Source organism: Hetaerina americana, unplaced genomic scaffold (assembly GCF_022747635.1).
Source record: "Hetaerina americana unplaced genomic scaffold, ioHetAmer1.1.p SCAF_4, whole genome shotgun sequence".
Taxonomy (NCBI): Eukaryota; Metazoa; Arthropoda; class Insecta; order Odonata; family Calopterygidae; genus Hetaerina; species Hetaerina americana.
This window is the reverse complement of record NW_027286985.1, coordinates 99,099,981-99,172,069: the sequence shown is the minus strand read 5'-3', so window position 1 is coordinate 99,172,069 and position 72,089 is coordinate 99,099,981.

The window sequence follows — 72,089 nt, the reverse complement described above, 5'->3', positions numbered from 1 at the left end:
AGTGAGGAAATATAAATGGAAGAATTGAGCGAGAGTGGTTGAGGATACGCGTCGTTAACTGACCGACAAAGGCATCATGATTTGGTTCGGTTAAAGAACACGCTCAAGAATGGAGGGGTCTGATATGATCCTGGCTTTTAGAACAGAACATGGAATATCGATCGGGAGTTTAAAATAAAGAGTCTAATTTCCTCCCTTAAAAACCTGATTTTTCAAAGGAGAGAGGTGTATTACATGGTCGAGGAAAATACATTTTGATGCACATGAGGGGAGAGGGAAAGTTGGTGATGGGAGCAGGGAGAAGAGTGGATCGGAGAGATATTGTGAGGGAGCAGGTGTTGACGGGTGGCGCGAGGAAAACGTTAGGACAGCGAAGGGGGTAGACGTGTTGGACGTCAATAAATGGAGTGAGAAAATGCGGAAGCATAATGGGTAGAGTGTTCCGTTGTTGACCAAAGTGTCTCTGACACGTTCCAGTTGATAGCCCTCGACACACACAGAGTCTCGGTATTTCGCTAACTTTTCGGTCGCAAGTTATTCCTGAGAAGCCTCAGGCGGCACCAGGAGGGGTTCTGCTCTCTCGCGTTGTAAATATGATAATTGATTCAAATAACTCATACTGCAGTGGAAATATAAAAAAGAACATATTTATAAGTAGTGAATTTCCCACCAGAGTTCTATTTAAGCTTTTCCCAAAAAACGTTATACTATTTGAAATTTATAATGGAGCGGTCATGAGAGATTAAAGAGAATGCTATAAGTTGATTTGGAGCAAGAATCAGGAAATGATCAGGATTTTTCGAAGGAGTCAGAGGGCTAGAGTTTGTAGAATGTGGAAGCGTTTTTGGTAGAGTGATTACAGAGGGTACTGGGGTGTCTCTAGAAGGATAGTTAAGTAATTGAAGCTTATTGTTACATTTATGCATTGAATGGAAAATAGACACCCTATACTGATAGGGGATTCCCATTAAGTCTTTAGATGATAGCTTCACTAATTCTATTAGTCTGAGGTTTATGATGAAGAATGGAAAGCTGAGGATCACAGTGAGTTACGAGCCTTTTTTCTTTAAATTAATTAATATTCAGGTGATATTAGATTGAATGAAGCGAAGCGAGCCCCGGCGGCGGCGGGGTAACGTCCTTGTCTGCCTTGATTCCCGCCTAAGCGGCTTTTCCTCCACCTAGGGCTTGGGTGTATGTAATTGTCAAATTGTAATTTCAATTTTCAAAGTCCGATGAATTGGTCGAAGTGCTGTTTTCAGAGTAATGCAAAATCTATACAAATAAATAAGCACATTCTTTTGTTAGTTAATGATTTTTGATTTTATAGACAATCAGTTGAATCTAGGTTAAACTTTGTACCAAATTAGAGTTCCAATTAGTCCATTAAGTTTTAGTATTGATATTTGTAAGCGACCCACATTTTTTACAATTTTTCTTCCTTTTCATATTTTTAATTTGTTTTCATATGATTTTATATCCTGCGGCTCCCACGTTTAAACTCAAGTATTTTCCTATTTATGTAAGTGTGAAAAACACGGTGCTCTTAAAATGGAAGTGAGAGAATAGGTCATTTAAGAGAGGAAGGAATACCAGTTTTTTAAAGTCACATTCAGCTAATCTAGTTCTATTGCCTGGGTGTAGAAAAGATAAAAAAAGAAAGAAATCGTCTTTGTTGTCAAAATGCATTCATAGCATATCCTTCGCGCCTTCACGGCGATGCTGATTAAGTCCATCCTTTGGCCCACCTACTCCGCCAAGGATTATTAGGTCGTCCAGTCGTAGCCGTATGGTTGACCTATTATTTATTATATGAGACAATTGTGGTCGGACTAGTTACAGTTAGTACCACTTAAGTAAAACTTTTCGCCTTAACTGCTCGCCATGTGTAATTCCGGCATGCAATGATATGGTTGCCTCTTTTTTGTGTACTCTTAAAAAATATATCCTTTACGATCTCCAAAAGGATTTATTCCACTATCGACATCAGTTTAACATTGAGTTGACCCAGGGAATTATACAAATGTGATGGATTTTAAATTGGAGGCCGGATAAAAAACTAGCTAGGGGAAAAATGAGGGTGGGAGCACTGCACCCACTCCTTTGAAACAATTTTCTGCAGAAAATAAAGATAAATCTATCGCAAATATTGGTGGAAACAATAATGGCGTGTGTGTTTAAAGTGTACGTAATAAACATCTGGCATTTGACAAAGACTTTTGGAAGTAGAAATTACATGTCGGAGAAGAGGCTGTGGTTTTTCTCTACTATTTTGTTGGAAACGAAGAAAAAAGGCGAAGGACCGTAGCGAAAAACAGACAGATGCGAGAAATTAATAACGGCAAAAATCACACGTCGTCTACGTTAATTGAACGAGGGTAAAACTCTACTAAAGGCTTAAAAATCGCAGACCGTAGTTTGAAGAAAAATAAGAGTGTGAAAATGGAAAATATGAGCGTGGAGAAAGAAAAATTGAAGGAGCGATGGATGGAAGAAATATACTGCCTAGAGATTGAAACGAGAAACGAAAATAAATCTTAGAAAGCGAGAAACAGCAAACCTCTTGCTCCGATTCTTAAATTAAAATCTTGAAATTATATATATCCGAACGCTACACTGGAAAAGACTCTGGGAATATGTTTTTACAAATCATTACAACGGTAAATCACCCTAAATGCCGTGCAAATGAAATGCTGGGTAAAGCCTTATCTAACTCATTAACCTCAAAATCGGGGCATAACATTTCCTTGGAAATTTCTGAGGTAGCCTAGTGTAACAATAAGTTTATTATCACCATTTCCGCTGACAGCCGAGGGTGATGTCCTCCTGCGCACATTTATTGCAGGAGAGCAAAACGTAGATGTACCTGAATAAGCATAAATGAGGTTTATCGGCAGTAGGCATGAATCACTTGATGAGGATTTGCAATAAAAATAAGAGAGATAGAGTGAGAAAGGAGTCAGTTATGAATAAATGTGGTGTGGATGCGCCGGTTATTGGCGAGTATGGATGAGGTGTGCTGCATTGTTTTAGTCATGTCGAAAAAATGAATGAGAGCCCATTGGTCGAATCGAATGGATTAAACCGACCAACTGATTTCACCAAAGCAACAGACCTTTGTGCAATCAAGTACACTTCAGTCTCAGAGAGAATTTAAAATGATAGCAATCGTAGGATAAGGACTTCAAAAATGCTACAAAGGTGTTTCCATTTCAGTGGTTTTCGGAATTATTGTTTGACAAATCGTTTGTTCGATGTGTTCTCTCGCCGTGCTCGGGAATCGAAGGCTGAAACGCATGCTGAATTCACAAATTGACGCCCAGGCCCCAATGGTGCGCCAGATGGGTTTCTCGACCGGATAAAAATGTCATGCATTCCATTGAGGAGGGAGTTGATGCATTCGAGGAAACGACGCTACTCATCCCAGCCTCCTCGGCGACCCCGCCCACGTCTCACATCCCTTCCACGTCCCTGTCTCTCCCCCCCCCTGCGTATTCTCCTCACACCTCCCCCTTACTCACCCACTCTCTTCCCTCTGGAGACTCTCTCCCCTCCTCACCCCTCACTTATCATCCACCACCCTCTCCACCCAATTCTTCTTCCAATTCCGCTAACCCCCCTTGTAATCCCCCCTCACCCGCTTAAAACCTCCCGCCAACCAGCCCACCCCTTAGGCACCATTCGTAGCTCATGACCGCGCCGGTAACGACCCGATTGTGTCTCCCGTGGAATTTCCTCTCCCTCCAAACCGCCACCACCTCACGAGTTTGCAATTCACGACTTGGCAATGCCGCCACTCCCCCCTTCCCTTTTTTCACTTCCTAATTGCATACTTATGGCCCCGCAGCGGGTTTCAATATCGTCGAAATTTAAGAGTCCCCAAGCTCCATAGCATCTGGGAAAATGGCGACCCGCAGTACCCACGCCCACCCTCACGCTTTTTGACCATCCCCTCCCCCTTCTTCATCCCTTGACCGAATTCGCCCCGTTTTGCGAGGCCCTTCATCCTTATAGGAGTGGAGGGTATAAAATTACGCTCCCGAGCAACATATTTTTTAGTTGCATTGCTTCTTCTCGAGGAAACTTTTTTGGGCCGTCATCCATTTTATTTGGAGGCCACTTGAGAAACTTTGGAACCAAACTTTTTGGACGTTCCTGGTGAAGTGTTAATGCCATGACTTGATATCCGCACACAGCTCCCGTGGGGAATTACAGCCTCCAGTTTAAGGTTTTAAGATCAAAGTTGCTAGGAAAAATCGCAGTGGGCACATATGCATAATTTAGCTGTGAAGTTTAAGGTACGAGATGTTATTAACTCATAGAGCTTTCGATCAAAATAGTCAAATGTAACATTCCAGTAGATTTCTTCTAAAAAGGACAGTAATTGTAAAAATACTTAACTATTCGGGTTAGCAGTTAATTTGAATTAATAGATTTTAAGAGACCTGACCCCGCAAATTCCCTAATGTATATCTTATATCGCGTTTCCTTAGGTTCCCATATAATATATGCGTCTTCCGATTCTCTAGCCAACCTTCAGTTGGCAAATATCTCTCCTTGCTGACGCGTTGAACTCTTTTTCGCGACCTTTAAAGGATTTATTGCGTAAAAATTACTGTTCACCTTCTGTTACTGAGGCATAAACTCTTCGTTGATAACGTCTGTTGGGTCAAAAGAGGCGATGAGTATCATTCTAATTATCTTTAGGAAAAACTGTGCATACTATAGCAGGTATTTTAGCGAATTTGTTTCACGTCTGGCATCGTTGGCGCGAGAGAAGTGAAGAGTCCTGAATTTTGCTGCATTGGCGCACTGTTCGCTTGCATTTTTCCCCCAAAAAAAGACAGATGCCTCTAATTTAAGAGGAGGCATTGTCGTAATATTGGCTAGCGGGACACCCAGTTTGGCGCCTTAGGGACTGTAGTATCTGATCAAAGTGTGTAAGCACCCAACCCTTCTTCATAATTTTGATTAATTCACCACCTCGGGTGATTAGTAAAATTTTTGCAAAGTATTGACGCCTCTGAGCATTGAATTTTTTTGTGTTCTTCTTGAGAAACAGCTTTAAAAATTACGCAGATGTGCGATACAGAAGAACTATAATATGCACTAGAATGGACGCATAAGTAATACGAGTGAAATACGCTCATGGCTAGCGTTGGGAAAAGAATTTGGACACTTTGAAAACGTACGAATTCCGACGAAGAAAATCTGAAATTTTGGCAATGGATTAGGAAAGTGGAAAAAGACCTAGAGGCATTATGCATAATAATGAGCTTATTTTCTCTGAGAAATGCCCTCCATAGGCTTATCCAGTATGAAGAGTAGCAATTTAATTAATATAAATATCAATAAAGACTGAAAATGTTAAACAAGTGTTTCATTTACTCAATGAATTTGCAAATCCGATGAGCTATAAACGATCATTTGTTGGAAAAACATACTGAAGGGTCAATAAATGCACGTAATAAAAAGCTGTGACGTTCACTCTGCTATAATATCTATATCAATAAAGCTCACCAGTATATTTGAAAGTTTATTGCAAATTTAAAAGTGCCCATGTCATAAAAAATATTCCTTTTCATAATTAAAAAACAGAAGCTACTTTGGAGAGGTTTTGTAGCCATAGGCTATTAGAGCAATGAAGCAGGGCAAGAAAAAAAGACTGAAAGAAGACACAAACACGGATGCAATTAATATGGATTGATGAAAATGTGATAAGTAATTAAGGGAATAGCGGATAGCGCCGCAGGATGCTGTTTTTTTATTATTATCTGTTTTGAACAAATTTTAAATTTGCATTTTTGCTGTAATGGCTTTAATTCGTTTTTTTGTCGATGGATCGTTTGCATATTTAAGGACTTAACATTTTACTTTATCCTGTCTTCTCCTTCAACCTTTCTTGACAGTCTTTTGTTTTCTTGTAATATATTCTGTTTCGTATTAAATATTCTTGACGCTTAAATTTTGCCATGCATTGGTATTTTCGGCGATAAATTCATACGCGGTATATTGGCATAATAGAAAGTGCATTCAATGCATAATTGCATCCAATTGCATCCACAATCACGGATGTATTATAGGGCAATATACGCCACGTTAGGAATGTACGTTGACGAAATTAGCCATACCATATTTACGCTACAGGCAGCCATATATGGGCATATTACCGCTAATATGCAGCAAATCAAAATTTAATTTTGAAGATGTAATAGCACAGGCAGTGCGCCAATAAATATACCCGCCCTTGGCATCCTCAGTTCAATTTGTGCTCACGTGCATTGCGTATGTACATGGGTAAAAAGTCGCAGTATTTAATATTAAAAATGAATGAGATAACATGTGATAGAAATTGAGCGAATATTCCAGTAATTGTTAATATTTTCCTAGTAGTAATAGTAATAAGCATTTCATTTTTATTTAGATGTTTTATCCAATTAAAAGATGCTGTCCTTTCATAATATGAGCGTAGCATATGGAATAGCATTGCAAAATAAAGCATTGCTATTGAACAAAAAGTACATTCATGTGAATAGATTGATTGTAAATGACAAATAATAGAGGGACATATAGAGGACTAGAATAGCAAAAAAGGCAGAAGAAATAGCAATGATAATGAAATGTAACGAATTTAAATAGCAGCTCATATATCAAAGAAACGTTGCATTATCATGGCAACATGGCGTGGGTGCAATTTCTGTGTGTCAATTAGAGTGAACGGAAACATGAATTCTTACTGCTTCTTTATGTGCCTAGTATTATATAGAGGGCCAATAGAATATATTACACCAAAACTATCCACCTTAATTACTTTCTACTTTCAGAAATTTGATGGACGTTAAATTAAAGTGGATAGATTTCACTTTAGGTTTGAAAATACATGCTCTCAGTACTGAAAAGAAATTATTTCTCGAAAGAAATGGTCAGCGCTAATGTCGCACGCCCTCGACATTACATTTTTCACAGGATCATGGTATAAAAGAGTAGAACTTGTTCCAACTTTAGTAGGATGGTCATACACGTGACTTTTGACCCGTGAAATTTCTGCGTTGCGTTGCCTTTTGGAGGATCTTTCGAACGATCCCGCGCAAAGTTACTCTCCGTGTGAAACGACCCTAAAAAGTAAAGAAACATGCATCATTCACCCTGTAACACGTGTTCAGCTTGTCTCACTCACTAGGTGGGTCTTCACAACTTGTCGCACTATGGGGTCCTCAAGTCATAAATCCGTCCCTGAAGTCAAAGGAATACTATTGTGAGAAATGATAATGAGCGCCTGACGTCTTAGTGACGCTCATCCCACGCAATACGATCGAGCAACTGCCGTGGCCGACGACGCGATCTGCCGGATATGACGCGATGACTGCTATGCTCCCTTCAAAGCACTGGACGGAAGTGAGGTCAGCGATGCCTATTCGGTGCCAAACAAAGTGAAAACGGATGTGATGACTCTACTCCTGCCGTCTATTACCGATTTGAAGTGAATTCGTCCTTCGGTGTCTTATCCGAAACCGAATGTGTATTGTTAAGTCGAGACTGAGAATGCGGGATGCCAGCCAACAGTGCTGTGTGGCCGACGAAGCGCGACGTGAAATTAGTGGCTCTAAAGGAACAATAATATAAAATGCATTGGTCTCATTTGAGTGACACATCCAGATTATTTAGGTCATAAGTTCTTCAGCCGAATGGTAATTATCACTCAATGTCCCGGCAAGCGTGACAGCGACCAGAAAATACAATGTTGTCAGTATCGGTCTGGAGATGGTTGATGGTGGCTCCCCGCCGCGAATTCTCAAGGAAAATGTTTTTAAACATTAAGAATCATTTCAGGCTTACAGTGGTCAATTGCAGCAAAAGCACAAAATTAAGTGGGTTTTTAATGGATGCATCCGTATGAGGAAATGACTTTTTCCTATCCATGACAACTCCTTTTGCAAATCTTATACGATCCTCTTTAAGCATGAATTTTCTAATGGTGAAGAAAATGATAATTAATGTCCTTTTTAATGATACGTAAATTTAAAAAATATACCAAAATAAAGCAATTTTTATGGCAGAACCAAATTTTTTTGGCATTTTCCCTTTTAATGAAACTGGTTTAATTTCTAACTACGCTATCAAATATTATGTAGTATTTATTTCACGTTATTTTAGGTTTCGCTGAAAAATTTGATATTTTACCTGATTAGTGAGCCATGATTTAGGATGTATTTCTTCATGCTCATACCATTTATGAATACTCCTGTCGTCATAAGTTTTGTTCTGGAAATAAACAGATTCTGTGTGAACTTTCGTATGCTTTCGAATCATCTTATTACCTTCACCAGCAACAATTAGCAATCCAAAGATCGGTCTGCGGTAACGCTTTAATTTTGCCATACATAAGCTTACCCTGTCAACTACTACCCCAAATCTACTCGTAAAATTTGATACATTACTATTTATTTTCCTTTCTCTGTCAACAATTCTTTTAATTATATCTTCAAAGATTGTCTTTAAAGCTCTTTCGACTCCCGAGTTTTTTCCAACGTACGAGTATTCTCTACACGCAACGGCTTCTTCATCTGCGGACAATTTGATCTCCGCCGTTTTTGAACCAATGGACCAAATTTCATCTTCTTCATTGCTCTTTTACCAATAAATACCTTCTTCAACCCGACGCATACATTTGTTGAATATTCGGACGACGAAGATGTCTTGCCGTTTTTTAGGCGGTTTTTTATTTCAGAGATCGCCTTATTTGGGCTTTTGCTCTGTGTCCTGTGTATTTTTTCCGTCTTTTCCTGGACTACCAATCCAGCGTCGTTTTTATTTCCCTTTTCCATTTTTTAATTGTCATTATATTCATTATTTATATTTTTTTTTTCCTATGTGTTAGGGGTTTAACACCATGTTTGGTCTTTTGTACTTATCGTATGGACCAATTTTGTTGATTTTAGTGTATGTCATAGCTTCGTTAGAATTTCCTTTCAGTTTTTCGAAGTAATTCTTAGTTTGCCTCAGTAAAAAGTTGTGTAGTGTCTCTATGTCTATTATTTTGTATATATTTTCGTTTTTCTCCCACGGAGGGAGTCCAAGGGCCAGTCTTAGTATTTTCCTTTCAGTGGTTTTTAATTTTTCCATTTGGGATCTACTCACTAGCCCCGTCCATGCAGGTGACGCGTAGGTTAGGATTGGTCTTATAGTGGTTTTGTAGATTAATAATTTTATTTCCTGAGGGGTGGCGTTATTTCTTAGAATTTTTGCCAGTTGTGATGTTTGTATGGCCGCTTTTTGTCTTATTTCCTTAATATGGCTGTTAAAGTTTAATTTATCGTCAATGACAACTCCGAGGTATTTTATGGTGTTACTCCATTCAATCGGCTGCTGTCTGATCCTGATGCATTCGCAAGTAGTTTTTGTAGTTCTAGGGGGCGTGAATAGTATGGCTTTTGTCTTGTTTGTATTTATATGCAGTTTCCATTTTTTATACCATTTCACTATTTCATCCAGTGCATCTTGCGCTCTTTCTTGCATCGAGCTAATATTTTTTCCTTTAACAAGGATTGCAGCGTCGTTCGCGTATAGGGCAATTATGCTACGCCAGTCATTTCTGTTTCTTGGAAAATCGGCTGTATATATATTGAAGAGGAGGGGGCCTAGTATGGAGCCTTGTGGAACGCCGGCTTTGGCACTTGTGCTAGTACTTGTTTCTTCCCCCCATTTTACTTTAAAGGTTCTTCCGTTTAAGTAGGAAGTCGTCCACTTTACTGTCCATTTCGGGAATTTCCACTTTTCCATTTTGTGTATAAGTCCCCAATGCCATACCTTATCAAAAGCCTTTGATAGGTCTAGGAAGATACCAATGGTTCGTTCTTTTTTGTTAAAAGCGTCGCTGATGAAATCTGTGATTCTGTGAATTTGCTGGTCGGTGGAGTAGCCCTGGCGGAAACCAAACTGCTCTTTCGGAATTACTTCGTTCATTTCCGCAAGTCTCCTAATATGTGGTGCAACTACCCTTTCTAATAGCTTACCGAGGTTGGAGAGGAGGGATATCGGTCTTAGGTGTTCTTCTATTATGGTTTTTCCCCCCTTTTTAGGGATGCATCTGATTAGTGCCTGCTTCCATTTTTTTGGGTAGTATCCCAAGCAGATTGAGGCGTTGAAAATTTTTACTAGATGTTCTCCTGCCGCTTCCGGGAGCCTTTTTAATAGTTCATTTGGGATGTTGTCCTCCCCAGGAGATTTCTTGTTAGGAAGTTTCGATATTGCTTCGGTAACATCTATTACTTTAATTTCCGGTGGTTTTTCCTTTGCCTCTATGCAGCTTCCGTGTTGCTGTTTTATTTCTCCGGTTTCAGTTCCCGAGTCATTTATCGTAAAAACCTTTTCGTAGAAGCTAGCCATATGTTTGGCTTTTTCCACGGACGTCGTGAGAGTCTTCGATTTTGCTTTTATATTTGGGTCGCTTGGTGGGGTTTTCCGCAGTTTCTTGGCTAGCCTCCACACAGAGTTGTTGCTTTTGTTTAGGTCGCTAAGTTGCTGATTAAATTTTTTGGTTCTTAATTCCTCTATTTGCTTTTTTATTTCGTAGTTATAGTCTTTAACCCTGTTTTTTAGGGCACGAGTGCCATGGCGGTAATATAGTCTTCTGAGCGTATTTCTTTCTTTGATAAGGGTTTTAACCTTATCGCTCAGCTTAAGATGATCGTCCAGCCGCCTCTTAGCTACCGGAATTGCTTTTTCTATGGCTTCAGATATCGCATTTGTTAGATCTTCGACCATTTCATCTACCAGCTCAGTTGTTTCTGGGTTAATGTTCTTTTTTTAAACTATCCACGATGACTTCCCGGAAGAGCTGCCAGTTTGCTAGTCCATAGCAAGGTCGCTTAGGTCTCGCCGGATTGTACACCATGAAGTGAAGTCATCAAGTTCCAGAAAGTTGTCCCCTGGACTTGATGTTTGTGTTGCCCGCACTATTCTGACCATTAAGTCACCAGCGCTTCTTCGGATAATTAGAACTGCTCGATTCTCATTACAATCAACAATTTAATAGAGAAATATTATTCGCCAAGACCGGGATTCGGACCCAAATCACTAAATATCTTGCTTTTGACAGTTAAGCTACCGAGGCGTCCTCTTACACTTGGAACTGTAAGCGGTTTTAGAGGAACAAGATGTTATCACGAAATACCGTACATGCCTAAAATGTCACAGACGTAAGAGCAGGCACGTCTCATTAGCATAATTGGTTAAAGCCCTCAGCTGGACATCGAGTGATACAGATTCGAATCCCGGGCAAGGCGAATAATTTTTACAATTTGAAATCCTTGCATTACCATGTACATCAGCAGATGATTTCGCAAAAATTTATTTCCGCAGTTTCATTGCATTTGCAATATTCCCAGGCTATCTGCAAAACGGTGAATACATTGCTTGCATAAAAAGTATCGGGAAGATAGATTTATTTTAAGTACTAATAATTTAATTTTTTGATACTGTTCAAAATTCTTCAAAGTGCATCCTTCTAGCGTCGACTCACTTTTGCCAGCGACTTTTCCACGACTCGAAGGCTCCCTAGTAGGCGGATTCAGCAGGTTCCTTAATAGTGCACGTGTAAGCTTATTTGAAGACTTGACTCAGGGTCCCATGGTGGTATCTTTTGAGGGAGTATTTCACTTTTGGGAATATGAAATGGTCTGCTGGTACTAAGTCGGGACTCTAAGGGAGCTGGGGATTTGTCGCGATGCCGTTACAGAAGGTCTTCGCAAGCAGGTACACTCGACTCCGCTCTTGTTCGTGCGTCAAGACCTTCCGGACGAGATTAGTGTAGATCTTTCGCATCTCCAAATTTTCAGTGATAATGGTGTGCACTGTCATATTATGCCAATCCCAATACGATCTGCGAACATGTGCACACTTAACGAACGGTATAAATTCAACACTTCACGTATGCGTCAGGAAAAAAGTGTAACCGATACTTATTACACACACCTTGAATGTGCACTCATCTGGCAACGTCGTAGGAAATCATTTCCTCTTAGAGGAGGACTATGTGGTATACCTCCAAGGGAGAAAAAACTTAAAGGAAAGTTTTAACACTGGAAGACTGGCCCATCCGCTTCAGGCAAAAAATGTCCGTCTCCCCGGCACGGATCCAGAGTGCGACCTCCCAGGTGAAACGTCGCCGTCCCCACGCGGAAGAGGGCGCGCATCCTCCCACGGCGAGTGATGCACTCTCGCCTCCCTTCCGGGTTGCTCAGACACACAGCGAATTCCTACGCCTCCGCCGCGTGCACCAAGGGGCGCACCACGCCCGTGGGGCCGTCGACTCTCGGGCGGCAGGTCCCTCGCTCCCTTTGTCGCAAATTCTCCTCTAACAATTGCCTGGCGCGCACAAAATTAAATGGCGAGTCTCGTCCTCCAGTTGCCGCAAACTCTATTACGCTCCGTATATGGCCCTCTCTTATTATGCCGAACACCCTGCCGTCATTATCATCTTAACCTTTTGAGTTCGCTTAAAACTTCTCGTCCCGTTCTGTTTACTCATCCAATGACGCGCTGTTCCCTTCATTTGTCACCCCGCACAGTGATTTCCATTGAAAATGCCATTGCCTCTTATTAGCCCGGGACGGGAACTCGCTCGGTCCACCGTCTCCTTTATATTCTCCCACCCTCCACTAACAATCTTTTCCCCCTCCCCCCACACTCCCTAACCTCCCTCTCAATGCCACCGCCTTCCTCTTCGGAAATCGTGGGCGAACGAATCGCCATCCTATGTGGTGGCCTCTAAATATCGCGCTTGAAGGCTCTGAATGTTTATTTGGACATTTCCCCACATTTCACTTGCCATTACAAGTTTTCCATTTCTGCTTGGATCTGTACAAGCCCCCCGCTCGGATGCTTCGGGATGAAGAGGCAGTGTTCGGGCATCATTAGCCGGGCTCGCCAATAAAGGAGACGTTTGTGACGAAGTGGCAACAAACATATTAAGGGAAGATACAGCTACGTAAATAGAGATGAAGTATCGTCCATGAAATCATATGTGTGAATTGTTGTACTCCGGCACGGACCATTGGTGAAAGAGACACGGGAAGATAAGAAGACCTTGAGATCTACTATTGAAGGCGAGTAATCATGTTCAAGTGGAGAGGTGAAATTAAATCCGATGAGGTATATCAGTAAAAATGGAAACGATAGTACGGAGCAGTAATGTTGACAAAAGAAAACTCATAAATACCGTGTGATGCAATATACGTAGGTGTTAGAAATATTACAGACGGGAATTTCCCTCAAGGAGTAATTTTATTGACCAAGTAAAAGCAGGCATTAAGGGCAAATAAATATAAACATGCATAATGAGAAAGATTGGTTTCATTCCGATATAATTGCCACTGAAATAATATCATAATTTCACATGATGTGCTCGTAACGAGGCGCGCAGATTGCAATTACGTTTTTTGGATCACAGAGTTTTCTTGAGGCTTGCGCTGCACTTGTTACAAGTGTTTAATGTCGGGTGTCCTGTGCTTTTATCAAGTCATGGTTTCCCTCGCCCTTTGTGTGGTTGGCGAGACCTTCACCGAAGTGTCTCCATTAAATCAATCATACTTGCTTTCTTTTCGCAACCGTTTTCACGTAACTCGCGGCACTTATTTGAACTTTACCTGATTCCTCGATCAACATTTCTACGATGAATTTAAAAATACTTGTCGCACAACAAAACTTTGGTCACACAAATACTTCCATGTATTTAATTAATTTATTGATTGCATGTTTAAAACCGTTGTGATTAAGCCCTTTTGTTTTGAAAGTCCGCAATCAGCGCCCACTCAACATATTTCAATTCATGTACCCTTTAAGTAGGACGCAGGTAAGGATGAGATCGTTTTCGATGGCATAATCGTCGTAGTAGCATTTAATTTCGTCAACGTGCAACTGATTGTCACATTGGGTCGAGGAAAATTGATTTCGGGAAAGCCTTCAAAAAATGATATTTTATATCAGCCTAAGTTGAAATGAAAAGAAAGGAAGACAAGCAAGCAAGTGTTGGGCATAGTGGGTGATGAGAGGGTATTGTTGGGAGAAATCAATTGGCTAAAGAGTGTGATAGAGGAGAGAATGTTGCCCAGGCGAGGATGGAGGGAAAGAATAGGCATGTAGGATGAAATGAAGGGAGGAAGGAAGTGTACAGCATTGGAGAACATTTTGTTGTAGTGAGGGTCGTCAGGTTGTCTTGCTAGGTGAGGCTAAGAAATCTCGGAGTGTTTGGTCTGTGTCCATCCAAAATCTACCTTAAATGGTAGATTACAAATTAATATATAATATAATTTATTAATTATTGATTTATTATTATTATGTACAGTGAAAATTTTGCCCCAATGCATCGTATTTATTGCAATAATGTTATACATTGATCGTTCTTATTTGAAAGTGGGTTTAAATCGCAACAAATATTCTAAAAAATATTTTCTTTTTTCCAGAATCTTTTGACATTAATGGCAAAAAGAAAAAATCAATAATTTATGAATAATATTTATTCGATTAGTATTATTATGGAATAACATAATATAAATATTGAAAAGCCGACTTCACCTGGTATATTCCTACACAGTGCTTGCCCTTTTATAGTCACTTGAGGAGCAGTATGGCTTCTGGGGGAGGAGGAAGGAATCATAAGGTGAAAGAGTACTTAATGAGGAAAAAAGTGAGGAGGAGAGAAAGAGGGGAATGTAGGGAGGGAAGGAAACATGCAACAGGCATATGCATTGACTCTTCTATAAAACGTGGCCTACCTCCCTCTATCTGCGCCTATCTGAATCAATTTTTTGTGGAACAAAGTTTTGTACATTATTTTCAAGATGAGATTCCACTGAATTGAACTTTATTTCGTGAATACGTGCGTTATTGCTTTCGATCATCAATCTTACAATAATTCTTTTATAAAGGCACAATTGACGATACTTTATATTTAGCATTGGGTTCGGTCTCATTTGCAACCTATTATTTGCAACCTTTATTATGGCCAACACGGAACCCCTGACCCGGTGGAAGACTCGAGAAAACTTCATTAAGCTAATATGCCGGGAAAGCATCATATCACATTCCATACTAGTTCCTAGTTGGGAAACCCTTTTCCTCTGACCACAGGATACCGAGTTCCAAGCCGTATGGTGCCTCTGAACACCTCTCGTCATAATTCTAAACGGTTGATTCACTAAAGATCAAAATTTTGCTGAAAACTGCAGGCTGAAAATGAGAAAGAGCTTCCCTCTGCCTTAGATTTTCGAATTTTTAACGACTTAGAACTCACTACGTGGTGAGCTCTACTCATATTGACAAAACAGACCGATTGTCGATATAATTGGAAATGTTACATTTACGTTAAGGAGGTTAATTCCAAGAAAAGCTCTATCCTCACCTCTCGAATTAGTCTCTATTTACGTGATTCGTTTAAAAGGTAATTCGGTAGTAATTTATGCGGCTAAGAGAAAAAATAACATTTTTTTGCGTATCGTTTCTCTGCAATTGAATTCAAACATTGCTCGACGTTTTCAGCCAGAATGATCCGTGTATATTCTTTCAATGCAAGTGAAATTTCAATTATGCCTTTACAATTTTTATAACGGCCGGACCTGCTTAGCGCCCGAGAGTATCGCAATTCGTGAAAACGTGGATACTCGTTAAATGGAGTCTTTTAAGCAACTATTATGCTTCAATAACCTACTAAATTGGAGGAGTCAATGGGTCTTCTTGTACCACCCCAACCGTTAACATGGAGCTGAATAATGAAATAATGAATCTTTCTGTGTATTTCTTTGTTTTTTTTTGGCGTTGCAGTTAAAGGTGACGGGTGGTGGCAAACATCCATCCATTAAGAAAGGGTATTTACATGCATCGATATCTTCCGTATTTCATATTTCAAGCCAGAACATTGGTTATGTTACCAAGTTGTGCGGAAAAATGAGGAAAAATGACCAGCGAGTGAGAAATTTACGCTAATGGCTAAAAAAATTACCGTAAATCCACGCGGCACCTCACACTATTGACCTCTTTCGATTCCACCGCCAACGACTTAAGAGAACTCCCAAAAAGAGGCTGGGAGACCTCCAAGGGCTACGTAGTATGGACTTAGGACCTGCGTTTGGAACCCTTCGGATTCAAATTTGGAAAAAAAGTTCTTTCTCAGAAAAATATTTTGAATTTATTTTTGGTCGAAGTCATATCAAAACCTTTTCAGAAATGTTAGCAACCATCCGTCAGTTTTTGTCGAAAAAGTAATAAAAAATGTGCATCATTCCTCCTTTCCGCCACAGCGTTTTGTCCGAGACCCGGCGCTACGTTGCGCCCTTGGTATCTGAGGAAGGAGAGGTGTGAAGATGAAGGAAGGGAAAGAGGGACGGCCAGAGAGAGAGGGAGACAATGAGGGGCTCCACTCGACTGTGTCTGAGAGACCACCGGCATGGATGCGAGAGAAGGTTTGGAATCCCGAGGGCGCACCCCGTCCGTGAACACCTCCGCTCCCCCCCCCCCCCACCCGCAGCGAGCTGGCCCGCGTCGGTGAATTCCTCCCGAGCCAGCAAACTCATTTGCACTTAAATTGCAAATAAATATCCACTCTCCGATTGCTAATGATGGCCTCCCTAAGAAAGGTGTGCACACAATGACTTCGCCCTCTCATTTCGCATCTACTTATCCACATTTTGTGGCAAAAGTAAGAGGCATTTGGCTATGGAAACCTAGCAAATTGTTTATTTTGAGGAAAGCTTTATTTGAATTCGAAGAATTTCAACATAAATTTGGCTTACGGAGGACATTTAAGCGTAGGTTTACGATAGATAAAGCGCTGAGCATTTGAAAAAGAGCTAAAAAAAGAAAATAATCGAAATAAGAATTCTGAGTAAACTGTGAGTGCTAAAAGGTCTAATTTTCTGTGAATCATATTTTTATTCAACCTTGTGGATTGTATCGTTTAGTATTGAACTTAAAAAACAAATTAAATTCGAATTTGGAGGCATTCTATTTCTTGAAAGCTCGTATGATCAAGGACCAACTGAGGTCGGCGTTCCCTTGACTCATCATCTCATCTCAGCTGTTCACCATATTGATGCAAGCCGAGTCTGTTTTTGATATTGGACGGTCAACCTAGCGTGATGGTAGCATTCGCCAAGATCACCATTCCCCTTCTCTCTCGTCTATAAGCATGCAGTTTGCTCCGTTGAAATTGAAATCAGGTATGACTTTTGCATGAAGAGAGAGGAAGATAATAAATCCCTTTTGAATGACATAATCACACCGACCGCCGGGAAAATTTGATATCCCTTTGGGATTTTGCTCGTTGACGATATTGCCAACTGCGGGCAATCTGATTTATTTCGATCTTTCCGCATTCCGTAATCCTGCAATTACTCCTTGCCATTATTGAGTTTTCATTTTAAGAATAATATTTTTCTCTATTACGGAGCTATGAATAATAGTTATTGCGTCGACGGAAATTGATCTCGGGGCTGAGTGGCGTGAGTTGACAAGCGCCGACCGTGTCGCTCGATGTCACTCGCTTTTTATTGACCGCCGCGGCTGCCGATCGTATCGCGTGGAATACGATACGGTCTCAATCAGTCCACTTTATCTGATCGCTCAAATTGCTATTGCGCCGATAACATCGCAGGGAATAAAATATGGAGTGTCATGGATATGTGTAGAAACATTATTGAATCAATATCCCGTTTCTCGATACCTGCCCCCCCCCACAATGTAATCACTGTTTTTCTTCACCAAGTTATGCGGTTGTACAAATGAATAATATACATACTATTAAATGGAAATCTATGAATATAAAAGGGATTAGATTTAATAAGTACTTTTTGAGGTAAATAGCAAACAAAAGCAATTTTTTCTTGGTCGAAACTATTTGTTACAACTTAGGCTCCTTTCCAGACTAGAATATTAATTTTTTTCTCAATGTTGAATATTGAATTTGTCGATCATTAATTTTGTTCCAACTTCACATCGAGATAGACACATCGATTAGTGAATTATTCATTAATTACTTTTATCAATTTTCCCTATTGGTTTGGCTATGCAAACAGCCATTTAAGCCATTAAATACGTCTTAATTTCTAAGACGTGCATTATCACAAAGCGATATATCGGTGAATTTATTAAGACGATCGAATTCATTTGAAGAAATTGGCAACTTGAACAATAACCCGCAAATTATAAACCTGCTGTTGGATATGAGCCGCTAAATTTGTGCATGGAATGTCAGTAGTGTCTTTGCAGCGTCGAGAACGACAAATTGGCTATAAATGTCAACGTGACCGCTACATTCCGTTATCCTGAATTGAATTTCATAGGAAAACCTATTTTAATGTGTTTAACGATGGAAAATATGCATTGAAAGCTTAGTTGTAACATATCAGTGCTCCAAGGTGAGCGGCGTGCTAATTAAATTAGACAGCAAAATGGGGGCCGATTATAAAAAAGTTGGCCGGAGAAAACTTTTTACACCAGCATATAGAATTTTTTGTTAGAACATACAATTCAATTTACCCAAATTTTTTGAGTTTTCTTTTGAATGAAATTCTGCATATGTTTACGCTTTATTTTAAAAATCAGCTTAATGTGACATTCTAGTAGGAATTTCCAACTACCAATCGGTACGTTAGTCGGAACTCTGTGGTATTCCTTAACTACCACGAATAGATTACTTAAACTAGAGGGGTATCACCATACTTAAAATGAGGGCACTACCATTGAGTGACATACAGGTAGGTCAGATGATTGATGGCGATATCTGCGAGGCCAAATTAAAAGGATCTATTGCTTTTCGTCAAATGGCAGACATGTCTTTCGTTTTCAAAACTATCATTAAAACATTTGGGTATAAAGGGTGATTGCAATATTACATTAATTATCTTGCTTCTATGCAAATGAATGTATAAACTAGTGACACTTAATGTTCAATTAATTCTCTGCCTGTTTTGACCCTAAGCGGCAGTTCTTTCCATCCATTTTTTAAATCATTCATAGTATAAGTATAGGGTTTATTGGCATATTTATCAGTAACTAAAGGGATCAGTTTCAAATTCTAATAAACTGCGGGAGATGCCGTAACAGTAACTTTTTGACGGAGTCACGCGCTAGCAAGCATTTCAATGCAACAATTTCAGAGTGTATTCAGACCGGGATCCCGATCAAGGCAAATGATTTTTACACTCATTGCATTGAATCAATTTTACTCCTAAAATAATTTGTTTTTTTTTAAATTTAATGAGCTTTTCAGTTTAAAAAATATACATTTTCTTTTAATATCTATTGTATGGTTGTGAAGTTTTTATTTCAAGAATAGTGAGTTACAACAACGGGCATAGTTGAAAAAATAGTAACATTTTATAATTTTCCATTTCTTCATACAACCAGTAGATACGTTTGAATGCAATTTTTGAAGGATACTACGGACATTTTGCACAGTTGACATTGATTAATGAATTCACAAACGTATATCATGTACGATGTATATGTAATGTAAATTTGTATCGTATTTCATGTCTAACTTTCACTCATTTATGCTCAGATCCGGGACCAAATTGAGTTAGCCATTACAACGCATAAAAATGTTTTCTTGTGTGTTTTTCTTGTGCACTTTCCACATGAAATTTTTTGGAACACGTAAAGCTTTTTCCAAGAATTGTTTCCTTCACATTAGGTTTTTATTTGATATTTTTTGTTTTTATTTCATCTTAATACGTCATTATTATATGTCTTAAGCAACGGAATTGTAGAGTCCCAGTCCAGATGCCTTTTCTCCTCAGGGGGACTTTTCATTTAATGATGACTACTAAGGACAGCCCTAGAAACTTCTACTTACAGTACCCTTGCGATAAGAGCCAAATCTAAAATATTATAAAATACTTGCATTAAAATGAAATAAGTCTCTCTTTTAGCTTACTTTCTGGTCGTCTGTTCGAGGACACACAAGCAATATTTAATTTTCCTGTAAAACTATAATGGACTTAGGTTCCTTTCTCTTGTTATACTCAAATTTCCCTACGTGGATGCATTGAACTAAGAAGGAGGGTATTCTTATTTTTTTCTCCTGATGCAGAATCGGCGTGCAGTTTTCATGCCACACAACTTTGTTTTATATAGCGTTTCCCGAGATGATCGAACTATACGATGTGTGTTCGATAAATTACGGGAATTCGAGTTTTTTGGAAAGAATTTTTTTAATTGTTTAAATCAACGTTTTACCCTTTGAAGTAGTTCCAATTAGATATTATACACTTATGTCAGCGTTTTTTCCAATTCTCGAAACACCTCTGGTACTTGATCTTAGGTACAGGTATAGCTTTTGACTCTCTCAGCGATGCGTTTTTAATCTCAAATGTGCTCGTAAAACGAAGGCCCTTAAAGGTTCTCTTTATTTTTGGGAACAGAAAAAAGCCACACGTCTGGCGAATATGGAGGCTGGAACATCATTAAAGTGTTGTTTTTGGCCAAACATTGAAGAACATGCAGTGAGCACTGTGCTTAGGTGCATTATCGTGGTGGTGTAAAAGGAATGAATTGTTTCACCACAAATTAGCGTGCTTTTCTCGTATTGCTTCACACAAACGGTGTTTAACTTGTAAGTAGTACTCCTTATTGATCGCTTGACCTTTTGGTGTGAACTCATGGTTCACTATTCACTCTGCGATATACAAAATTTCGGTTACCCTTTAAAGAACCCTCGTACTTGGAAACTCACGTCTCCTTCTATTTGGAGTTCCAAAGGATTTTTAGTTCTTTTTTTCCTTCGGTGATAATGGATTTCCACAGAGTTAAGTCTGGAAACAACGAATATCCCAAATTTCATTTGAAACTTATCTGGTTTGTCGGGCGTTAGATGAATAAATAGATATCGAGCCTTTGTCGGAAACAACAGCCCATCGGACATTTCAAACATTGACTAGTTTTGTAGCAGGAATGGCAGTGCTCGATAAATTTGTTTCACAACAGGAAAAATGCAAATTTATACGTTACTAGCCTTTGTGATGGTGTTTATCTAATATCCAATTAGTTCCGCATAAATTCTTTCTCCCTAATTCCAGCCAGAATCCCTATCCTATACCTGCCCAATTCTTGTTTTCCTAACATTCTCCCCTCTGTCACAGCCATCAACATCCCACTGCCGATCGATACGCCCTTCATCCATCTTTTCTGCCTCTTTTTGATTTCTTTCAACAATCCTCTCTCCTCCCCACCATGTCTAGCACTACCTCGTTCGATTTTCTCTCTGACCCCTTCCTCTGTTCCGTCTTTCTCCACAATCATATTTCAAAAGCTTCCAAAATCTACTCCTATCATCTTTCTTTAACGACGATGTTTCCACGCCGTACATAACTACGGTCCATATCAGTGTGACCTAATAAACTGAGTGATGTGTAGGTGGGGCATATTGGACTATTACACGTAGTTCTTTCCTCTTATATGCGTACTTCACCACAAACGTGGCTCCTCCTCAACCCTCTTCAAAAGCTTCTCCTTCGACAATCTGTCCATCCAATGGATCTTTAGCACTTTCCCGTAACGCACATTTCAAGAGCCTCACCTCTTTCTTATTTTTCACATTCTATAGATTCTATGTCTCGCTTCCACATAGGAGAATGCGCTCACGTGTTTCCTCATCAAAAGCTTTTTCAGATAATTATTTGTACTTCTTAGAGTTAAAGAGTTTCCTCGTGTTGTCAAGTCCACTTTCGTTTAAAAGATGAGGCTTAGCAACTCTCTTTTTAAGCTTCTATCCAAAATCATTCTGCTATCGCTATTACCTTCATTACGATAATCAATTTAAAATTTACTAATTTTACAAATGCTATTAATATCAATGATTTATTTGCAAAATTTGAAAAATGTGTTCAGAATGTATTTATGAACAGATATTGAAAACTTTCACCTTCATTCAGTGCTCAAAAGTGAGATTAGTTAACAATACTGTTGTTTAACTGGACCATTTGTGTCGCAAAAGGCTAATTTCAGCCATCACCCTCACAGCCATGGCAATGGTGGAATTTGAACTCGGGAACGATTATTCGGATCTTCTTACTGGAGAATCCAGAATCCAGGCATCAGAAGACTTCATTCAGAAGACTCGGCGAAAACCGACGTAACTTTTGCGTTGAACATAGCACTCATAGTAATAAATAGTTTAGATTGAAATTGAAACCTGGAAAATATCGCGATTTTTTAAGTGTTAATTTCTAAACGTCCACGTTATTCGGCGGGCGTTTGCACTCATTGAAACTGAATCATCGCTGAATATGTGAGCAGGGTGAATTTATCTTGAAAGGGAATAAAGCAATATGGATTAATGATCAAGTGAACGAGTAATTCAATAAATTTATGAACATTCTCATTGCGAGGTTATTCATTCTCTCCGGGAAAATATCCAAGTTTTAAAGCTACATTGTTAATAATAAGAACGAATGTTCAATCAATCCCGCATGTATATTTATTATTGTTTATAGTTCAAGAAAGGCTAAATAAATTATCTTGATCCCTTTGATAGCTATCATTTTCGGAAAGAAAAATACGATGCAGTAAATACTACATTTTCTAAGTCAAAAGTGTTTGAAATTCGAATTAAATTCCATCGTCAATATACGTTCGCTGTATAATGATTGCATATGCTAAAACGGTGTGAATATCATAGCTTTGATTGTAAAACAGTGGCTAATTATACAAACATTCAATGGCTCATTATTACCGCCTTTGGTAAGCTGTTCATAATTTGCATAATTATGTGACTTTCACTCTAAATAGTTCCGTTATTTTCCCTGAAACAAATTATGAATAAAGCAAACATTAGCTTGATTTCACGTTGCCATGTGCACCAAAAATTTGAGAAAATTATTAATGACGACCTGAATTCACCCTAAAACAATTCGTAAAGAAAGACTCGTTTATAAAAAGGTGAAGAACAGATCAATGCTGGTAATAATCATTTAGTGATTATATTAGCATATATTATACGTGAGCTGGACGATAAACGGTATTATTATTTTTTTAATCTTTCTTTGCTGATCCTCTAATATTGGATGCATTCTCCAAAAAGGCTCTAGTCAGTAGGTGGAAACATTGACGGCCCTGATTGAACATTGATGCAGAGGTGTAATGTCTTCATTAGAAGAGTGTGACATTAAACCAAGCCTACTCTTCTCAGGATTTCTTCATTAATTTTCCATCTGTGAATTTATACTACATGTTTCCATTGATTTCGAATTTCCGTCCCCTTCTGCAAACATCATGCTTCAACTGCTTGATTCTTTTTGTCTCTTCAAATGGCAAAATCGTACCACTTCTTCTAGCTCGTAATTACTCAATTTAAAATTCATACTCATCATGCATTACATTTTTTTACTACGGTTCTTTTCCTTACTTCATTTTTTTCATCATCTTTGTCAAGTTTTGTGAAGTTTTAAACACATTAGATGACAATCCTTAGATTTTATTCTCCTCCTATAATTGGTATGTGTCATCAATTCTTTTATAGACTTATAATAATACTCTAAAAACAATGGATAATTTTGTGACTACAGGGTGTCACAAAAATAAATAGAATTATTTTATTTACTGCCATTGCATATGGCTATAGTGGAGTAATAAGTGGTGGAAAAGGTAATAGGAGATGTTGGAAAAGCAACACGACCCACTTCAGTGAACTGTGGGTATTTACGGTGCGAAGATTACCGCTTGACTGGACCCCTGTTCGACGGTCTCGTCACGAATTCATGATGCCGCCTTCCATGGAGCAATGATCATGTGAAAGGTGTGCCAAGATGGTCCCCAAGGTGCTGTTGGAAGACTGCTTGTGCAATAATCTTGGACCTCGGCTACTGGTGACGAGACATGGGCCTCGAGTACGACCCAAGTACAACCCATTTGAGTATCATTGTGGACCACTGGTTTATGTCAAAGAGGCAGTGACGAAGGGCCTGAGCGAGGGTCCTGTTGATGCCTTACAGGAAGCATTGCACAACTGGTGGAGGCACTGGCATTAGTGCGTCGATACGTAAGGGTGCTCCTATGAAGAATTTTAGCAATTTTTGCTTTGATCTCCAATACATTTTTTCTCCAGATTTATTCTACTTACTTTTGGGACATACCTTTTAGGTGCAAAGAATTTTTCAAAGTGTTCGATAATTTCTTCAGTGTAGTCCTAAGTTCTAGCGGATGGTCCAGGAAAAGTGAACGAGTGCAGTCTAAATAATGTTCTGCGCGAGGGGGGGAGTGCATTGTGTGTTGCCGGGACGTTAGGATACAACGCTAATACAATTCGGGAGGCAGGTAGTGTAACAAAAAATTGTGATTTTGGAAAGGGCTTACGATTTATTTATTTATTTATTGTTTAGAGAGTACCATAACTCATGTGGCCCACGCATTTGAGGAAACCGGTAAAAAAGTCGGAAATCACTGTAGATTTGTAGGAATGTGGTGACAGTTAACCGATATCTTCAGATGTATTTGTTGCAAAAGATAAAAGTTAGAACCCGTTATTCCAGATTTCACTTCTGTTTAATATTAAATTTAAAAGCCGCCTGTGATTTTGAGCGTAACCCTAATGGTAGACGGTGGATGGAGGAGCATCAATACAAATTTTAACTCCTTTCCATAGATACCGATATTACCTCTCTTATCTTGAAAAAGGGAAATAAGTGATAGGGTAGGCCAAGGCAATTAGAGGGGTCCATAAATTTGATATTAGGTTGCATTGTCAACCGAAATACATAAGTATACGATGTTTCAATTAGATTATTTGCCTAGAAGTGGTTCAAAAATTCATCTCAAACTTTGAATACGAAAAATGAAACTAAATAAAAAGGGTATAAGAGTCGCTGGAGTTTGAAATTGAACTCAGGCTAGAATAACAAATAGGCATTCAAATGAATTATTTGGCTTGGAGGAGGGAGTTTGGACACCATTTTGACGCCTATGTTCGTGGAAGTACTCCGAATAACCGAGAAAGGACTCTGACTCTGGTGCCTTGGTTTTCAAAATTGTATTTTACCAGTTAAAGTAGGTTTCGGACAGAATAAAGACTCATCACCGTATTACATCTAATCCCCACCTACCACGGCACAACGTAAAGCTTTACACTGCAATGATTCATTTTTCAATCACGCATAATTTTTGCTTGCATTTCGTCTGACAGACCCATTCCTTTCATTCTCCCGCCTCGTGTGCCTAACATTCCCTCTATTACGGTCTTCGAATTCCAATCGAAAGCCACGCGTTCACTTTTCTTGCCTCCTTTGAATTTCTCCCATCTATCTCTCCTCCAACGCTTTCTTTAAGTTCACCTTACTCTTTATATCCTTCTCTACGCGCAGGTCTCATAAGTCTAGCCATCACGGTGACTTTGGTTGCATTATTAAATCACCGGTATTTTCTTGTCTTACTTACTGGTGTCAACACAAAATATGTTTTCTGGAAAATGTAGCCAGTTCAGTATTAAAGAAAAGTTTGCAGTTGTTTTCCTGTCATTGTCATTTTCCTATCTGTCTCCAAATTATTAAATTTAAAAATCTTTGGTGCTACCTTGTATTATGCTTGCGTGAGGCACGCAATACCCTGCATCGTAAAACTCCGAATCAATGAAAGTTCAATAATCGCTATTAGTCAAATATCTCCTGCAAAATTACGTATCACAATGTGGAGCACTGGGAAGGTTGATAAAGTCGTTATAGATGTGGCCCAATTAAGCGCGACCAAGTGGGACAGCGAGGATAGTGAAAGTTGCAGACATAATCGCGGCGTAGTGCAAGGAAAGCGATTGCGATGGAAAAGAGTGAGTTAGAGGGGATGGGATATGACGGATCATTCACACTTAACGTTATGTAACTTCCGATCGTGAAGTTACTCCTGCTTTTATAACTAATGTTTAAGACATTTTATGTGTGAGTTGAGAGAACTTAAAAATTGAATTTTATTTTTTATGCTGCCACAGTCATTATCCTACTGTGCAAGATTAGAGGGTTGGTATTTATTAACATTAAGTACCAATCCAATATAACTGACCCTATGATCGGTTTTATGGGTGAATTTAAATCTCACTTCGTACTTCTATGTACGTACTAGCTATAAATGGTGTGCGAACTTCATAGAGTCACTGGGTAATCATGTTGGTAAGTTTATTTCCCTATCTTATTTTGTAGGATATAATATCTTATAAGTGCGTAACTGTAGTTGAGGAAGCTGCATACCGCATGTGAACCCTCTCTTATTGCTTATCGTAATTTTTTACCGCGCTTTTAACTAGCTTCGGTTCCTTGGCTACAGCGTTCGATACCGTAATTCGCCGGAAATTGCAAAACCAGTCATGCATTGAATTTCATTGCATCATCATCAATGGTCGTGAATCCCAAGATTGTTTGAGTGGGTTGATAGAACAATCGAGTGGAGTGGAGCACCACTCAATGCTCCTATCTACTAGTATCTTCATTTCTCTTATATTCCTTCTCTTGTTCTTTCTGTTTTGTTCTTTCCGTTCACTCATCTCCCAAAACTATCTTCATCAAACCATCTTGTCTGAGAATGTAATCAATGGAAAGGTTTCCTCCTTTTCAGAACAGTCATTAGACTTCTTTCTTCTCCTCATCTTAGTTAGCCATTCGATCTGCTTACTTAGTTTTCATGATTGTCCTATAGTAGCAAATCCTTCCAATTATCCCAGTATTCTCTTTCTATCTACTGTTACTTTCAACGCCTCAATACCAAACAAGCTCCACATATAAGTTTTAATGAAGTGCTCTTTTACTCGCAGGCTTGGGTTGCCCCTTGTCGTGAGACTTTTATTTTGTCTGAATGCTTTCCTTGGCTGGATTACACTAACTTTCTTATTTTATTTTTCCATCGTTGATGTTCTTCTTCCAAAATTACAGAACTCTTCCTCTAATTCTAGCTTTTGATTTGTTAGTTCAATATGACCACATCTGTGCTTTGAACTTCCGCACTTTTGTCGCAGGCCAAAATATTTGTTTTGCATTTTTTAACCTTAAAGTGGTAATACTTGATCTTCTTCTGTAAGATGACTTTGACAAGTCTTTTTTTCTTTTCCTCAGCAGCGATATCGTAGGCAAAGCACTAAGTAGTGACTAATTTCGCCATGGATACGCACACCTGGAGCATTTCCCTTGATTTCCGAATTTGCGAAGTCTATTCCTTGATTTCGTTTGCTTATTTATCGATAGAAATATTGAGAAATATTATATATTTAAATGCGTTATTGCATGCGTAGATATATACGTGTGAAGAGATATCAATGGCATGCGTATGAGAAACTTTACATCTACAGAGAAACACATTAACGTCCATGGCGCATCCTTCTTAAAAAAAGAAGTGATCTTCAAGCAACGAAAAATTAGCTTTCCAATTTTAATAAAAAGCTCTCAATGTAACCACAAGATATGAGTGAGGAAGTTGGAAATTTCCCATAGAGAATAAAAATAAAGTCATTTGAATCGATAAAAAATAATTGGCGTTCATTATGCCCTCCCTATATGTTCCGTGTGACTATGCCCTCTCGAAGCGCATATTCAATTTCCAACATCCTACGTTGATGTACTCGAATGATTTCCATTGGCATTTAATAAAGTCAAGAGATATTAATGGAATAGCTACATGAAAAAATGAAATATTATTGCAATTTAGGAAGCACCTCTTTCAAAATAACTGCTGGAATATGCTTCTTTTCTTTGCCTATCGTTGTTGATGCATGAATGAAAATAAACAGAGCATGAGTATTTTTATTCCGGTAGTAATGAAAATTATCTGGTGGGAATATATGAAGTACTCGGGTGAATACGAGTCAGATTTGTGATTTTTATTTCGTCGTTTCTCGTCCCTAATGAGATACATTCTCTTTCCAGCGTTCAGCGAACGAAACGATTCACAAATATAAGAGTGTTAACGAGAGAAATACACTCCCTCTCGAATCTCCTTGGGTCATAATAGTCTGCTTGTTGCGAATCTGTTAATTGAAAACTTTGTATCCAGCATTGAAATTGTATTTTATTTATTATTGATAATCCTCGTGGAGCTCGCGGGAATTATTTCATGGTAACCTCGGGTAGTTAATTGCGCAGATCATATTTTTTGCTTATACCCTATGCGAGGTTATTTTTGTCATTTCTGTTTAGATATTTCAATTTTTTCCCTTTAATCATTCCTTATCGCCTGAGTGGACTTTTATTGAAGTTTATAAGTTATGAAGGAGCATGATTTTTGCACTTCCTATGAGAATATTTGTAATAACTTTGATTGTCGGTCTACAACTAAAGCGATTTGTTGGAGTTTCAAAGGGAAGAACCGATAAAATTACTAGGTTAACCTAGAGTGGGAAATATTTGGTAGGATTAGACCCTGGTATCGATTTTACCCGGCGCCAACTCGACTTTAATGGGCGTTCAGTGAGGTGAAAGCATTTCAAGTGATGGCCGTGGTGAGAGAAAGCGACAGATATTACGCGGTGTCGGTGGTCGGTTTGCCACCCTTAGTTACTCGAAGTTACCCAACGTTGTCAAATTTGCGGGCAGCGCGCTAATCGAGAGTAACTTTATTAAAAGTCCTTGAATACGTGTATTTAAATTATTCTCTCTGCTATTTTTGAGTGTATCCTTCAACATTTTTAATAGATCCATTCCAGTTAATAAAATAGCCACCATATCATGATATCATTTTGAAAATAATATATTCACTGGATACATTTTCGTATTCGTATATACGAGGTCTGTTAAAAAAAAAAGGTGAGACTGTTTGAATAAATACTTGATTTTATTAGTAACTCTTTAATCATGCTTATCACCTTCCAAATACATTCCTTGGCTGCCAATACAACGCACCCAACGTTTTTTTCCGGCTTTCGAATGCCGCCTGGAACGCTTCTTTCGGGATAACCTTTAAGTCTACGGTACGATTTTGTAGGACGTCTTCAACAATTTCAAATTAGTGTCCTTTTAAGGTAAAATTCAACTTAGAAATAAGTAAAAAGACCGTTGTAGAAAGATCCAGAGGGTAGGGTTGCTGGGAAATCGCATGCATGCTGGTTTAGGTCAAAAACTTGGTAACAATCAATGATATGTGCGCGGGTGCGTTGTCGTGATGAAAGCACCAACCCTTGTTTTTCCACATTTGTCATCTCTTTCGCAACATGGCATGTCTTGAACTTCTCATAACCTCTATATACTGTTGCTCATTCACTGCTTGTCATTTGAGGATATATTTATAATGCATTATCCCTTCCTCATCGAAGAAAACGACCACATCACCTTTACGTTTGCTCGCAACATCCGGGTTTTTTTTGGGTCGTGGGGAAAATTGCTCCTTCCCACAGTGTAGATTCATTGCAAAATGCCTCATGAAGCATTGTATAAGTTTCAGTTACACTTTTCCCGAGTTAAACAATAATATTCTATGCACACACGCAACACCTTCATTCTCGTCGGCACAAGAATTTGTACAGCAAGCGTGTACAAGCTCAGGCAAGAATTGCTGTTGTGCGGAGACAAGTCTAGGTAGGGCCACGGGCAAGGTGGTGTTTTACTTGTCACAGACACTACTATGAAGCGACACCTCACTAGTTATGATCCCACCAAGCAGTTCGCGTATAGAAAGACCAGTCTCATTTTTCTTTAACTGACCTGATATTCAATATTATTAAACTAAGAACGGTGATGTAAGAGAAAAGATGCTTTCAGCAACTTTAGGAAAACAAGAAATCTGTGCATTGTAGTGTTTTAGAGATAATGTCGTGTAGAAGAGTGTGATAAAGAGGATTATTTTGACTGAGGGGAACAGTGGGAGAATATGATTTGGCTATGGATGGCAGGAAAAAGAATTAGTACTTATATAGGTATGAAACTGAAACCTAATGTATCTTTTTTATTGATCGGATGAAGCCTTTTCAGTACAGGGTGTTATGTTTGGTGTGGGGTGAAGTGTGGTTTGTATGTGTAATAGTGCTCAGTTCCTCGTCTATTAAAACTCTTATTGCGTGAGACTACTATTGTTAAAATTACCATAGTTTTAAAATTTATTGTTAGAAATTTTAAAACTTCTTTGAAAAAAAATATTTTGTACAATTAATATATTATATGCATGCAAATTGTATTGTAATACAATTAGTAAATGACGTAAATGTGTGCTACATGTAGCACACATGCTGTGATTGTAATGCAGTGGATGAAGTAATTGGAAGAATCTGTTTAGTAGTGTATGTATACCTATCATATACCGATCAAATACAAGTAAATATCCCCATACTATGCAATACGGGAAATGGTTGTCATAAAAGTCGGAAGAGTTAATATTACTCGTATATACTCTTCAATATTACTCGTAATATTACTCTTTATATACATACATATCGTAGGAATCAATGAAATACGAATTCAGTTAATGCAGGATTTTGATGGTCAGTTAAGGTAATGATTGAAGTAAAATTTATTTTTATTTATGAAAAGATATCTGCTAAATTAAAATGTGGATTATAATCAAACTACTGGATGATAACAGTCTAGCTATAAAAAACGTAAGCTAAGGTGTTGCGTGCATTTCGCAAATTTGGGAAACACTTGATTGAAGCTAACATTTGAATGCACCTAATGCACTTTACGCTGCTATGGGTTAGTTGGTGGATATTTTTTATGAAAAGATGATCTTTCAAGCTATCATTGAGCTTCCAAATCAACTATGCGAAAAATGCATTTTACTCACGTTCACCCGAGAGCTTGAGCGTTCCTTGGTGAAAATCCTTAAGCATAATTGCATAGATTTATGTATTGCTTTTATGACCCAACGTTTAACGATGATAATTAGTTGAAAAGTTTTTTGAATACATTTTCCCAGGAGTTGAAGCAAGCGTAATTATTAAGCTTGCTTAAAGTGGGTCAAGAGTCGTCTAGACTAAGCTACAAAATATTTTTATTGATCATCAAGAAGAATAAAATAGGATCTGACTGTTGTGAGCCTTACTGGCATGCTTACCATTTTCAAGAAGTAGCAGCTTCTATTGTGATACTTCTATGATTTTTCTCAGCTAATATTCGCAGCTCAACTGCAGAGAGTTCGTATACCGTACTTATAGATTATGGCTGCGCAAAGAGACTCCGACGAACCCACTAGATTAGGATCTCTCTTTGGCACAATTTTATTCGAAACATTTCCAGTGAAAATGGTTTGTTTTGGCAGTTGGGCTTTCTCTCTTTTCCAGATTTTCTCCGCTTCTCTCCGCTTGAGACGCGAAGGGAACAAGCGGGACTTAGGTTGTAACAAGATTCAGAGCACACGAGTTTGACTATGACATAAAGAGAATTATTATGGCCCCACACCATTTTGGTAGTTTAGACCATAAAGATAAGATAAGGGAGATAGACTACAGTACAGATAGATGCAATTACTCGTTCTTTCCCCGGACAATCAGGAGTCATAATAACAAGAAACCCAAGTCACTATAGAAATAATAATGACATTCGAACTGCAAGGGAAGATAAGATTAAACGCTGAGTAGACATCCGGTACATTTGAAGGTTCCAGCATTTGTGAATGTTATTTGGTAGTATATATATTTGCATGTGTGTAATTTAAAGTGATTTTTACATGAATATTTCTGTCTATGTGGGTGGGCATTGTCATTCTTCTGTTTGTCTCGCGTGAGGCGTAGTTGCATTCTATTTTGCGAGTGCTGTTCTAACACACGCCCCCACCACACGCCTTTGCGGCAGCTTGCAGGGAACTGTGTACAGGTAAATTATTTCTGTTCTGATCGTTTTCTTCTGAAGTAAATGATTGTTGTAGAAAGGCGCTTGGAAATTGTTTCCTTGAAAATCCATAAATTAAACAACTACGTGACTATTACGTGGGTGAGTTAATACAGGTTTAGACACGTTGAGACACCTGTAGACACGTTTTCAATTACTTAAATTTGAGATCAATAACAAAACAAGTATCATCCTGTTGCTAATATTTATCTACAATCGTATTTAGAATTTTTAGTATGAAAACAGATAAACAGACTTGCTCTCAGAACACACACGGTGTCAGGATGCAGAAAATAAGCTTGATAAAATTGAACTCATTAAGTCTTTCGTGACTAGGTTGGTGATTACTTTTGTTTTACATTTTCCTATATGATCTATTTTGTAATTAATCAGCTAGTAAGTCATGAATAACGTTTGTTTGAGGTATTGTGAGTCTTCACATGTGATGAGGAATGAGGATAGATCAAATCTCGATCCATGATGACCTTCAAAGCAACGCGTTCCTAGTAAACCCCTATTTGTAAGTTCGTAAATCTTTCCCTGCTGCAGAATTCGGTAGTATATGTTTATTTCAAAGAACAATCCTGCCAACAATTTCCCAGAAACAGACTTGGAAACGGAGACTCAATAAAAAGACTTTTTTCGTCACAGACGGAATATTTCTCGTCAATTCTTCTGAGAATTTTTTGGAAAGTGGATTTGGGGCTGTGTCGTAACTTATACGTTTTTCTCCAGAATCGACTCTCAGATTTCTACGCATCAGTTTCTTCGCTCACAGCCTTAGTAATAATGTCAAACAGAGAATTATTTCCCAAAAAACTGTGACTGATAGCATCAGTCCCCAGTTTTCAATCCACCAGCAAAAATTTAATGTTTTACTCGCCCTTTCAGAGACCGTTTGGGGTGAGCTCTTTCTTGAATAGATTTCATAGCTCTTTGTGGTTTCAATAATATTAAATCCAATATATTTCTCATCTCCAAAATGAAAAACATTTAAAGCAATAGATGAACGGTAATTTAGGGATATCTTGCAACATATTATGGAAAAGCTCACTTAAAATTACACGGTTTTATAGTGGAATTGATGGTGCCTTTCCTATATTTTCAATAACCCTGAGTCCGAGGATTGAGCTTTTCCGTTTTAGTTTTGAAGCCGACGAGCCTTGTGGATGGCATGGAAAATGTCTTTTAATTAAATTACACTTTGGTGGAAGGTGCTTGACTGGAGATCCATTGGTTCTACAACAATCAATATACTAAAAAATAAACAGCAAAAATCCTAGAGAAAATGTCTGAGGCTAGAGCAAAAAATGGAAATAAGCTAGATAAAGGAAATATCCTTCAAAAATTAGGAATTCTGCCAGTAGACAGGCTGTATGGATATGCTATCATAATCGAAACTATTTTTATGACAAATAAAACATACCTGATTTAAATAAAAAGAAATTACTATTAAGGGACAATATTAAGGTTATAACGAAACATTTCATACAAATCAAGGGAGAATAAAATTGGAGGTCTATTGTACCTCTAATTTTTAATGAAATACTTAAAGATTTAAGTATATTACAGTTAACGCTATGAAAGGGAGAATAAAAGGCTATTATACATAGTGGATTAAGGCTTGGAACAAAACGTGACACAATATATGTAGCTCAATAATTGCATACACTTTAAGCTCTCATTTTTGTTTACGTGGCACCTGCTATCAAGCATAAACTAATTGACTTAGCAGGATCAGAATAAATATTCCATTAATAAATTTTTAATGTGCACTGCTGTTGTTTATTATAAAGATCATATCACTATGATTTATGATAAAGATTTTCCGTAATTGTACGTTGTATTAATTGTCTTAATTCTTTGTGTATCACAAGTGATGACGATTAAACTACAACTGTAAATTATTAATAAATACATAAATAATATTTGAGGAATATATAAGACGGAAAAAAGTGCCCCTATTAGTGATCAAAAGGAACTGTGAATATACAACTGTAAAGTACCTAATTTGAAAATGAAAAAAATTAATCCTTTTCCTTCATTAAAAAAAAGATATTAAGAATATAATATTAAGAAAAAATATTTCACTATTTTCCTTACGTTCATTACTGCGTGTGGTTGAGAACGTCGTCGGTTGAGAATGCAAATCCGCAATCGACCTCCCCGGGAAGAAATCTTCTCGGCTCGGTGTCTCCTCTCGGAGAAATATTCTTCTTGAAACCGTCTCAAGACCGTGAGTTCAAATTGCAATGAGGCATATGTCGGCACCGTCGGTGGTCCACGTCCGAATGCGCCATAAAATGAAGTATGAGCGTAAGTTGAGCCGCTCAAAGAAATTACTCGCCCGACTGTTTCGCAGCATGGCAGATGTAGGTCATGTTCCCCATGTTCTGCTAAGCAAGTGGGAAAGAATATGGAGAATGACAAGTTGCCTGAGTCGTGTATTCTCAAAAGTACGCGTACTGTTTTACATACATATACACACACACACACACACACACACATATATATATATATATATATATATATATATATATATATATATATATATATATATACCACGATTGTACGGAAAAACTCATACGAGCGGCACAATAATTGGCTGACACAACATAACACAAATAGAAAAGAATAGACACATATAAAAGAACACTTACACGGTAAATTGTTCGAGCTTTCGGCCCTCTCAGGGGCCTTCTTCAAGAGAGACTGAAAATATGCTATGGAACAGGAGAGGGGAAAGAGTTATGGGCGTGGAGGGGAGGTGTGGAGGGGAGGTGTGGAGGGGAATGCTGGGAGGGAAATTAAATATGGCGGTTAAGGGTGGGAATTTTAAAGGAACGGAAGGATAGTATGTAGGCGGATTCACGAGTTCTCACCTCTATGTTGGTAGCTGAATCAGGTAGGGATTCTAGGATGCTGAGGGAAAAACACTGGTCGAATGAAAGGTTGTGGGAATTGGCGTGTGAAGGGATAGGAAGAGAAGAGAGTGAGGCAGAATTACAGGAGTATCGGTGATTATTCATTCGGATGGATAAGGGGGTAATGCATTCACCTATGTAGAAGGAAGTGCAATGCTTGCATGATAAAAGATAAATAATATTTTTTGAGAGGCAATTAGCGTGGGAACGAGGTGGGGGGGCTATGAGGGGATGTAGGGAGAGGGGAGTAGGCATAATAAGAGGACAGGTTTTACATCGGGGGCGGTTGCAAGTTGGGGAAATATTGGGAAATTTGTCACGGGGGGGCGCCAAAGGGTTGGTGGATCTCAGAAGGTTTTTGAGATTGGCGGGTCGTCTGTATGCGATAGATGGGCATTGGGGTAGTAAGGATGAGGTCGCGTCATTGTCATGTAGAATTGGGAACAGTTCTTTAAGGAGGGTTTTATGTCATGGTCATGTAGAATTGGGAACAGTTCGTTAAGGAGGATTATATTTCCAAAGCCCTCGCTCACCTGAATGATACATCCACCTATACCACTCTAACCAAAAACCCAACACAAACTTTCCAAACCGAAATTCGGTCTTTTCTCCTCCACTCCGGACCAGAAGAAGGCCTCACCTCCCAAGACATATCCCTACTTTCACCCCCAAACCCCAGAACACCCCAGTTTTATCTCCTCCCAAAAATACACAAACCCAACATCCCCTGTCGTCCTATAGTTTCCAGTTACAATTCTCCCACCGAAAGAATCTCCGCATTCCTTGACCACCACCTACAACCACTTGTACTCTCCTTGCCCTCCTTCACGAAAGACACGTACCACTTCCTCGACCGTCTAAATTCCGTCTCTATTCCCTCCACACCCAACCTACTTATGGCCACCATCGACGTTACCTCACTCTACACTTCTATTCCCCATGCAGAAGGTTTATCCTCCCTCCGGCATTATCTTTCTCTGCGCCCCCTACCCCAGCGCCCCTCAACGGAATTTCTCCTCAATCTTGCCACTTTCGTCCTTACAAAAAATGCATTCACTTTCCAAAATTGTTTTTACCTACAGACAAAAGGCACAGCGATGGGAACGAGGATGGCACCATCATACGCCAATCTCTTCATGGGCCATCTCGAAGAGACCTTCCTGTCACAGCAACCCCTTCAACCTCTTTTCTGGGTCCGCTACATAGACGATATTTTTATTCTCTGGACACATGGCTCTGACTCTCTCAACAACTTCTTATCCGCCTTAAATTCATCTTTCACGGTTAAATTCACCTCTTCCATTTCAGACTCCACTATCACCTTTCTTGACACAGACATCTCACTTCAAAACAACAAATTCACTACTTCAGTACGCATCAAAGCCACTAACCATCAGCAATACCTTCACCACACTAGCTGTCATCCTCAACACACAAAACGCTCGATTCCTAACTCTCTCTCTATCCGCGGACACCGAATTTGCAACACCACAGCCACTCTCAACAAATACCTTGCCAATCTACACCTTGCACTCCTCAAACGCGGTTACCCAGAAAAGTTGCTACGAAATAAAATCCACCGTTCCACCCGACCACACACACCACACAATAAAAAGCCCACATCTGACGCAGGACTCAACCTTTGCACCACCTATTACCCCGGATCACACAGACTGAAAACCCTCCTTAAAGAACTGTTCCCAATTCTACATGACAATGACGCGACCTCATCCTTACTACCCCAATGCCCATCTATCGCATACAGACGACCCGCCAATCTCAAAAACCTTCTGAGATCCACCAACCCTTTGGCGCCCCCCCGTGACAAATTTCCCAATATTTCCCCAACTTGCAACCGCCCCCGATGTAAAACCTGTCCTCTTATTATGCCTACTCCCCTCTCCCTACATCCCCTCATAGCCCCCCCACCTCGTTCCCACGCTAATTGCCTCTCAAAAAATATTATTTATCTTTTATCATGCAAGCATTGCACTTCCTTCTACATAGGTGAATGCATTACCCCCTTATCCATCCGAATGAATAATCACCGATACTCCTGTAATTCTGCCTCACTCTCTTCTCTTCCTATCCCTTCACACGCCAATTCCCACAACCTTTCATTCGACCAGTGTTTTTCCCTCAGCATCCTAGAATCCCTACCTGATTCAGCTACCAACATAGAGGTGAGAACTCGTGAATCCGCCTACATACTATCCTTCCGTTCCTTTAAAATTCCCACCCTTAACCGCCATATTTAATTTCCCTCCCAGCATTCCCCTCCACACCTCCCCTCCACACCTCCCCTCCACGCCCATAACTCTTTCCCCTCTCCTGTTCCATAGCATATTTTCAGTCTCTCTTGAAGAAGGCCCCTGAGAGGGCCGAAAGCTCGAACAATTTACCGTGTAAGTGTTCTTTTATATGTGTCTATTCTTTTCTATTTGTGTTATGTTATATATATATATATATATATATATATATATATATATATATATATATATATATATATATACTCGAAACAGTACGCACAAAGTTTTGGAAACATTGATTAATATTTTTAAAACACAGAAACATAAAGAAAGGACCCTCAAATATGTAGTGTTGACGTTTCGACGGCACGGCCCCATCATCATCATTATCATCATCGTCATCTGATGATAAGGGCCGTGCCATCGAAACGTCAAAATTATAAATGTGAGTGCCCTTCCTTCATGTTTCTGTATTAAAAAAATATGATTTTATATAAGATTGTAGGTTAATGTTAAGGTTGTATGTATGTATTATTATATATACATATATATATATATATATATATGCATGTTTATATATAATTATATGTATATATTTTTTTTTAACGTAATCTACCGGTTAAGGTAGGTTTTTGGATGGACACAACTACCAAACAAATATTTTATCACTCCTAACAAAACACAAAATCCATCATCCTACTCTATATCAGGTCCCTCTTCATCTCTGAGTACTTTCTTCCTCCATTCATCCCGTCCAACATCCCTATCCTGTTCCTTCCCTTTCCTCTTTTGCCCAACATTCTACCCTCTATCGCAGTCTTCAACATCCCACTGCCGGTCAACACCCCCTTCATCCACTTTTCCTGCCTCCATAGGATTGCTCCCAACAAACCCCTCTCTTCACCCACCATACCAAGTACTTCCTCATTTGTTTTCTTCTCTGTCCATTTCACCTTCTCCATTCTTCTCCACACCCACATTTCAAAAGCCTCCAGTCTACGTCTATCCTCCTGCTTCAATGACCACGTTTCCGCACCGTGCATAGCTACGCTCCATATCAAAGTTGTTACGAGTCTTTTCTTAATATCCTTACTCAACGTCCCGAACATCAACCCCCTCCTACTTCTGAAAGCATCTTTGCCTAACGCAATTCTTCTCCTTACGTACCTACCACTTTGACCGTGTCGATCCAAAAACACTACCGAGAAACGTAAACTATTCTACCTGTTCTAGTTTTTGTCCTCCTATTTTAATGTTAAGCTTGGCCTTTTTCTTTCTAGAAAATCGCATAACCTTTGTTTTATTAATATTGATTCTCATCCCATACCTGTCGCACTGAATTTCCAATTCACTGAGCAATGCTTGCAGCCCCTTGGCTGACTGACAAACTAAAGCTTGGTCATCAGCAAACCTAACGGATTTTACGAATTCCCCGCCCACTTTCATTCCTACCTCGAGTTCTTCCCATGCCTCTTTGATCATTTCCTCTGCATACAGGTTGAACAGCAACGGTCATAATGGACAACCCTGCCTTACACCCCTTCCTAACACTGCCCATCCTGACTCCCCGTTTCCCACCCGCACCTGAGCAGTCGGAGACATGTACAGGTTGCGGATTAGCCTCCTTTCCCTCCAATCTATTCTTACTTTCTGTAGAATACTCATTAGTTTTTCCCAATTCACTCAATCAAACGCTTTTTCGAAATCTACGAAACAGGCAAATACCTCCTGGTTGTGTTCTATATATATATATATACAACTTGGACAACAAAAACAATAAAAGAAAAGAGAAACAGAACACTCACGAGTTATTTCTTAATAATTTCGACGGAATTTAGCTCCATCTTAAGATGAAATTCATGATAGGGTACTAAACAGAGTACTACTGTCTCTTCTGAGGAAGATAGAGCTATTCGTCGTCCTTCTAAATCCGTCAAAATCATAAAGAAATAACGTGTGAGTGTTATTTTAATGTGTTCTTTTATTGTTTGTTCCTGTCCAAGTGTTTTATTCAACACTTCCGTGTTACCTCGACGAAATTATATATATATATATATATATATATATATATATATATATATATATATATATATATATATATATATATATAACACTTTTTGAAAGTCTCACGGACGTGAATATTAATGTATAACACTTAGCACTAGTGGATACAGACAAAAACACAGAAACACACAAAAAAGAGACTCACTATTTTTCGAATTTATGGTGGTCGTTGCCACCTTTATCAAGGAAGGGAGGGACAGAACTCTGTTACACATGACAGTTCCCTACACAAGCGTTTATTGTTGGAAACAATCAATGTGCCATGCGTGGATGTAGGAGAGAAATGATTATTTTAATAATGATTTTCTCCGTAAAAGGAGATAATATTACCGGAAATCTTTCTTGTGGTAAAAGCCGAGTCCTCTTACTTTGATTGGCCCTTGAAGCTGGTGCGATTGATAAGGCAGTGTTTCCTTTCGTATCAGTCTTGAAATGCTCTTCCCTCTTCCTTGACAGTGAATCTTACGATGTGGAGACGAACTACAGTCATATAAGTGGGCCCAACACTCTTGCTGAATTAAGCAAAATTTTCCATGGTACCGTAGACGACAATACTAGCAGCGCAAACAATATTCAATACGATCATACTCGGAGGAATGGTTTTTGCGAAGAAGTTTATTTTCATTTTGCGTTCTCATTTTGAATAAAAGATTTATCTTGTCCATGTGATTTATTTTTATGCCGGCATTTGAATATTTTTTCAACCTTGGTAAGAATTATCATTTGCAATAATACCTGTACTCTGGTAAATAGCCTGAAACTTGCCGGATAAATAAAGGAAATGGACTATCCAATCAGAGCGCGGTACTTGACCAAAAGCCCTATCTATACAAGGTGGAAAAGAAAGTTTCCAAAAACACCTTCGACCTGAAGACGCAGGTGGGATGGTGAGCGAAATAGTCGCCACCCAAAGACAACTAACGCGGATGGAGAACCCGGAAGAGCGGAGACAAGCTACCAGATAGCTAATTTAAATCCTTTTGACTATCAGGAACTATAAACTTGCCATCCCCTTGCCCTTATGCTCATTATTTCACTTATTTTGTCTCTTCCCTTTGAATGTAACCTCTCCAGAAATTCTATTGACTCTTACCGGTAGTTTCTTCACTAAAAAACCGAGTTGCGAATATTTTACGCCTTAAATCTAACAGCCAATTTCAGATTCGACCCGAATTTTCTCTCAGGTAAAGTGAAAAATAGATATTTTTTCAATTATCAAATTAATCCAGAATTACTAGGTCGATCTGTCAATGATAATTTCATTCAGAATCCATTATTTTGAGCTGAGTTAAAAAATAGACATTTTGGTTCTCTTACGATATTTTATCGCGGCTTGTGCTGATAAAATGCGTAACACATTATTGAGTGTTGTTGTGCACGTAAAGTTAATTTGTTTCATTTAGGCTGGCATCTGAAGGTCGAATAAAAATCCCGTTCAACAGTCGTCAGCCAAAATACATAAGTATCTGCTCCAATGTGCTCCACCTTTTCTCTTCCTTGCCTAATGCGTGCATATTGCCTCATAATTTTTTTTAAAGTTGTCATTATCTTTCCTCTTATGACTTATCTTCACGCCATGTTTTATCATTCAGTCAGTTTACTAGTAATTACGACCGTACGGCTGACTCAGCCATTAAACCCTTATCTTCCACAAAACTATCGTCTCTCTCGTGATTAAAGATAGACGCAGATAACGGACAACCTTGCTTCGAATGCTTCTTCTTATCACTGCTTCATCCGTTTTCTTACGTTTCTTGGGCTATGTGCTTTACTTTCATATCGATAGGTACTTTTTTATCAAATCAAATTACTTTAATATTCTTCTAATTTTTTATCATTTCCCCAAAAGGAAACCATTGCAAAGACACGGAAGAATCGACTTTTATTAATCATAGTCAACCCGTCTCTCATTCCTTGCGTATCTATCTCCTCTGCATAGATTATTCTCATTTATAGCCGGCAATGAAGAGGATGAAGACGCTGTCCGTTCGATTTTTTATCGAACTCAGGGAAAAGGATAGCAAAGCTGTTGCTCCCCGGAAAATTATACTTCTGTTTTGCTGTCGTCTTCTATATCCAAGTATAATAGCCGTGAAATTAGCTCTAATCAAGTCAGAAATCACGTGGATGTAGCAGTATGGGCATATTATGTAGTCTCCACCTTCGTTCACAAAAAACGTTCTATTTTTCATTGCAGGCAGGCGTCTTGGTAGCTTCCACTTTCGTCATTATAGCATTAGAGGACTTTAAAGAAGTATTTTATGTATTATCTTAGATGCAACAAGGTCAGACAACGACAGGATTGACCCTGGTGACTATTGTTGCTTATTTCTCACGACTACTTTCTATAGATCATACACGCTTGTATCTCAGCAAGTCCGTTCTTCTAGAGATCGACCCACTACCCGGTCGGCACTATTTCAGTGACTATGGGGTCTGTCCCAAAAATAAGCAGAATATGTTTTCTGTCACTAATATAGATGGCTGGAGTGGGGTGATTAGTTGTGGGAGAGGTATTGGGAGATCTTGGAAAAGCAACGCGACCCACGTCAGTCAACTGTGGGCATTTACGGTGTGCGGATGGCTGCAAGACTGGACCCCTGTTCGAGGGTCGCGTCACAAATTCATCGTGCCACTTTCCATGGAGCAATGATATGCGATAAAATTGTGCATTATGCTTAAAAAATTGTGTTCGGAGACCATGGCCATGGTTATAGATGCTTACGAAGATGGAGATGTGCCCCAAGTGATGGTTCTCTGCTTGCACCAGATTTATTCTACTTATTTTTGGGACAGTACTTGTGTAATCAAACCACCCGAGTCATTTGTTATTTCATTTAATAAATCTTCTATATAATCGAACTTACAAATTTTCCATTCAAATAAGTTCCCATGAGCAGAGAATACATTCAATGAACACTTATCTCAAACTAATCCATTTTGGCTTCTCTGGCAAGAGGAAACTATTAAATAAGGCAATGGCGAACTATGGCGAAAGAAAGGAATTGAGAAGGTATTTCACTTCATTTTTCTGAAACCTTCCTTCCCGGATTATGATAAAATACCGACTGACTTAAAAATCGAGTAATAGCGATCAGTAGGGAGGATTAAGAATAGCAATTAATATTAGGATTAATATCGATATCTTAATCAGAACAAGCATAATACTTTGCATTGTATGACAGCGTTCAATAAACATACGAGCTTCAACAAAATGGTCAAACAAATCTTAAATCTCCCCATGATACGGAAAACTTAACGGTACGACGAAACTGTTGCCAACTTCACCAGATGAAATTAATTTCAAATCTTGCTATTTTACCAGCAAAATTGAGCAAATACGTAATCCAAATCCTGCACAACCTCAAGAAGGTCGCCGGGCAATATTGACAAAATTGAAGGAAACTTCCGAATGCAAAAGACCTCAGTGTTCGTTAAATCAACTCTATAATTTCAAGAATACAGCACAAAGAGAGGGGAGCGAGAGTTCATTAAAACGACCAATTAACCCCTCTTCTCATCTCTCCCCTTCCTATTTCATGGATGGTGTTCTAACATCCCCTACCTGTCCAACAGCTCACTGTATTCTGAGAAAAATTAACAGAGCCACCTCCGTTATTTTTCAGTGGTCCATTTCCATCCTGACGATTCCCTATCTCTTTCTCACAGAATAGCAATTCGGGAGGCAGCTTCATACAATGGGATCCTCGTGGTTTTCAGGCGTCCATTTGGCGCCGTCAAGTGTGGTGAGTTTTGTTGATTTTATATTATTCATTTCTCCGCAACGCGGTGACGTGTCGCGACGGCCCTTGTGGTGGTTTTCACGGTATTGTGTTGACGCACATTAAAAAAACACAGGTCTTCCGTACGCTTCCTTCACTGTTAGCGGTGTGTAATTTGCATTCACAAATAAATTAACTCCGGAGCAAGTCAGCAGCTACGCATGGGCACCTTTCGAGGGGAGTACAACGGAGGGGTGAGGCTATCCTTCAAACGCCGATACGCCAACACTTCGCACTTCCCATCAGCGCGAGGCGGGGAGGGATCCCCCCCTTCTTTGATGTACTCTGCCACCTCGCGGGGAGCGAACCAGAGCATGGGGCGAGGAAAAACGCTCGCTCCCTTATAAATTTCCCCTCGCTTTTCTTGTATCTTTTCGTCGCTTCCATCTGATGCTGCCTTTTACTCGCTCTGGTGCCACGTATTTTTCTCTGGGAGATTTGTTTTCTTCTTCCCCTTGCTGAAGCCTTCACAAATATCAATTTTCTATCAGAAATTTCTAAGTGCGAAAATTATTTGCTTTGATCGGGATTTGAACCCGGATCTCACGATGTGAGATCCGGGTTCTTACTCTAGTATTTTATAGCCTCGGTAGCTTAGCTGGCTAAAGCACTCGGTTGGACATTGAGGGATTCAGGTTCAAATCCCGGCTAGGATAAATGGTTTTTACGCTTTTAAATACCTACATTTTAATGCACATTGACAGATGAGTCCGTTAAAAGTTACAGTGCGCGATATCTCGCGCAGTTCTTTGAATCTATTAATTTCTTTAACGGTGTTTTCGCAAATCTCGAAAAATCAGGGAATCCTACTCTTCTCTAAAACTTCAGGAATTCGTCTCATGTTCTGCCTTAGCCTTCCTTTGTTAAATTTTACGCAGGAAAGTTCCTCACCTTTCATTTTAAAGTGTCTGAAATACTTGCCGACTCCCGCCTAGATGTCTATGCTCATTTTCCTAGCCTTCATCCTTCCATGACACTTTAACAAATTGATGCCACTGAGTTAAAATTGCACCAGTACCGCATTGGTTATGCTAAATTAAAGGCCTAAACATTTTCATGTTATACAGGGTGCGTTCCAAAAGTAACGCAGTCATTTTTTCGAAGTAATTTATTGAACAGATTTTTACAGACACTTCAAATGCTTCAAAGTGCTGTCCTTGGGCCTCTACACATTTTTTTCAGCAACTCTGCCATGACGTTACGCGCCCTGGAAGGGGGAAATCTCGCAAGGTCTTCATCACGGCTGATTGGATCTCTTCCATGGACGAACAATGGGTTCCTTTCAGGGCTGCCCTAATCCGAGGGAACAAAAAGAAGTCTACTGGGGAGACGCCAAGACTATAGGGGGGGTGGGGCAGCATTGGCACCTGGTGTTTCGACAGGAACTCGCGGAGTCGTAGCGCGTTGTGGCAAGGCGCGTTGTCGTGATGGAGTTGCCAGGTAGCAACGATGTCTTTTCTCGTCCCAATGATCCTTTTTCAGATTCTTTCCAGCACATCCACGTAGTAGGCAGCGTTAACTGCCTGTCCTTGAGGAACAAACTCCTTTTGGAACACACCTTTACCATCGAAAAAGACAATGAGCATTGTGTTCACTTTTGATTAGCTCATTCTTGCCTCTCTTGGGTTAGGGGGATTGGTCGGTGTGCCGCTCAGAGCTTTGGCGTTTTGTGTCTAGATCGTATTTACTCACCCAGGTTTCATCACCAGTGATGACGTCCAAATAATCAAGATCATTTTCAATACGTTGCCAAAGTACCCTTAAAATTTCTGCGGTTCACAAAACTAAGGTCGTACCACTTTTACTGCGTGGAGAGCACTGATACCGGTTTTTTGGCAAAGCTTAGCGTCTCCCCCTCTTACTTCAAGGGATTTAATCCCACTCCGACTAATAAAAGCGGCGCGGGAAATTCAATTGCATTACTTTTGGAACGCACCCTGCAATGTGTCTTTTAGTAAAACAAGCTTTATTTTCCACAGAGATGCTTTTAGGAATTCAATGGTCATAGCTTTATTAAAATTTAACTTACAAACAAGCACATAAAAATGAATTGATTCATAAACTCCGTCCAGAAATGAAAACTATCATTTTCAAATTACTTTATTTGATAAGATTCTGCTTGTAGAACTACCTTCTGTTGTGAAAATGAGGCTGAGGGGTTCATTGCCTTACTAATAGAGAAGTATCAATCGGCAATATTAAAACCCATATGCATTACAAGCAAAGTTCACAATTACTTCGGCCCAAAAATGACTAAGTTTAAACAATGTATTTAAGCATTTCAATGTATATGCCTTGTTAAGGAATATGAGGAATTCTGCTTTTTTTAAGTGTAAGGAAAATGTATCCAAGTCGTTCAAATTATATGGACAAGATATCAAACGGCAACGAAAACCAGTTGAGACCTTGCTTCTATCCAGTTCATATTTGCGGAAAATTTATATATTATTTCTGTTGAGTTTCAATCCAAATATGGAATTCTTATAGACTGCATGAGTCCCAGTGACTGGTAGAATACTACAAATTATGTTGCACAGTAGGCCGTGGCCGCCACCCAGGTAACCTCATGTTCCTGAATATTTGTGGTATTTGTTGTCTGGGGAAAATGCTTCAATTAGTTCCTTGGCCATCTTGTGGTCAAGAAGAAGAAGATTTTCTTATCCCAATGAGTGCTCTTCATTATTTCTGTCCATCGATGAGAATGTACATTTTTGAGAAAATTATAATGACATTGTCCTCGCCATTGTTGGCGTTAAAAAGCAAGCGGCGTTGAGGATCGAAGGGCACACCTTTCGCGTCTCCAGAGCGCCGACGTCATTCGGATATTCCCGCGGAAGAAGACTTAGGTAAAAAGCCAGCACGTGCCCGTCGATTGCGGTTCGGGACGGAATGGAAACGCCTGTCTCCCTAATTTTAAAACGGACTCAGTCGGAGTTCTCCCACTCTGCGTGTTAAAAGGGTTTCGCGTATTTGGGTAAGCGGACGCATCCATCGCGCGGGAACTTCCCTCCATTTATTGGTCGGCGCAAAGAAAAATAAACTCAACCGCGGCGGAAGTTTAAGCCGCCCAGGCAAAGCCAAATCATCCTCCTGCCCAGCCGCCTCCCTGAACGACTACCTCGTCATGTCCCTTTTTCCCTTAATCTCTTTCCCTCTCCCTCCATCTCCTTTTTCCTCCCTGATTCCCTAACTCTCTTTCTCTGTCCCTCTATCTCCCTCTTTCCCTCCATCTCTTTCTCTCTCTCTCTTCCTCACACATCCTCCTTCTGTTTATCTGTCTCTCTCTCCCTCCTCTTTCCCTCTTCCTCTCTCTCCCTCATCTCTTTCCCTCTTCCTCTCTCTCCCTCATCTCTTTCCCTCTTCCTCTCTCTCCCTCTTCCTCTCTCTCCCTCTTCCTCTCTCTCCCTCTTCCTCTCTCTCCCTCTTCCTCTCTCTCCCTCTTCCTCTCTCTCCCTCTTCCTCTCTCTCCCTCTTCCTCTCTCTCCCTCTTCCTCTCTCTCCCTCTTCCTCTCTCTCCCTCTTCCTCTCTTTCCCTCATCTTCTCTCTTTCCCTCCATCTCTTTCTCTGTCCCACTATCTTCCCCCAAGTAAGGACCTCTATCTATCTTCCTCTCCTTCCCCCCTCTTCCTCCCTATTTGCCTCTACATCGCTCTCTTTCCCTTCATCTCCCTTTTTCCCTCACTATTTTTCTCACTCTCTCTTCCTCCATATTTCCCGCCCTCTTTCCCATCCTCCCTTTCTCTCCCTCTCTCCCTCTTCCTCTCGCACTCGCTCCAGCGTCGATCCGGCCGTTGCCACGGGAAAAGTCCGCGGATTGCGCGCGAGAGGGCTATGTCGTTTTCCACTGTTGATTTTGGGTTCGAAACGGATTGACCGTTTGTCATTCTGCCTCTCCGTGCCGTTATTTCTGGCCGGATAAATACCGCCTGCCTTATTTTTTTGCGAGGCTTAAATCGTTCCTCCGTGCGCCATTAGCCCGCTTTATTTCCAGCTCGAAACATTCAGAGGCGCGCGCTCTGCCGAAAAGACCCATCTCCGCCCATGCCATGGCATTAAATTCCCAGTGACTCCGAATGTTACTCCCCCACGCCACAGTCCATAATTTCCGGGGCTGTGTGCGTGAAGGCGTGCATTCATCAATCTCTTTGATTGGAAGAGTAAACGTTTCCACGACGGCTTTTATTCTCTGTGATGACATTGGTTTTGCTAAAATGTATGTTCCTCAAAAATGTCCCAAGAGAACGGGCCCTCGCTCATAAAGTACATCACGCAGAGAAAGGATGGTATATTTGGATCATCATGCTAAATCCATGAAGGGAAACTTTGATACCAGTGGTTGAAGAAACTCAAGAAATGTGGGTTAAGAATTTTCCTTTGGATTGAATGTTGGGATTTATGGGTTATTTGTTGCCTCCTTTTTGTTCTAGAAAATTTTTGGGCATTCATATAAAGTCGAAGTACATTTTGTGTGCCTTTAATAAGAGTGCATTATCCTATTTTCTAATATTACCCTTATTTCTTTAATAATTGACGAAACGTTCTCCTTGCTACATGTGGGTGCCTCAGAGTTCTGGTTCTTGAGATACTTTTAAAACCATCCCAAAGATTCACCTTCAGCGTGAGGAAACTCAGGTTTTGATGGAGGCTCCGTAGCATCCAAATTTTGAAGAGGATAAAAGTTATTCGTATGCATTATTTATGTAATTCTCGATTGACACCTGACGATAGGGTGATCAAATCAGTGCAATAATTGTGTTCAATAGAATGTCTGTTTGACGAAAGAAATTCACTCCCGGTCTTTTATTTATATCATCAAAGAATTCCCTTAAGTTCTTGCACTCCGCTCTCTCTTGCTAGATAGAGCAATTGTTGGTCGCCGGTGCCCGCCTTCGCGAATTGATTTCCACTTTTTCTAGCATTTTTGACGGAGTTTTCTTTTCAACAACTCTTCGTAGGATACATGAATTGATTCCTTGGTTTTAAATCCAACGTTCGTCAACTTTTCAAATAATGTCGGCTGAAGTCTTCCTGCCAAACTATGAATCTTTGAAAAACACCGTAGTGTATGCATTGTGGTGCATGGCACCTGAATATTTGGTAGCATTTCATAGCATTTACGATGCGAACATTAACTATTGACTAACTTTTTATATTGAAATTTACGCGCGTAATTACTTGTCTATATTATATAGCATTCTATAGGTTTTTTGCCTCAATTGAATTCCACTTGCGAATCATAAATATTCATTAATCCACTCGCAAACGGTTTTTATGATGTTCATTAACAGCCTACTAATTTTTGTAGTAGTTTTTATCGGTTGATGGTTGCAATTTTTTTTGCTCAACGGTTAATAGTGGAGATTTCATTTGGAGAGATTGCGTCGTGATAATTTCGTAGTAAATTGGTCATTTTACTGAAAGCAGATCCAACCTTTTGCGTTAGTAATAATAATTAGTATTAAACAGAAAGAGTTGCCACAGATAATCTAAAATCCTGAAATAAGTTTCCAATAAAAAAATTCCGACCATGTAAATATTATTTTAATAGAAGAATATTAGCCAAAAATCACTTAATATTTGAAATTCACAAGCACGTCAACCATATCTTACGCAGACTTAAATCCTCGTTCACGTAGGTGATTTTCCCATAAAAAGATCATCTAGTTTTTAAGTTTGGCTGTTAGTTTTACCAACTAAGCTTTGACAGTTTTCGTTCTGCTTCTATTTGTAACTGTTTATACCCTTTGGTTTATACCCTGTAACCCCTGTTTATACCCTGAAGGTCTCTCGTTATAGTTCATGGGCAAAACCTTGTAAAGACAATCATACCTTGAATACTTGGTGCCAATTATGCTACATGCCAATCATGGTACATACATTAAATGCCCATTTCATGCTGCTTTGTTTACTCATTACTAACTTTTCTCATAATAGAGACAATCTGTCCGATTATATAGGCAATAAATTGAGGAAGACTTCGTTTGCTTCACTTCAAGCGAGAAAACGCTCCCCTTCACTTTTTCATTTCCTTATGTCATGCCTCCCGGGTTCCTCTTTCAATTTCTCAGTGCGTACTGAAGACAGTTAAATTGCATCTGGACATGAAAAAATACTAAATGAATTGTCGGAGGGATAATGTAGTAGTATTTCTTTATGAAATGAATTTCCGTGCCATGAACGTACGTGAGATACTTTTCTACATTCATTGCATGGACATTAGGAATTACCTGAAACATATTTTTTATCTTTGGATGACAGTAATGTCAGCCTTAGTAATACTCGCCAGCAATTCCAGGTGATCAAAGAAACGCATGCCATGTACCATGTCGCATGTGTCTAAAGTTGCGGCTGCTGGCAGAGAAAAGATTTCCCGTGATATGACGTGTCTCTTCAAAGCGAAAATTTGACTTCAGCTTCTGTCTCTCAGACTGAAAATTCAGCCAAGTCTAACTTAACTTTGGTCACGTCCAACGAAAAGAGCCGAGTGCGACGCGGGGTACGTAATGAGGTATTGCACCAATCATTAAAGCATCTCCTCCTCAAATTGCGGAATTAGTAATAAATGCCATACTTAAGCCTAATTGATCATCCAAGTTTGAATACCCTTGAGTAAATCAATTAAAATTTTGCTTCGTGCTCTCTTTTTTGCTTTAACCATATAATATTTTACTGTTACACTGTTTACAAACATATAACTTTCATGAATTTTTTAAATAATATGTTTAAGTAATGTCTCGTGGATAAAGTAGTCCTATTGTTAATACGAAATGTAATATGAAACCAACCAGGATTTTTTCTCAAATATTACGGCATAGAATTGATTCTTCGACTCTTGGCTGAGACAAATTATGTAACTAACATTGTCACGCTAATCCCCACTTTGGAATCGAAAACATCGCTGAAACATATCCTTTGCAATCATAACTTACACTTCCCTTCTGTACTCTAATCGTGATTCATACATGCACCCATAACAATATGCATCCCTAAAAACAACATACACATACATCCCTCTGAGCATAATGGTTCAATTTGTCAGGTCACACACCGTGTTTCTTGTAATATCACCGGCTTCAGCCACAACTTATCTTTGTATTTCATCGTTATTAATATATTTTAACAGTAATTTTTAAGTTCAGTACCATTTTTGATGCTCGAGTATAATAGCGACAAGCGTTTTCTGCAATGAAACATGGCATATGTCGCATAAGCCTCTTCTTAAGCGGTAATCATTAATGTATTTTATAATTTTCCTCTAAAGAAACATCGAGGTATTCCGTTGACTCAGCATAAATTATTTCAATTATCATTTAAACTTTGATTGGGCAATATATTTAACAACGAATTATCATGCGTAAAATAATGCATTACACCTTTTATATGTAAATGGAACAACATAAATGGATTGGTGTAGATTGATAATTTTAAGATTTGTGTCGGGGAAAAATGAAGAAAAGAAAATGGACGGAAAAGAAAAAAAACTGGAGCAAACTTATTTAAATACTTAAAATATGTTTCCAAGGGACATTTTTTCCTTGTTTACGACTTCAGCGATCTTCAAAATGGAGGAAAATAAATATTGTTGCAGTCAAGAAACAATATTAATAACATTATCCAAGTATTTGATAATGCGCGCTGGACATAAGGTTAAATCAACCCTATATATCATAGGCACTCCATTAAACCTAAATGTATTGCGATTTAAATCTTATATTTGGTCGTTGGAATCCCTGACTGCAGAGATTCCAAGGCGCCATCTTCTCGCCGATGCTCAAGAGAAGTGATGTCTCAGTGTGTCTCTCAAGCGGGAGAAAAACTCGTAATCGCCGTCTGCCTCACCTTTGAGATCTTTTTTTATCGGCCAACGCTCTCGACAAATATTTCGATAAAGTTTTTCGCCACGTGTATTGGCGACGCTTCGCGCTATTCCAACGTATCGGTTATTTCTGGGAAACCGAGATAAGGACTCCGCACGGCCTTGTGAAGCACCTAACGCGAAGGACATTAGGCATCACCTGTGTCTTTTGAGAAGTTGCTCCAAGTATTGGAAACGAAAGTTTAAATGAAGGCACATTAGTTGTAGCTTTTTATATCACTACTATTGGTTGAGCTTTTCCTATGTACCAAGATATGTTTCTGTGATCCTTTTTGGACATTCATTGATACATTTTGATGGTTCACGGTTGGAATGTTTATAGTGCGACGGTTTCTATCCGAGCTTCAAGCTTCCTGAAGCTTTTATCTGGTGGAGATAATCTTACCATATAGCCTCCTAAAAATACCATATCAGTGATCTTTATGGCGCCTAACTACATATCATGTGGTTATATAATGGATAGTCGCCTTTCATACTCCTGGTAATAAAAATGTTCTCAACTACCTCAGGTCATATTTTGGGAAGGAAATTACCATGAAAATATCAGGAATCCACGTATAAAACTTTATTATTCTAGGGCAGCTGGTTTTTAGTTTAAAGGGATGAATGCTAGAAGGAGATGAAATATATGCTATTCTAAAATGCCAAGTAGAAGACTGAATTATACAGCAAGTAAATTTGGCATTAATTCACAGGCTTTTTAATGCGATTGCAAATATTACATAGATAGCCCCACTCCGTTCGTAGTAAGAAAATGTTCAAATGAATGATTCTTTGATTCCATTCAATAAAATCCCTTGAACCTTGAAAATATGTCAATTTTCATTTTTATCTGATTAAGTCAATAATGTTTCATATCGCAGGTCACGTTGTTTAAGACTCAAAGATCCATAAACTGATTTATATTTTTTACGCATCATCAAAAAAAGCGTTTATTGTGTAATGTAATCATTTTTTTTATTTCTAAGACAATTTGAAGATATTGTGAGGAATACTTGTTTTATAACTTTAATTGTTACATACTAATAATAAAGGAAATAAATACTGACTGGAAGAAATACAAAAATGATATTAAGTCCTTCTAGTCCTCTGAAGCCAACCAGCTGTTCGTTTAACGGAACTAGAAGGAGTTGATAAATGTATGTATAGATTAATGTAGGATAATAGATTTATGTAGACGCTAGATAAACAAGAAAAAATATCATTACAAGATTTTTTCAAATTGTATAGTTACAATTTGAATTGATGACAGGATTCTTGACTTTGACTTGAATTAAGAAAATACTTCCAAACTATAATATAGAGCGCGGTTTTGTGCGACGCAAAAACATAGTCGTTGAAGCAAGACGATCAGCGTGGATTTGGAGATTTTTAAAATTCAAGCGAGGAGAAGTATGGAAAAGTATGCAAAATTGTGAATATCTGCAATATAAAGTGGAGGATGTACGAGTAAATTTGTTTGATTTACATTTCCTAAAACCAACGGTGGTTTTATTTTCGAAACAAATTTTTTTTATTAATGGTTGTGGAACATCAAAAATAATATAATTAACAAAACCGTTAAAGATTGCTTTCGAGCAAAAGCGAGCATATTTCTGCAAACATTTTTAGATTCCAACAATCTAATATATAAGTTTATCGAAATAATTATTTTAATAATTACTATATAATTACGAGTTTCTCTTAAATTTGAGTAGTATAAATTTTCAACCGAAACAATATTCAAATCGAATGCTTCCTAGTTTGGAATGCATCATTTGATACTCTGCTTCCATGTATTGGTAAATAACTCCGTATTCCATCATTATAGCGGCTATGCTATCAACACATAAAAGCTACTTTGCCAGTTGATTGCTCATTTGAATACATTAGCATTTCTAACATTTACGACTGTCAGTGAAAAACATACCGCTTAGGTCGATTTATCGTAGCTTCTTAATGAAGATATAGATCTTTTCCACTTAGGAATGCATCTGCATCCGACTTGAATTAAAAATAAAATTCATCCTACATCTTCCGCTAAATGTAATCAGATTAATAAAATGATAGTCGGAAATTCATATCGCAGGTTTAAGAATAACGCTTTTTTTCATTGAAAAATGTGCCCTCCCCGCGAGTTTTACCCGTTAATTTTGTCGAAGGCTATTTATTATTTTACTATTACCATTTATTCTATCTATTTGTTTGACATATTTCACCTTATTATTCTCATCTCTATTTAGTCGCCACATTATACGATTACTTGGATCAATATACACATATATTTAAAACGTTCCAAAGTGAAAAAAACATTCACAATTATAGACTTAAGGAAACAGGATACACAGGAGTGTAAATACTCCTTTTTATTCTATTTTTGGAACAAATTTGTACACTATGGTACCACACATAAAAAATAAAACCAAGACTAGTTGGGATGGGACAAGAATTGGCATGCATACGTTTTGACGAATTGTGTTTGCGTTTCATTATAATAATGAGCATTTTGTGCCTTTTGCAATTGAATTTCAAGTGTGCTCCAACTTCCAAATTAAAGTAAACACAGCATTGCGACGACAGGACACACGTTCTCGAGTGTGTAAAGTATATACAAGGAATGTGGATAATAATGGAGAACCTATTTAATGTCAAATTGAATGTATTATCAAAGCATTACCCTCTTGACACTTTGAAATTAGAGAGCTGTTTTATTGCCTCCCCATCCCCATATTTATGTAACACCACAACTACTGGATCATCATATAATGAGTCTGACATCTAATAACCATTATGTTTAAAAAGCACCTATTGTTCAAGATCTTGAGATGGATGGATGGAAATCATGCATCTATTTTGCTGTCATTGATTTGTAGCAACGTAAACATTTAAAATCTACACGTAATGATTACATGGCATAATAGAGTAATTCAGTTAACGAATCCCCGCCACCATTTAAGCCTGCGGTCCCTTTGCACTATTAACCCCAACGTTTTTCTGTGATACTAAACTATTTGAAGTGAAACGCTGATGCTAAATCTGTGTATTTAATACTAGAATTCGTTAGTAAACACGGTTAGGATTGAATAATGTATTCGCAACCGATAGCGATGCACGCCCATTTCCTTGGCTATTTCTTTGGCAGAAATTTGGCACTTTATTCGTAAACTCGTCACTACGATGATCTGATAAAAATTTGAACCAAGTCGTAATTTCGTGTGTCAATTCCCTCGCCCATTCCGTATTACACCACGAATTGATGGTGATATCTAATTGGGTCGCGGAGCAAGTTTTCAATCGAACACATAAATCAGACACAAAGAATGCATTGACCTGTGCGGAAGTGATAACCTCCGAGAAGAAGAAGAAGAAAAAACATATCTTCAGACACCCTCTCGAGAGGTTAATATCCAAGCGCCCCCAGCCGGTCGTAAATTTTAATTGTCATCATCCCAGCGTCCTCCTCTTTCTGTGAGCGTCGTCGGCGAAAATACGTACATACGTAATTGATAATAAGCCCGGCGTTCCGCGGATGAAGATACGCCTGATGGCAACACTATCTGGGTTACGGATACCTCCTCGCCTCGATAACCGAGAAAAAAATAATATCAAAGTTGACAGCTTGTTGGGTCTCCGAGAGACTATCTGGGACAACTTGATATATCGAGCAGCAGCCTTATTTATTTCTTGTTTTTCGTTGGCTGTGTTTGGATAAGTGCACTCATATGATGCCAAAGAAGCAAGCACTTTATATACTGAGCAGGAATTTATTCTTCCCGAAGTGCCCCGCGGGTACACGCGTGAAAGGAATGTAGAGTTTTATTCCATGGTCTACTTCAGAAATATTTCGGGAAGTTCCCTCCGGAAAGTTCTTTCGATCACAGCCCTTCACTTATAACGAACCTCGTAGACGAATATGAGAATTATTTGGCCTCTAGTGCTATTTTTTTACGTGAAAGTTTCTGGTTCCATTTGAGAAATTCCTATCTTTTAATTCGCCGGAGAAAAGCTCCGTCGCTCTTTCGGTGTACGCTTTCGAGAAGAAAATTCAATTTGTAATGATTTATTGAGCAATGGTGGCGGAGTGGTAAGCAGATTGGATAGAAAGATCCCTGTCATCTGCATTTAGCACTCCAATCTACCTCTAGGGTATGCAGCAGGCGTGGGCAATTGCGCTTCAGACATACACCAACACTATTTAATATTATTTAGAATCCAACGGACTATCGGTCAAGTTTAACACTCCAAACGATGGAAATAATTTCTTACAAACACTGCATACATGCCTAATATGCACCATAGTACCTAAGTTTAATGTATTACTTTAGGCATGCTGGACTGTTAGCAATGATTACAAGGCAATACGCGTCAGAAATAATAATTGGGCAAAAATAATGCCTATTATTATTTTTTCTTTAGAGGCTTTGTCATTGATTATTCTGAATCTTTATCTATTTTGTGAAAGATAATATTTCAAACTTGTCTGTTATACAATTTATTCTCCTAATCTTATGCAAATGATTTCACGTAAGTGCGCAATTAAGTTCATCGATTCGAAACTTGGAAAGAGTGATTACCTTCTCTATTTCACGGTTGCTAGATTTTACCATTTTTCCATCAAAATAAAAAAATGAATGAAAGAATACTTATTTGTAATTTTATTTAAACTGGAAACCTCTTAAAAATCTGCCCTTGGTGGTGGCGGATTAGCCTTTTGACCTGCTAATGAGAAGGTCGCGGATGGAATTCCCACTTGGGTAAGTTTTCCTCCAACTAAAACTTGCGTGCTCGTGAATTACCTTGCTATTTCTTCAACAAATGTATATAAAAGGCCAATTCTTTTGTTTTTGGATATGAAGCTAACTTGAAAAATATAACGACATGCTCCTCAAGACCAATGTTGAAATGATGACCGAAATATTGCCATTAGTAGGTGTAATACTCTAAAAAAAATAATATTTGTACAAAGCAGCGGAAAGGGCGTAAGTACAAGAAGTATAGGCTGGAAGAAAAAGTAAAGATAATCGCGTGGATTAACTACACGTTATTACGTGGAGATGAAACCTAATTATGTCAGGATGAGCTTACATTTAGACTAAACGCGGTAAGCGCGGGCTGCTTACTTCCCTTGCAAGGTTTGCTCTCCCCGTGTTTTTGCCAGGATTTCTCCGCGTTTGTTTCTTGTAATAACGACATTTCACATATTATTTTGTAGACATGTCTGTACACATCATCTGCAATGGGCGTCATCAGAGCCTTGACGAGTTAAAGGTGGACATGATAGATCATATTCAGTCATATGGACCTTGCTTAGGTTGTAATATTTATATATATATATATATACACAGCGTTCGTCCGGAAAATAAGTGTACTGATTTTTTCCCTCCGCTCCAGGCGCGCCCAGCACCGCTCTGACGGGCTGCGATTGGTGGGGGGGTATGTTGGTAAGCGACGCTGAAAAAGACAGTCGGCTCTGCTGTGGTGTAGTGAGGAGCTCTGTTAACGCGAACCTCCACGCTCGACCCACGTCACGGAACACGATGCCGAAGTTTTTGGAGCAGCGTTATTCCATCGAATTTGCGGTAAAGCTTGGGAAATCGTCTACCGAAACCGGTATACGATTTCCCAAGCTTACGAAACCGGTAAAATCGGTATGATTAACCAGGCTTACGGGGAGTCAGCCATGTCCAGAAACATGATCTTTCGGTGGCACAAGATGTTCGTGGAGGGCAGAGAAGAGGTCGACGACGAACCACGGCCTGGACGCCCATCAACGACACTCACCGACGAAAATGTGCGAAAAGTTCGCGATGTACTGAACTCTGATCGTCGTCTTAGTGTTCGGATGATAGCAGAGCAGTGTAATGTGCCAAAAACAATAGTGCACGAGATTATTAGGGAGCAATTACAGATGCGAAACATTTGTGCAAAGTTGGTGCCGAAAGTGCTCAGTGATGATCAAAGACTCAATCGTTTGGAAATCGCGACACAACTTGCGGATCACTGCAAAAATGATCCACATTTTTTAGAGAATGTTGTTTCGGGTGACGAGACGTGGATCTTTGAGTACGACCCGGAGTCGAAGAGACAAAGTGCGGAGTGGCACACCCCATCATCACCCCGTCAAAAGAAAGCTCGCATGAGCAAATCTCGGACCAAGGCGATGCTCATTGTCTTTTTTGACAAAAGGGGAGTCGTCCACTACGAATTTGTACCTGAACGACAAACTGTAAATGCTGCATTTTACGTCCAAGTGCTCGACAGGCTTCGAAAACGAGTCGCCCGCGTCCGGCCAGCGATCAAAAACATCTGGCGGCTGCATCACGACAATGCGCCGTCTCACACCGCGCTTGTCGTGTCGGACTTCTTGGCCAATCACGGCGTGGCAACGCTGCCGCACCCGCCCTACAGCCCGGACTTGGCACCACCGGACTTCTTTCTGTTCCCGAAGATAAAGAGGAGTTTGAAAGGAACGCGATACGGGACTTTGGACGCCGTCAAAGAGGCCGTGACGACGTGTCTTCGAGAGGTTCCCGATGATGCCTTCGCGGGAGCGTTTCAGGAATGGGAACGCCGCTGGAACAAGTGTATCGACTCACAAGGGTCCTATTTTGAGGAATATTAGCTTAAGATATGTAAAAGTGTAATAAATTTTTTTTCCTGAGCTCAGTACACTTATTTTCCGGACGAACCTGTATATATATATATATATATATATATATATATATATATATATATATATATATATATATATACATAGGTGTGTGTGTATGGATACATATATGTGTGTGTGTATGTATATATATTTATTTATTTATATATATGTATGCATATATGCATATTAAAGTAATATTTTGGGTCTGAGATGGTGGGGTGCGTTGTGTAACGTGACGGACGGCGTACTCTTGTGTACGCTGTCCGTCACGTTAAACTGCTGAACCCTTAGCGCCTTTCGTGCTTAATGCCGACGTCGGGTTTCTATCCACCCTTTATTCTTTCCTTCCCATCCCTAATGGCATAAATGGCCTCAACTGTCGGTCGCCTCCCCTAAAACTACTACAACTACTAAAGTAACATTTTTTGAAAATTCATCACTTAAAAATTTATATCTAAGCATGAACCCAGACGTGTGGCAGAGTGTGTTAGGGCCCTAGATGTTTAGTGTATGCATAAATATGCACATACACAAAAGTATGAATGAATATACATATTTTTCGCTTATATACGTAAGCTACACATTCCTCCTATCCACCTTTTGCAATAATCTATGTGTTCAGGTAAAAGCTTTTAATTTTACTATTTCAATTAAAATGCGCGGTTGCAGTGGTAAATGTTTGATTTCAGTATGATTGCGTATTATGCAAAGGCAGAACGAGTGCTTAAATCTGTCAGTAATTAGGTCTCTCCCTCTCTCTCTTACTTAATGGGCACAGATACATGCTACGAGGGTGAGTCAAATGAAAACCTAAAAACTCAAATATTTTGTATCTCGTTATTTCTTAAATATTAAATGTCCTCACCCGTTAAATTTTCATATGTAATCCCCTAGGCGTACAATAGAAGTTTTCGGTGCTTCAAAATTTCACGGATAGCTCTCGAAAAACCATAGTTTTGATTTCTCTAAAAGCCTCTGCTGTCACAACACGATGTCTGCCTGGCCTGTTTGAGGGAAACCTGATGCGGAAATTACACTAATTAAGTACTTCTGCTACAGGCGTCATTGCCATCTATGTGAAATGTGCGCATTGCATTTATAAACTCTTTCATTCGTCGATGAAATTAGACATGAGTCGTCCCCCATCACGACTGAATAAACGAGTGAGATATTTCTCCGTTACGCATGCTGAAAGTAGAGCGAACACGCTTACACTATTTTTGTGTCGCATTGTTACGTTCTGGTGTCATACCGCCAGTTGTGGGTCAGTCAACAAATAATGGTTATCACTGTAAGCAACAAAAATTGGCATTGGCACGATATTTCGAAATTGTAGGGCAGTTTCAAGGATTTCACTTGATTCACCCTAGTTGTTCAAATTTTGGACTTGGTTTTTGTGTTTATTACTGTTTGTTTTCAATTTTTATCGAGAACAACACCATTACATTATAATCTTGTGCCTCAAAGGGTGAATGTCATTGAGAGTTTCTCTGACGTGACGCAAATCCTTTAACCAGCGCTCAACTCTTTCTATTTTCTAAAAACTAAGTAAATCTTTACTGAAAAGGAGTCGGAATTTATATAGGAGTGTTTCACTTTGACTGCCGTAAGTTAGTTGAATTTGAGGGGGTCCCGAAGCGTAATGGTCCTCCAATCCTTCGTGTTCACCGCCCCCAAGGATTGCCAATCAAGCGTCTTCAAACGTTAGTACAAGACTTCGCTCATCATTGCACGCCAACGGAATTCACATCACACCTCCAGTATTTCAACACCAGTAAAAATTCCAAGAATTGTGAGATAGAGTCTTGTACTTGCAATTGCACGCATACATATTGGCACACTCGTTTCTGTGGAGCATATATCGAGTCTAATTGAACGCCAATATATCGAGTACTTTCGGCACCGCGAAACACCAAGGTCGTTACGCAGCGATGAGTGATGGAAATAGAAGGATAGTAATCACTCTTACCTTGAGCCATAAATTCCGTCACGGGAATGCGCATCCTTCACCACCTCCATCCCTTGCGAGACATACCCCGCCACACTTGCCACCTCATTCATCATAAATAGGCTCCCCGGAGCTATCTTCACGCCTTTCTTATCAAACAATTGCATGCTTTATAAATTACATCACATTTGCTCGGAGCCACTTTTCCTCTTGCCAAGCTCTTGGGGTGTTTTTTTTCAAAATTGATTCTTAATTGAAATTATTTCTCGAGGTTTCCTGAGGTCAAATCCATTCCTTTCACTTCAAGCACGACCCCTTCAGGTCATGAAGCAGTTTACAGGGAGCAGCATGGTTTCAACAATTAATTTCGGCTCGAATATACCGCCAAATTGGCCGGAGATACCCCACCCGTTGTGCGGTCGACGTGATTCAGCTCCTTGAACTCACTCGCTTCCTATTGCGTTAATTCTCTCGAAATAAGCACGGGGACGCGCAGCTGCATCGCTTACTTCCTCCCTCCAGAATATTCAGTAGTCAGCCCCGGCGAGTAATAGAGCAAAGTGATCGGATCATGTACATGCATATATATCCATGATGTAGAAGCACTCACGAGAGTAATACAACATTTGGACGGCACAATTAAACACAAAAGAAAATAGAGAACACGTTAAAGGACTCTCACATTTTAGATTGTTTGAGCTTTAGGCTCTCTAACTTGCCCTCTGAGTCTAAAAGGCCTCAGAGAAGGCCGAAAGCTCAAATAATCTAAAATGTGAGTGTCCTATTACGTGTTGTCTATTTTATTTTATGCTCTATTGTGCCGTCCAATTGTGTGTGTATATATGTGTGTGTGTGTGTATACATATATATATGTGTGTGTGTGTGTGTATGAATGCATATATAAATATATATATATGTGTGTGTGTGTATGAATGCATATAAATATATATATATATATATATATATATATATATATATATATATATATATATATATATATATATATATATATATGTGTGTGTGTGTGTGTGTGTGTATTAGTTTTATTATTGCTCCTGCTACCGTGCTTGTCACGTTCCCTCGTCCGCGTTCCCGACGGAATCCCGGAGAGCGTGAAGGCATTCATTCGCTGTTCCGGTGTCCGCGATAAGGGACAGCTGCGGCCGTCTCCCAGTACCATCCCCCCTTTCTCCCTCCCGGCCGCAATCCCTCCCTCAGGGCGCGCGCCAGTGCCTGCCGGGTCGCGAGCCCGACCGCTTGCATCAGCGCATCGCTAGGTGTTCACCCGCGGGGCAAAGGGCGTCCCCCTCGATTGTTTCGGCTTTCGCTCAGCGTCCCGAGAGCATCCGCATTGTTGCTGTCCCGGGACGCGCGCACCCTCTTAAGCGGTGCAGGTGGGAAAAGTAGGGGTGGGGGAGCGACGAGGGTTGGGGAGAGAGTGCTTGAGGAGGGAAGTGTCTCGGGGCGAGCGTGTGTGGCGGGTATTATCGGAACGATTGCTCTCAGAGGGGAAGTGTCGCTTGGCTGTCGTCAGCAGAGGAATCCGAGTGTCGGCTTTGATGCACGTATTGCACTAATCCTCCCCAGCTCCTACTGTTTGCACTTCGGGTCCGTATAGATGCAGGTGTACATGCAAGGACGGTGGGGGTAACAACCCTCCCCATTATTAGCCTTTGAGTGAATCAAATGGGCTTGACCAGCGAGCCGTCATGTCCACCACCTACTTACTTCTCGTCTAGATCATTACGCGCCTTTGTGTGAAAAGGAACTCAGTCTTCGGAGGCACCTCAAAATTAAATTACGGATTAGTACCATTACCAATGCCTTTTCTAGGATCGTGGAGTTTGGACAACTTTAATAAATGGGAATTCCCTATTTCTACCCACTCAAAAGGTAACATAAATAACACTTATGAGATTTTCTCTCCCCCTCTCGGTGTCTGAAACAATACTTGATGAAGCCGGAAAGGTAGGTACTATTTTTCGGAATATTTGCCATCAAATATTAGTGACGTTCTCTTTATGAGATTCGGCTCAAAATAGCTCGTAGATCACGGTGAATCGAAATTATAATCCACCTCACCCACACCTCTTGAGTGTGCACTTGCAAATCTGTCGGAGAAGTGCGCGGATACTCGGCAGCCAAAGGGTATTCCTTCCCGCCTGGCGGCAAGGAGTCGAGAGGCGCGCACCCTACGATGCCTTTTTTCCTTGCTACGGTGAAGTGTGCGTAATAATTTCCTCATTCAGACCGTCCGTGAAGTGTGCGCATAACCGTAGCTCGTATATTGGCAATGATAAGATGACAGTGTACACAATTATCACTGAAAATTTGGCGAAAGTGCGAAAGATCTACACTAAACTCGTCCCGAAGGTCTTTGGACGAACGACCAAAAGAGCAGAGTCGAGTGTCTGCTTGAAAAGACTTTCTGGAATGTCATCATGACAATTTTCCAACCCCTTTACAGTCCCGACTTGGCACCAGCACACTTTTTCTTATTCCGTAAAAAAGCGAAATCGTCCCTCAAAGGACACCATAATATAACCGTAAGTGTCGTCAAAGAAGCTTACACGCGTACCCTTAAGGACCTTTCGGAATCCGCCCTCGAAGGAGCCTCAGAGTCGTGAAAAATCCGCTGGCAAAAGTGTGTCAACGCTCAAGGGATGTACTTTGAAAAAAGTTGAGGTATTGTAGCAATATATGAAATAAATCTATTTTCCAAAAATTTTCCCTATACTTTTTATACAAACAATGTAGACTTACCGGATAGGGCGAATTCATTCAGTGACTGGCTCCAAACGTTTTGATACTGTCATATATCACTTTGTGTATGGGAAATCATAATATGGCACTCTTCCCTGCTTTATAAACAATATTTCTGCTTAGTTTCACGAATGTGGTCTTCAGTTAAATCAAAATAAATGCGGAATAATGAATTGGTTGGAAAATATATCGGAGATCCTTATATACTAACATAACCCCGGAGGAGTTGATTTAATAAAGCGAATCAATTAAAACTCTTAGGGGCCACATTTGAATCGGACCTAGCACGTTATATACATTTTAGGAGCCATATTAAGGAAAATAGAGTTCATCGAACGCATCGTGAGAAATTATTTTATTGTTGAGAAAGTTGAGGAGAAATATATTCTCTCGTTGGTTTAAATGTGTCAACTGCTGGTTACCTGTGCCAATGGAAAATATTGGAATAAAACTGCAATGCAAAGAGAAATGCTGTCGTCTTTGAGACCATCCTTCTCAAACCGGAATGCTGGTAATGCTATAGGATAGCCAGTGTTAGGAGGCAGAGGAAACATAATTATCACACATGTCTTTTGACGATTAGGTGAATGCGAATCATACCAGCTTATCCCGGGTACGGAAAATCGTTTGACCGCATATAACATTGATTGGGGAGACCCTAGAGGAAAGTTAGTGAATATCGACCGACGATAAGACCGATATGAGGCTTCATTTTTTCCTCGCAAGAGTCGGCATTGTAACAGTAAGAAACATTTCGACAACTCCCGTAAATAATAATTAAAATGCCAATAAATACCACTTAACCCAATCTCCAGTAACCTAACATCCTCTGCCGTACATCTTCATGGCTGCATGTTTGGTAATATGTAGATTAACACACTGATGCCGACGTGCATTTTTCCTGTCGAAGAGGGGTCCATTTGGAAGCGATTCGAAGCTACTAAACTGTAAGCAGCCGTGATGATCCTTAGTTGCAAGAATTGTTATTGAAAAACGGTGCTGTATTTATAAAACAAAGGATCGCATCCGCCACTTGTCACAAATCTGATTAGAGGTTTGCGGGGTAAAATGGAGATGAATACACCTTACAAAAATTAAGTCGTAAAATAACCTCAAATTGTTTAGATAATGGGGAAATTTGAATTTCCCCACGCACGGACGCGGCTTCCTTAGAAGTTGGATATCTTTCAGCGATGTCCTTATTCCAGGTTGGCTGCTTAGTGTACATCTGTCACAGACCACACACTCGTCAACGAAACATGTGCCGTGCCACGCGACCCGACAGCAGCCCAAACATTCGGCTTCGCTGGAGAGAGAACAAGGCTAACATTGCTAGGGTTGCTGCAACAAATTCATGATTGAGAAAGTCACGTTAGTTGACCAATTACCCCTAAGTGTTCTCTTTTACTTTTATTCTAAACTTGACTCACTCAATACCTTTACTTATTCTTCGCTTAGCTAAGGAATTTATCAGTTACTTGATGCAATTGATGTAATTGATCTCTCCAGCTCCTATTGATTCCTTTGGTACTTTAAGTTTTCATCTATCGGCCATTTCATCAGTTTGGCGAACGTCTTCCAAATCATTTTCTAATGGTGTACTTTCTTGCCTCCAATCCCGTGATGTTTACTTAACTTGCATTATTCTAGCATAATATCCTGTTCGATTATATTTTCCAAGCTCAGTTTTATTTTTGTTTTCTGCGCAGCTGGCATTCATACCTCCTGCACAGGAAAAGACCATTTGAATGAGAATTTAATTGCATTGTTATTATCCTTATTTTTATTTCTCTCCAACACGTCTTTCGGTGGTATTTTCTATGTAGGTCATCGGGGGGGGGGGGTAAAAAGAGGAAATTTGCTCAAAAAAGAGGAACCTCGCTCTCTCTCTCTCTCTCTCTCTCTCTCTCTCTCTCTATATATATATATATATATATATATATATATATATATATATATATATATATATATATATTGTAATATATTATTATTATTAGGTAATCTACCAGTTAAGGTAGGTTTTTGGATGGACATAATTACTAATTTAATAATTTGTGACCCCCAGCAAAACACAAAATCCCACTCTTGGATCTTTCCTGCGTCAACTATTACCTTACCCGCCTTATCTCTAACTGTCAGCAGAGCTCTTCCTTTCTTACTTCCCGATAGCGATTTAACTTTGCTGTACAGCGCACCGATTTCACCCTTCCTCTGCAGACTTTCCATATCCTCGCACTGCGTCTTCCACCATGCTTCCTTTGCTTTATTTGTTGCCCGCCTCAATTTACTGTTTAATTCTTTGTACTTCTTTTTGCCTAATTCTGTACTTACATTCTTCCATTTTCGCCGCTCATCCATCTTTGTAATCATCTCATCCGTGATCCATGGTTTCCTAGTCCTTTTAGTGTTAACAGTTCCAATGGTGTCTTTTGCGGCTTTAGACAACCCTTTCTTGATACATTCCCATTTTTCTTCGATAGTACTTAGCTCTTTACCATCCTCCATGATTTCCTCTACCGCCTGTTTGTATTCCTTCCTTTTCAAACCATTTAAAGCTTCCACATTCCATTTTCTAACTCGCCGCCCCTGCCTTATCTTTTTGAAACGTAAGAGAGTCTCTCTTGAAGAAGGCCTCTGAGAGGGCCGAAAGCTCGAACAATTTACCGTGTGAGTGTTCTTTTAAATGTGTCTATTCTTTTCTATTTGTGTTATATTGTGTCAGCCCATTATTGTGCCGCTCGTGTGAGTTTTTCCGTACAATCGTTATATATATATATATATATATCCTGTATGCAGAGGAAATGATCAAAGAGGCATGGGAAGAACTCGAGGTAGGAATGAAAGTGGGCGGGGAATTCGTAAAATCCGTTAGGTTTGCTGATGACCAAGCTTTAGTTTGTCAGTCAGCCAAGGGGCTGCAAGCATTGCTGAGTGAATTGGAAATTCAGTGCGACAGGTATGGGATAAGAATCAATATTAATAAAACAAAGGTTATGCGATTTTCTAGAAAGAAAAAGGCCAAGCTTAACATTAAAATAGGAGGGCAAAAATATAGCAGTACTAACAGTTTACGTATCTCGGTAGTTTTTTGGACCAACACGGTCAAAGTAGTAGGGACGTAAGGAGAAGAATTGCGCTAGGCAAAGAGGCTTTCACAAGGAGGAGGGAGTTGATGACGGGGACTTTGAGTAAGGATGTTAAGAAAAGACTCGTAAAAACTTTGATATGGAGCGTAGCTATGTACGGTGCGGAAACGTGGTCATTGAAGCAGGAGGATAGACGTAGACTGGAGGCTTTTGAAATGTGGGTGTGGAGAAGAATGGAGAAGGTGAAATGGACAGAGAAAAAAACAAATGAGGAAGTACTTGGTATGGTGGGCGAAGAGAGGGGTTTGTTGGGAGCAATCCTATGGAGGCAGGAAAAGTGGATGAAGGGGGTGTTGACCGGCAGTGGGATGTTGAAGACTGTGATAGAGGGTAGGATGTTGGGCAAAAGAGGAAAGGGAAGGAACAGGATAGGGATGCTGGACGGGATGAATGGAGGAAGAAAGTACTCAGTGATGAAGAGGGACCTGATATAGAGTAGGATGATGGATTTTTTGTTTTGTTAGGAGTAATAAAATATTTGTTTGGTATTTGTGTCCATCAAAAACCTACCTTAACCGGTAGATTACCTTAAAAAAAAAAAAAAATATATATATATATATATATATATATATATATATATATATATATATATATATGAATACATCATTAAAACACGATATCCCGCCATATAGCGAACAATATTCATTCACATGGAAAAAGATATAAGGAAAAGGGATGGGAACACATAAAAAGGACGAACACAGGAGAGTTGGGGAAGGCGGAATTAAGCAGATCATAAGTGTAAAAATATTTCCTTGACCGGGGCTGGAACACCAGATCTTTCGACTTGCCAGGATGATGGTCTTATAAAATAATACTTGTATTTTGGCACTTGTGACCTGCTCGATTCTGCCTTCTCCACCTCTCTTTTGTTCGTCTTTTATGTGTGTTCCTATCTTTTCCTTACATCTATTCCCATGTGAGTTAAATATATATATACATATATACACACACACACATTTATATATATATATATATATATATATATATATATATATATATATATATATATATATATATATATATATATATATTTACCATATGACGGGTTTCCGTATTTGAATGTGTAGTTGGTCAATGTGGCTGTGGTTGTATGATTGCTTAACCTACTATCCTTTCCTCTTGCACCGTCGATTTCTACTTTGTTGGGTGAACCAGCTCCCTAACGCCATCTCCGGGCCAAATAATGGTGTCATTTGGTTGCATAAACCTCCCGTAGATTTCAGAGTAAATTACGTTTCCTCGATATCTAGGACGCGCCTGTTTTTACTTAGTATCTGTGTTCGCCGGCGACTGAAGCATCAACCGCCGGGATTTGGAGAGCAACACTGTCGGACTCTCTCGGAAATCAATCGAGGTTTCAATCGTGTTTTTTTTCAACCGCCTAGTTCTTCTAGAAGTTTGAAGTTTGACTTTCGACTTTCTTCCGCCAGAGAGGTCTTGCTTTCGTTTTTTTAGCGGTTGAAGACTGACTCCTGGTGTAGATCTTAGGTTCATTTTTGCTTGCTACCGCCGGATGCTTATAGCGGGGAGGGAGTGTACACGAGTGTTTTTCTTCCCTTTGGAGTGCTCATTCTTCTGGTGCGCTTTCCTTCTCCACGCAAGCGAGCTGCTGAATTTGGTTATTTTTAATGGCTGTGCGCCGCTGAAACACGCTCGCCTTGCAAGTGGATGAGAAGGCGAAGCCCCCTACCCCATTGGAGGCTCACCTCTTCACGTTAGAGTCACTGGGCCTCAAATCCGAAAGATAGTGGCGATCCAATTGGGATAAAATCGTCATTTGATATTCCTTAAGTTAGCAACCGAATCTGCGATGACTAGTATTTTAGAAAATACTCCGCGGAAACTAACGTTTTCGCCTTAGAGTGACCAGAGTACGACAATTACTATTGACGAGACTTCCAGTAGCCCGTGTAAAGTCAGGGTTCTTTGCTTCCCCGTGGAGACGCCGTTGGAAGACTACAAGCGAGCTCCAGTGTTTTGGTAAAATTCATCGCTCATGGGAGAACAGGTGGGAGGAGACAAGGTGGCGCGTGTACTTGCGGGCATCAGGCTGGTGCGGATGACGGTCGACAGAAATATCCCCTCGTACCTCTACATTGGCAACAACCGGGCCATCATCATCTATGAGGGTCAGCGCCGCACTTTCGCCCGCTACAACCAAGGAGGCCACGAGCGGCAGACCTTCCCTTGGAACCAAGGAGGGAAGAGGTATGCGGAGGCAATGACGATTACCTCCAACCCGAACGCAGCCGTGGATGAACGAGCCCGAGGTGGCCGTGGAGGAGAGGGCGCGGTCACTGGTACTTATCGAGGGTGCGCCCCCGGCGGATCCAGTCAGTCCTCCGCATCCCCCTTCACTTGGAGGGAAATTTAAGCGGGAGCGGAAATTGTCAACGGAAGAAAGGGATCCGAAAAAGAAGAGGACAGACAACTCCAAGCTACTGGTCTCGAATACCGATCTACAAGAAGCTCACGTACCTACCACCTAGCCAATCGACTGATCTCACACGACCGCCGATCCCCGTCTCCGTGACCCTGTCAAATGGGGAGGAATCGTCTTTCCCCCCCTTCTCCCGCCCGCGTGATCATCATCCTCGCCTCGTAATCCTTGCATCACGGGCTTCAAACACCCCGAGGACCTCTGATGATAGGTGAGGAGGATGCATCTGATTGCGATTCTTTCCATCCTCAACAGCTCACCCCTCGGCCGTTTTATCATTGACAATAAAGGAAGCGTCAGCGGCCCCGGACGTCGACACATATACAAGTTTCCCAGCGTCAAAAATCCATGATACCCCATCGACCTTCTCCATTTAGGACAGCCAAGGTGTCGACGAACTTCCCAGTGCTCCTCTAGAGGCGGACCACATCAAACTATCTCCCCTGATTTTTCCGACCACACCCCTTCGGCAGATATCACACTCGGCCACTCCGACCCTCACCGAGGCCACCTCCTGCCCCATCGGTGCTCTCTCGAAGAAGGCCCCCAGTGAATGGCTGCCAAATTACCCGCTCTTCGTGGAGACCACGGCTGGCTCTTTCCCTTCGGACGAGATCGGAGGAGAGGGATGCGGCGACATGCCGCGCCCTCTCTCCTCGACCCGTCAGACAAGGGGTCCCGGGAAGCGGCGAAGCACTCGTCGCCCGGGGACGAGACGCAACCGGAGCGACGTTAGTCGAGACCAGAACTCTGGTAAGTGAAGTTCGGTACCCACCCGGAGCCGGAAACACCTCATCGTCGTTGAAGAGTTTTTTTTGTGGAATGACTGTGCTATCCTCGATAATTTCAACCCCACAATCTAACATTTCTTACAATAAGTTGCTACTTAAAATCATCCTCCTAATAACTGTGGACCTTGCCTTCCTTTATTTGTTTTCACAGTGTTAATAGTCACATGTTCGTGTATGCGTCTCTATACATATGTTTAAATGTTTGTGTGCGCGTGTGTATATGTATGTGTGTGTACGCGTGTGTATGTGGAATGTATGTATATGTGTATATATATTCTGGACCATATAAAATAATTTATATCATAGCTCAAGGGGTTAGATCATCTGCCCTGCAAGTCAAAAATCCGGTGTTAAGTAAACTTGTAAACTATTTGCAAAATCTAGTAACATGATGAGTTAAACTTGATGAAGCACGAGCCTTAGGGTGAGGAGGCCCTTAATTAATTTCATTTAGATACTTTAAATGATAATGGTCCATTTCCAAAGACGTTCTTCCACATCAAGGAGTTTTATTGAGTCGCACATTAATGTATTTACAAGTACAGAAATATCTTCATGTTGTACCTTTAACCGGCTTGTTTGCGAAATTTAATGATTAATTTTTCAATGTAATCTAAATTAAATCATAATATTCTAAGTAAAAGATTAAGGCTTTAAAAGGCAAATGGTTACTTTAGTTTTCTTTGAAGTGAGGTATTAGGTGGGGATAGGGCGTTTTGTTACTGTCAAGTTATATTTTTAATTTAAGGTTTACTATTCCACAACCTTATTTTGATATTATATGAAAATTAAAACTAAACCTACCTCATATATTTCCACTTTTTGTTAAAATAATCAATTTATAACTTGCAATAGATGTGCAGTTCACTTAATGGGTAAAAATACTGCATAAATATTTCTAAAGTAGACTTTTATTAGTGGTACTTTAGGGCGTCTATTTTGATACAAAATTCTGCAAAAATGGTATATTATATAATAAATCGGCGCCATCTGGTTTCACCATTAAATTAACACTGAGTAAAAATCTTTGTCTTAAATCCTTGCGTGGGCACTTATTTCAATATATTTCACCTGTATTCTGTCTCGTCACACAACTAACCACTGTTATATTAACATTAGTTTTAATAAAAGTTGATACTGTAAAACGACTGCTCTATGAATTCCAAGTCGCGAGGAAATAGTACCAATGCAAAAATAACCTTAATTCATTTCTAAATGACTGCGACTGTAGTAAAACACCAAAAGGTATGTACGGTAATGAGCTACTAAAAATGTACATACCATACTATATAAAATGAACAATAAAACTACATAAAAGATGATTGACTATAACTATCAATGAGAGAATAAATACGTGATACATTGTCCATAATAATAGTATTTTGCAAAAAAAGGAATTTTGATGTGTTTGTAAAGAGAAAACTTGCTGAAGTTTGCTGCCAGAATATCGAATATGTTTACCTCCTTGAAATTTGTTGTAAAGCTATTACGTACCGGACTGAATTATGGGTTCAAAGGAGAGATATGTTGGCATTGTGCCGTTTATTTCTTGTGGAAAATACACTCCTGATTGCGCTGAACTATTAACACCCCATGATAACTTCACGAATCCATTGGATTTTACAGTCGTTTTGACGTTAAGATGAATGAATAATGAGCCAAGAAGTACTATTTTAAAGAAAGTGGAGGAAAATTACCATACTTCTTTTGCAAAAACATTCTCTCATGCTAAAAGCTTTTGATTTATCTCCGTAAAGCGCTTACCCTGCTCCGTTCTTCCTCTTCTTAATCCTTCGTATCGTGGAAAGCCGGAAAGTCTCTTTGATGGTTTCTCGATAATCGCGGCTCGCACCTTTGCCAATCCTTTGAGATAACATTTATCATTTCCCACCTTTTGATGGTGTTAATTTTAATCACTTAATTGAGCTCCGGTGCATCATAAATCATTTGGTACACATTTTTACGGACAAAGAAAATCTCCTAGAGCCACAACACTTCCGAGTTAACCAGTTGCGTCACATTATTAATAAATATTTTAATTTTCAATTTTGACGAAAAAACTATCCTTTTAGTTACATTTGCCTAAGCCTCCCGATTGTTTTTGCTCCTGGTAACCCGAAAAAAAGCGCCATAAGTATTTGAGGTGGTGACAATAAATATTTACTACTTGTAAGAAAATCAATAATGCATAATAATCAATTTTTCACCATTTGTTTAGAATTTTGCCTGAAGTAGTTAAATTTAAGTTTCTTCCTTTATATTACATCTAAATCTACTTAATACCCCCGCCTTTTAGGTGGATTAGATATTAAGAACTTTACGAATGCGCCTTTCTGGGTATTGGAAATAATTTTTGGAGTGCTACGCTGGTAATTCAGATAATAAAATATTGAGAGTACTCAGCGAGTATCTGGACTTCAACAGAGCTCACAAGATGGAGGTCATTCGGAGAAAGTGTTTTCACAGTTAAGTACTCGTATATGGAAGGAGTAAAATACAGTGAGAAGCAACTTTTAAAGATTTAGAAACGTGTTTTTGGGCAGGGAAAGTGATCCATTACTATATGGCCGCTAAATAAATTCCCAAAAAATAAGATATCTTCGGTTGAAGTAACTCTTTCATAAATGACAAATGTGCAAAATAAATTACGTTGTTTTGGTTTCCTCAAAAGAAAGGGCTAACGAAGAAATTCAAGTTAATCCTTGTGCAGAACAAATTCTTGCGTAAATTATTTATTTCTACAAACACGATACCAGCTGAGAGAATGCTGAAGTAGCATATAAAATCTCTTTTTGTTCAAAACGTTTTCAAACATGGCGTATATGCATTAAATGTTCATCCACACAATACCCCGCAAGTCTCCGAAAGGACACGCGGCGGGAGTTTTTGGGTCACCAACCCTGAAACAGAATAAAACACATGCAAAACCAATAAAGCATGCTGATTCACGACAACAGAGGTCTAATGCAATTTGTTATGCAAGACATGCAAATAAAATTGAAAATAGAAGCTCATTCAGAATACTCAGTTCCATCCGGAGGGCCTGGGTTCAAATTCCGGGGCTGGAAGACATTTTTCAGTGGTATCCCGACCCCTTCTTGTGGTGCTTTGTGGAGAGCACTTTTGAGTGAGTACGTCGTCCGTCGGATGGGACGTTAAGCTGCGGACCCCTTGGCCCATTTAGTTAAGAGTAGCTAAAACCAACGCCGGGTTTACATTCTCCCTTCCTCCTTTCCTGTTCATCCCTAATGGCACAAATAACCTCAGCTATCGGGCACCTCCCCTAAAACCTCTACTACTAGAGTACTCAGAGAGAATAAATATAATGAAAGAGAGAAACACTATTTGCCTCGAGACTCCGGCTTCGCCAAGCAGACCGGAGTCTCGAGTAAGATAATGATTTGTTGATAATTTTATGCATCAAAAGACTCACATATGAGATTTTATCGATATATATCGGAGAAGTGTAATCATGTGTCGCATGAAGCATAGGCGCGCCGGATAAAATAACTCCAACCTTGTGAATATCTCGGTGGTACAGCCATCCTTCAGCGGAACGATTAGAATCTTAAGGTTGGCTGCAGTGTTTTGTGGATCCAGCCAGAGACTTGTTACCACAAATGATGTGTGAGGGTTCTGATTCTCACGCCCAACCATCGGCTTGCATCGGCAACCCTGACGGCCTCACTCCTTGGG